The sequence below is a fragment of the Jatropha curcas genome, chromosome 6 (assembly GCF_041381405.1).
Source record: "Jatropha curcas cultivar XTBG-Jc1 chromosome 6, XTBG_Jcur_1.0, whole genome shotgun sequence".
Taxonomy (NCBI): Eukaryota; Viridiplantae; Streptophyta; class Magnoliopsida; order Malpighiales; family Euphorbiaceae; genus Jatropha; species Jatropha curcas.
Window position 1 is genome coordinate 14618211 of NC_143156.1, and position 72089 is coordinate 14690299.

Sequence of the window (72089 nt, forward strand, 5' to 3'; positions counted from 1 at the left end):
TCGAACCCGAGGTGGATCCCGAGACCATGTCATATTGATGAACTAACCAAAGAATGCATGCTTTGCAAGGCAATTGATGTAATTGGACCAATAAAAGTGTTTATGTGATTTCGACTTGCCGCTCGGGGTTAAATCCCAAACGTGCCTACGTACTTCCGTTTGAATGGAAGATCAAAGTTAATGTAGTTCGATAGGCCTTTTTAAAAGGGCTTTGAATGGGTAAACTTAATGCATGAGTGTGTGTATGCTTTGTGCATTTTGTTTAGGCATTTTGCCAAAAATTGATTGATTTGATTTAGGCATTTGTTGCCACAAATGTTGATTTAAGGCTTTTTGCCAAAAAGATTGATTTAGGCAATTTATTGCCAAAAATTGATGTGATTTAGGCGATTGTCGCCAAAATTGGTTATTTAAAGGCTTTTAGCCAAAATGATTGATTTAGGCAATTAGTTTGCCAAAAGTGTTTGATTGGGCGATTATCGCCAAAATTGGTTGGTTTTAAGGCTTTTAGCCAAAAGATTGATTAATTAAAGGCTTTTACCAAGACTTTGTTTTAAGCGATTTGTCACTAAAAAAGATTAATCTCACTTATAAGCAATTTGTTTGCCAAAAGAGATCAATTGAATTGCAATGTAGGCAATTTATTGCCAAGAAAACGTGTTTAATTAAGGCTGTTTAGCCACAATTATTGATTAATTGGACTTAAGCCGAACTGTTCAAAATAAAGGCGATCACACCATATTCATTGATTAACTAGGCTTTAGCCAATATTGTCGGATTTAGGCTTTAATACCACGATTATTAATTAACCGGGCATTTAGCCTAAACTTATTTAATTGAGGCAGTTTATTTGCCTAATGATGACGTGAATGCATTTATGCAGTTGTAGAATTAGGAGTAGAAGAGAAACATGCATGAAGTGTTAAAATTAAATAGGCAGAGTTTCGTTTATGTACCTGATTTAATCGACGTCCGCTTCTTAGCTTCAGCTTGAAAAACTCCGGATTAAGCTCCTCGTTCGGGGAATATTAATTAATTTAATTCAATTTAAGTGACCAAATTATCACAACAACACAATAATAAAAGCCTATGCTAAATGCAGAAAAGCAGTAAAGAATCGCAAGGAGCGTAAGGGAGAAGGAGCGTCCGTCAACACAGACTGAGCGAGTAAAAACGGAGTGCCGGGGCTGTATTTATAGGCAAAAATCGGTCTGGAGGGCGGCTGCTGCCGCCGTGGCCGACTTAGAGGGGCAACTGTGAATACTCAAATTTTGAGGCTCGAAAAGCCTGTTTTCCCAGACTGCAAACAGTCCGGCCGGACCGGAGGCCATTTTGGACATTTACCGGAAGTATGCCAATATGGTACTTGAAACGTCCGGAAAATTACGAGGATCGCAGAACTGGTCCCGGAATATTTTTTAGAGGTCCGGAACTCCAGGAAAAGCCTCCGGAACGAAGACTAGCGCACCTGCCAGCCACGGCGGCGCCGTCCGCCGGCCCACGGCGGCAGCGGCCGCCCTCCAGACCAAGTTTTGCATATAAATACAGCCCCGGCACTCCGTTTTTACTCACTCAGTCTGTGTTGACGCACGCTCCTTCTCCCCTACGCTCCTTGCGATTCTTTACTGCTTTTCTGCATTTAGCATAGGCTTTTATTATTTTGTTGTTGTGATACTTGGTCACTTAAATTAAATAAATCCTAAATTAATATTCCCCAAACGAGGAGCTTAATTTGGAGTTTTCAAGCTGAAGCTAAGAAGCGGCCGTCGATTAAATCAGGTACATAAACGAAACTCTGCCTATTTAATTTTAGCACTTCATGCATGTTTCTCTTCTACTCCTAATTCTACAACTGCATAAATGCATTCACGTCATCATTAGGCAAATAAACTGCTTCAATTAAATAAGTTTAGGCTAAAATGCTCGGTTAATTAATAATCGTGGTATTAAAGCCTAAATTCGACAATATTGGCTAAAGCTTAGTCAATTAATGACTATGGTATAATCGCCTTTATTTCGAACAGCCCGACTTAAGTCCAATTAATCAATAATTGTGGCTAAAAGGCCTTAATTAAAACACGTTTTCTTGGCAATAAATTGCCTATATTGTAATTCAATTGATCACTTTTGGCAAACAAATTGCCTAGAAATAGATTAATCAGTTTTCAGCGACAAATCGCTTAAATCAATTTTTGGCAAAACGCCTTCAATTAATCAATCTTTTGGCTAAAAGCCTTAAAATCAACCATTTTGGCGACAATCGCCCAATCAACACCTTTTGGCAAACAAATTGCCTAAATCAACTCATTTTGGCTAAAAGCCTTCAAATAATCAAATTTTGGCGACAATCGCCTAAATCACATTGACTTTTTGGCAAACTAATTGCCTAAATCAATCCTTTTGGCTAAAAGTCTTAAATCAACAATTTTGGCAACAAATGCCTAATCAAATCAATCAATTCTTTGGCAAAAATGCCTAAACAAAATGCACAAAGCATACACACACTCATGCATTAAGCATACCCATTCAAAGCCTTTTTAAAAAGGCCTATCGAACTACGTTGACTTTGATCTTCCATTCAAATGGAAGTACGTAGGCACGTTTGGGATTTAACCCCGAGCAGCAAGTCGAATTCACATAAACACTTTTATTGGTCCAATTACATCAATTGCCTTGCAAAGCATGCATTCTTTGGTTAGTTCATCAACATGACATGGTCTCGGGATCCACCTCGGGTTCGAAGATTGTGCCTTAAACATTGGGATAATTAATCTAATAATTAGGTTAATTAAAATTAGAGTCACTTAGGGTTTTTTCCTAGTTTACCCTAAAATAATTAAACAAGGTGGCGACTCATACATTCACGTGCATTTCTGTCCTTAGTCATATGCATTTATATGCCTATGCATTCGTATGCGTGATATTTGGGGAGGGGTTTACAGTTTGGCGACTTCACTGGGGAATTATGTAACCATTTTACATAAAGTGGACTACGATTGTTGTGTAAACTAACCTGCCCTTCTTTAGGGTATTATTTTACTATGCTTTGTTTTGCAGGGTATCCTAACATGAATAAAGTATTCTTTCTTTAAGAATACGAGATGAGGAAATTTGGACTCAATTTGTACAATTTAATTAAAACATTTTAACTTGTTGATTTATTTGCACGATTGAGAATCCTTTTCTCCATTGCATAAAAAATGAATTTCAAATGAATTTCTTCTCTCTCTGTTCAAACTTCTGAGTCTGGATAGCAAGTAGCACTGATCGGCAGGTCTCTTTGATTATGTCGACGGACAGCCAAAGCGTCCTCCCTGTTACCACAAACCATCCCTAATCCTTTTGGGGATGGCCCATGAGTATGCGTACCGTTGGACCCACGCGAAACTCTTTGTTTCATATGTGGTTAGGTATATCCATGCTCAAGGTGCAAGGGTCCCTTAATAAGCCAATTCTCTATTTGTGTCATAGCCTATAGAACCTATCCTTTAGGACTGTATGCACCCAATGATGTGAATCATATCATAAACGGATTATGACGTGATGTTGTGCGCATTCATGACATATCATAAACACAAAGAGAACACAAAACACTCTTTTGTTTTTAGTCATGCACAGTTGGACAAAGAGTCGATCTACCTCACATTAGCTACCCTGATACAAAATACTACCCACTGTACCCTAATCCAGCTACCTTTATCCTATCAGGTACCCACTGTTCGAGTGCCTATCCAAGTTCCAGTCACACCTACAGTGATATCACCAGCTTCACCAGCTACTCCAGCTTCACCTACAACTCCAAAAACCCCACCTGCACCAATGGCATCACTTACTGACATCCAAAACCTCATTGAACAACTGGAGGCCAGGATGGAGGCCAGAATGAATGAGGCATTGGCTGCCCAAAGGACTGCCCTGATAGCTGAACTGGGTAATGGTAATGGAAATGGGGCTTCGGCCGGGGGAAGTGGACCTGCTACCTCCAATCAGGGACCTGCTGCTGAACCAACAAACCCTACCCTTAACCTGGATGACATGCCCTCCAGAACTGCTTCTGAGCTGGAAGCTCAGAAAATGAGAGAAAAACTAGAATTGCTGGAAAGGTCTATTACCGCCCTTAAGACACACAAGGAAGTAGTAGACATGGACTCCTTGTCCTTGTTCCCCGAAGCAAGACTTCCCACAAAGTTCAAAATGCCCAACATGGACAAGTTTGATGGAACCACTTGTCCCAAAACGCACCTGAAAATGTATGTGGGTGCCCTAAACCCGTTCGGACTAAACAGCGAGCTCCTTGCTCAGTTGTTTCAACAATCACTCACTGGTGCTGCTTTGAGATGGTTTGTTAGTCTAGACCGGTTTAAAATGAAGACCTGGGAAGACATCTGCAATGCGTTTAATACGCAATACCACTATAATATGGAGGTTGATGTTACTCGAAGGGAACTAGAAACCACCAAACAGAAAAACAATGAACCCTTTTCCTCGTTCCTTACGAGGTGGAGGGCCAAGGCCGCCCAGATGATCAACCGCCCTTCTGAGCAAGAACAGGTAGACATAATTATAAAGAACCTGCAGCCTGTCTACCAACAACAACTACAGACCCAGTACCTACCAACGTTTCAGTCGCTCATTGCCACTGCTACGAAGGTAGAAGATTTAATTCAAATGGGGCAACTGAAAGAAGACTCGGGAACCTCAAAATACAAGAAACCTAACCAAGCTAGCAAAGTCCACGAAGTGGCAAGCATCACCCCCACGAATCATTTACGTGTGGGAAATATGAGAAATGGCAGTCAGTCGAGAAGGACATATACTGATCTCGGGATGCCAATCCTTTTGGTATTCCGAGAGGCTGTCAAGGCAAATTACATTAAGCCTTTGGAAGCCAGGCCACCACCCAACCCATTACTAAGGAATTACAGAACCAACGAATACTGTGAGTACCATCAGGGTAGTGGGCACAAGACTGAAGCGTGCTAGACGCTTAAGAACCGCATCCAAGACCTGGTGGACAACGGTTCAATTATTCCAAGGAGTAAACCAAACATTAGCACTAATTGCTTACCAAATCACGGGGTAAATGCTATTGTTTTTTATCAGGAATTGATCGATCCTTTCGAGCTATTCCTAGAAATGAATGAAATCTGTGTCCGGGATCTGAATGACCTAATTGAAGAGGTCGATGCAATAACCAGGAGCGGAAGACAGTATGAACCACTAGTTCTAAACAAAGTCCAAAATAACCCCTACCAGAGGGCAGATGAGCCAAAGGAAGATCCGGTACTCTCACAGTTGAAGAAGACCCAGGCTAAAGTGTCAATATGGGAACTTCTGGCATCATCCTTTCCTCATCGCCAAGCTCTTTGCAAGGCTTTGAGTCAACTGCAAACATCGGTGGAGGTTAGCCCCGAAGTGCTGGTATCCACCCTCACCCACTCATCAAAGATGCAAAGCATCGGGTTCTCTGATGATGACTTACCCAAGGAGGGAGGCAGTCACAACAATGCCCTTTATGTCACCATTCAGACCAGAGATAAAACTGTGCCCATGGTTCTCATTGATAATGGGTCAGCACTGAACTTCTGCCCGCTAAGGGTAGCCAGCTGTCTAGGGTTGGAAGAAATAGATTTCATTCCATCAGACCAGATAGTTAAAGCCTACGACAGCACTCGGAGGGAAGTGTTGGGGGTTGCTACGTTGAAGTTAACAATTGGGCCAGTTGTGATGGAGGTCCCGTTCTAAGTAATTGATGTGCCAACTAGCTTCAACTTACTTCTGGGTCGACCATGGATACATCATACTAAGGCAGTGCCCTCTTCCCTGCACCAAAAGGTCAAGTTTCCTTATGAGGACAAGGTTGTCACTATCTAGGGGGATGACTACAACCAAGTCAAGAAACCAAAGGGCCAGCCTCTCTTTGAGGTCAAACCTGAAACTGCCAATTTGCCCCTCTCGGGATTTTAATATGACACCGTGCAGTTCATAGAAGGAAAGACCGCAAACTCTCGAATTCTCTTTGATTTCGGGACGGTGCAAATAAACTGCATAGTGCCTTTAATGCTGAAGATGTCCTATCTGCCGGGAATGATTATGGCAAGGTCTGGAAAGACATACCCCACACTGCAAGCCTGGGAGTGTCCAGTAAATGAAGGGACCTTTGGATTGGGTTATGAGCCCACTAATGAAGACCGTGCTGAGAGAACCAGGAGGGGAAGGAAGGAGAGTATACAAATGCGGCCTTACCTTTTGACTTTGAATGGTTACTTCTGCAAACCGGGAGAAACAGTTCCTTACTGTGGCTTCGAAGAACCATTCCACTGCCCGACTGCTAAAAAGATGCTGCCTGGGTTAGAAATATTCTCTGATGTCTGGGGCAACAAGCCCGAAACAATAACTGAACTAGAAGTGGAAGACTTCATGCAACCCAGTCTCTTTGACGAGGTTGCAGTCATTATAAGAAGTGAAGGGAATCAAGACCTGTTGAGCTTGATCAAGCCGTACGAAGGGCCTCTCACCAACTGGTACGCCGAGGAGGAGCGCGCTGCTGATAAACCCCCTCTCGAGTCAAACCTAGAGTCTGTAATCAAGTCCTGTACTGAGTCTGAGTCTGACCCCGAGTTTGAAACCGAGTTAGAGTCCAGTTCCAGTTCTGAGTCGTCTGTGTCGGATTTAGAAAATCCAGATTTCAAATTTGATGTAATTTATGAGGACGATTCCATCATAATCAAGGCTTGCAAATTATTGACTACCCCGCGTGTCTATCTTTCCAAGCATTTCCAAGCAAAAATGATAAAAAAGAAATAAATGAAATAAAAAACGAAAAAGAAAAAATAATAATTGGCAAAGAAGAAAATGAACATACATACATTGCATCTGACTGTGTGAATAGGGAACAGGTCAGTGAATGCTTGAAGAAGTTTGCCGATTGCTTCATGTGGAAGGCAAGTGACATCACGGGAATTGACCCAGCAATAGCGGTGCACAAGATTCCAGTATATCCTGAGGCTAAGCCGGTAAAACAGAAGCTAAGAAGGCTGAAAACAGAATGGTCCTTGAAAATCAAGGAGGAAGTAGCCAAGCAATTGGAGAATAAGTTCATAGAACCCATTGCCTACCCGACGTGGTTAGCAAACATAGTGTCGGTTCCTAAGAAGGATGGAAAGGTGCGAATGTGTGTGGATTACCGGGATTTGAATAAAGCATGTCCGAAGGACGACTTCCCCCTGCCGTATATTGACTTATTAGTAGACTAAATGGCTGGACACGAGATGGTCTCCTTGACCGATCTTACTGTCGGGTACAATCAAATAATGATGCATTTGCCAGACAAAGAGAAAACGACATTCATTACAGAGTGGGGAACCTACTGCTACATGGTTATGCCTTTTGGGCTCAAAAATGCCGGGGCGACCTATCAAAGAATGGCAACGACCATCTTCCATGACATGATTCACAAAGAAGTAGAAGTGTACGTGTGACATCCTACTGAGTCGAGTCTTTGCATAGAATCGAGTTGAGTCGGGTTGAACCAAACCCGGTTGGGGTAGAATGGGATTATAAGTGGACTTACTTGAATTAGAGAAAAAGATCAAAGTTTAGGACTTGCTTGCATCAAAATATAAAGCTTGGGTATTAAGTTGTAACCTGTTGACAATTGAGGTACCATTTGGTAAGTTTCACATAAAAATTCCTTGATATTTTGATGGCCTACCCGTGATAACCATTTCACTTTCCCATTTTCATCTTTATCTTCATCTTCTTCATCTCCTTCCTTTCGCTTCCTTTCTCCATCCATTTTCATGGTAGTTAAGCATTAAGTCAACCTCTATTTCTCCAAGTAAGTAGAATTTCTTGAAGCTCTATGTTATTCAACCTCTAATTGAGTTATATTGTAGATAAGTTATAAGAATTCTGATGTGTATAGGAGAAGTGAGTTCAAAGATTGTAGAAAAGGGAAGCTAAAGAAGAGCTCAAGCTTTTTGGAGTGAAGGTTTGATATCTCTTGTCATTTACCACTTTCTTTGCATGAGAACTTGTGTGGTGTGTTGATAATGAGAAAATATGTTGCTTAATGTTGAGTGAGAGTACTGGAAATGGTGAGAAAGCATAAGATGAAGTGAATAAATGAAGTAGATATTGAGTTATGCTGAAACAGGTTTTGCTGGAAAAAGAACTAGTAACTTCACCTTGATTTTTACCCTATTTAATGATGGAATTAGGACGTGTCATAGAAGGGTTATTTGTTCCTCTATGTGTTAGCTTTACATGGGTTTTTGAATCACTCAAATCGGAGTTATATATTGAGAGATATGACCAAAAGAGTACAGACTGCGCAGGCTGGAAAACACGTCGCGCGCTCGCGAATTTCATTGCGTGCTCGCGAATTGTGCCTGTAAACTCTCAGACTCTCATTTTGCACTTCTCGCGCTCGCGAATTTCATTGCGCGCTCATAAATTTGGCCTGTAAACTCATTGACTCTCATGTGTGCTTCTCGCGCTCGCGACTTTTCAAGGCGCGCTCGCGACTTGTGTTTTTATGCTCTTTTGGACTTCATTTTCTATGCAATTGAATTCCTTTGCTCAACTTGTATGCCTCCAATCTTTTTAAAACAAAAAGACAACATTAGAACATGCATCAAAACAACATGCAAGCATGCAAATGATGTGAAACCAAGTAAACATTATGATTTATGAAGTTATGAAACCATTAATATGCTGTTGTGTTATACTATTGACATACCAACATTATGCTCCATTGAGGTTAGGTAGAAACCATGTAGATAAGGCTATGTCGCGACATAGGATAGCAGATCTGCACCCCATACAGTTTGGTACTCCGGCTACAGGCCGTTGAGTGGATATGATTATATATGGGCCATAGCAGCCAAGCATACTGTTTCATCCAGTTTCATACAGTTTTTCTTATCACTTCGGTTTCACTATAACCTTATGGAGCCATACAGATATCTTGACATAACATTGCATGAATCATACAGTATAATAAACAGCAAGAAAGATCATCAAGGTAAAATGAAAGTATCATGATATGTGTGCTTATATGTGCCATATGTGTTTACATGGTTCTTTCTACATATGTATGTGCTTACTTGTTTCTTTATAAGTTGAGATATCCACTGAGCTTTATTTGCTCAGCGAGTTACCTGTTTAACTCGCAGGTTTGAGACTGGACCGTAGAGAGTCGGCTTACAACTGCTGCAGTTCATCTGTAGAAGACTCAGTCTTCGGGGTAGCTACTCATTTTGATGTGTATCTTTTGTCTATCCTTTTCATGGCACGTACAGGGCACACAGTTGGACCCATTCCATTTTGAAAACTAGTATCATGTCTTGTAAATATTAAGTACATTATTAATATAAACAGCATCAGCATGATATAAGAGTCTGTATCCATTATGATATCAGCATGACAGGTCATAAAGTCAACCAGTTTGTAGCGTCTCGGTTCGGTTCATTCAGGTTAATGGGTGGACCGGGAAGGGATGTTACAGTACGTGGACGATATGGTTGTTAAATCAAAAACAGCTAAAGAACATACCACAACACTTGAGAAGTTCTTCCTTAGACTTCGAAAGTACAATTTAAAGCTTAACCCGGCAAAATGTCTGTTTGGAGCTACATCCGGAGTATTTCTGGGGCATATGGTCAGTCGGAAGGGCATAGAGATTGACCCTTCAAAAGCCAAGCCATTTTGGAAATGCCGGCACCGAAAACGGAAAAAGAGGTTTGGGGTTTCCTGGGAAGGCTACAGTACATCAGCCGGTTCATTAATCAATTGGCCGATACTTGTGGTCCAATCTTCAAATTACTCAGGAAAGGAGTGTCCATCAAATGGAATGAGGATTGTCAGAAGGCTTTCGACCAGGTCAAGCAATATCTGTTATCCCCGCCAGTTTTACAGCCACCAAGGCTAGGAAAGCCTTTGCTATTGTACCTATCAGTGACAGAGGAAGCGATGGGTGCAATGCTAGCTCCACAAGCAGAAGAAACAAGGGTAGAAAATGCCGTGTATTACCTCAGCAAAAGGATGCTGGAATACGAGCTAAAATACAATAAGATAGAGAAGTTGTGTCTGGCTTTAGTCCGGGCTTGCACAAAGCTGCAGCACTACCTCTTGTCCTACACCACATATGTTATTTCTGAATCGAACTCCTTGAAATTCCTTATGGAGAGGCCGGTTCTTGACAGTAAGATGGCTAAGTGGGTGTCGGTGCTCGCAGCCTATGATTTAAAATTTGTACAACGGAAGGTAGTGAAAGGCGGAGCCTTGGCTGATCAATTAGCAGAATTACCGGTCGAAGACCGAATGCCGGAGGTAGAATTTCCTGATGAAGACTTGTTGAGCTTGGAAAGTGAAGTCTAGGAAATGTACTTCGATGGAGCTTCAAACTACCATGGAAACGGGGTTGGAGTCGTATTCAAAACTCCTTGTAGAGAATACGTCCCAATCGCAGTCAAATTAGATTTCGACTACACCAACAATGAAGCCGAGTATGAAGCTTGCATAAAGGGGTTAGAAGCAGCCCTGGAAAAGGAAATAAAGGTCCTCAAGGTTTTCGGGGATTCCAATTTAATAGTCTCCCAAGCTTTGAGAAAATGGAAAATTAAAGAAGAGCGTTTGGTTCCTTACCTACAACGCTTGGACGAATTGGCGTAGCAATTTGAGGATTTATCTTTCCACTACTTGCCACGAGCCAAAAATCAGTTTGCTGATGCTTTGGCTACTTTGGCCTCCATGGTTAATGTAGGGGGAGACCAAGTCATTCAACCTCTAATAGTTCGGCTACAGAAACAGCCAGCACATATCATGAATTTGGTGGATGACAAGCCTTGGTATTGGGATATACATAATTATCTTCAGATGAAACCTACCCGGAGGGATCCGCCAAGACTGATCAACGGACATTGAGACAGTTAGCATCCGGATATTTCCTTACTGGGGGAGTTCTGTATAAAAGAAGTTGGAATGGCCTACACCTAAGGTGCGTTGATGAGGGAGAACCTCAAACCATCATGGATTCCTTACATAATGGGGAGTCTGGTCCACACATGCACGGGATAGCCTTGGTTCGGAAAATCGTGAACCTGGGTTATTACTGGTCAACCATGAATGCAGATTGTGTGAGGCACGCGCAGAAGTGCCATGAGTGTCAAATTTTTACTAAGCTGCAAAAACAGCCTCCGGTCAATTTGAATCCCATTGCTTCACCTTGGCCCTTCGCAACTTGGGGCATAGTTGTGATCGGAAAGATCCACCCGAAGGCTTCCAATGATCATCAATTCATCTTGGTTGCTGTTGATTATTTCACTAAGTGGATTGAGGCAGCCTCTTATTCGGTCTTGAATGCCAAGAAGGCAGCACAGTTCGTTCGTACTAACATCCTTTGTCGGTACGGAACGCCATTCGAGATCATTACTGATAACGGGTCCCACTTTTAAAGTGAATTCTCTGACCTACTGAAGCAAAAGAAGATTCAGCATCACAAGTCTTTGCCCTATCGTCCACAAACAAATGGGGCTGTAGAAGCTGCAAATAAGGCTATAAAGGTCATTTACAAAAGACAGTTCAAAAGCATAAAGCTTGGCACGAACAATTACCAAATGCCTTATGGGGATACATGACTTCAATCAGAACGCCTACTAGGGCAACCTCGTATTCCTTAGTGTATGGCATGGAAGCAATGTTGCCTATTGAGCTTGAAGTTCAGTCGGCAAGGATTATCCGGGAAAGCCAGATCAGCGAAGCAGATTGGGCTAAGAATTATCATTTGCAACTCTTGGGTATGGATGAAAAACGATTGCAAGCAATCCACCAAACTCAAGCTTACCAGAGAAGAATGGCATGACATTTTAATAAGAAGGTCAAAGACCGAAAGTTGGAAGAAGGATGTTTGGTTTTGAAGGAAATTAGACAGCCAATCATAGATCCACGTGGGAAGTTTCGTCCTCATTGGGCTGGACCCTATGTGTTGAAAAAGATATTGTCTGGCGGAGCCGTCATTTTGATTGATTTGGATGGTTTGGAATTCACGAATCCATGTAATTTAGATCAGTTAAAAAGATATTTTGTATAATAAGCATTGCATAATGTAAAAGAGCTACATCAGACCTGATTCTCCTCGGAAAAAAGAAATTATGCATAGGAGATATGTAGGCAGCCCTCTTTGGGCGCGGTCTAAGCATTAATGAAAAAAATCATTTCATAATTCATTCTTCTTTGCCAAATAAAAAAAAGAAGAGGAAAGAAAAGAAAAAAAAAGTGAAAAAAAAAAGAAAAACCCGCTAAGTCGAAAACCCGAAAGGGCGGCTTAGGCAAAAGTCGGGGCCCGCTAAGTTGAAAACCCGAAAAGGGCGGCTTAGGCAAAAATGGGTAGCTCGTTAAGTTGAAAACCCGAAAGGGCGGCTTAGGCAAAAATTAGAGCTTGAATAAATAAAGTTGGAAAATGCTTGGAAAGCTTAGAAGTCAAATGACATTCCCAATTAAAGCAATAAAGTCAAACAGCCCAAAGTCAAGCAGAAAGCAATAGAGTCCAAAATAAATAAATAATGAAGTCTAAGTCCAAGTCCAAAAAAAAAAAAAAACAAAACATACATCTAAAATCCAAAGTCCAAGTCCCAAATAAAAAGTCAAAATAAGGGAAAAACAATAAAAGTCCAAAAAGCCTATAGGAGTCTAGGTGTCCCGTCGCCTCTATGGGGCAACATCCTCCGAGTCATCCCTAGCTGCTAAACTCTCTCCAACCTCGCCTGTCCGGGGAGCCAACACAATCTCCTCATCAGTCCCAACCTCATCATCAGCATCAGCCTGAACCCAACCTTCGAGTGCACTCAGCAGTGCGGTCCTCCTTGGCCTCTCAATCGGCCAGACAACGGCAATGAACCAGGTCCGATACTCAGGAGAAGTCTGAACACCGGCAGGATTAGGTAAAGGCCTAACCATATGATGGTCTCTAACCCAAGCCCTGAGGACGGCTCGGGTAACACCCGGAGTGATGGCTGAATCAGCTGAAATGTCATCCATAATCGGAACAGTCTGATCTATCCCCATCTGCCTCAAAATGCGCGAAGCGCAGTACCAAGTACAGTGTGTAAGGCCTAAAAGGTAAACCCGAGTATGGCGGAAGCTAACCTGGATAAAGCGGGTGATGTCATACCAGGAAATGTACCACAGTACCTCATTTGGACCCAACTCAATCAGCCATGAAGTCCATGCATCAGTAGATGGGTGTGTGATCAAGTCCTCCGCATACGATACTGAGTGGGGCTATAGGGCAAGAGAGTAGGGGCAGCAACCACTTGGAGGTGGTCCTTTAACCAAACCTGAGTAATGAATCCTTTCTATTACAAAGGAACGAACCCAAAAGAAAGAAGAAAAAAAGGAAGAGGAAAAGGAGAAATACCTGGAGAATAATCGGAGAGACCGTCCAGTCATCAAAGCCTAAAGTAGCTCTGTCAAGGCTCCTGATAGTCTCTGCCAGCACAATGCCGCCAATGTAACCCATATCCTCCATTTGTCGAACCATGGGGCAGAGGCGCAAATCCCCAAAGCCTGGGTCCTGGTTGAACAAGAAACTAGCCAATAAGCAGAAAACCAAGGCCCGCATTCTCAGCCTCATTCGGTCCGAGTCGTCTGAGCGAACCTCTGAAAATTCGTCAATCAGGGGCAGCAGAATTGCTTTCTGGTCACCAACAATCATGGCCCTAGCTCGTGGCCGGCTGAACTGAAACAGGCTTTCAAACGACTGAACATACCCAATTTTGACCTCATGCTTGACTAAAGGGGCATTGGGATCGCACCCTATAATAGCGCAGAATTCCTCAAAAAGAGGGCACATCTCCTCCATCATGGCCCCGAACCGGAAAACGTGGGCCTCCGGGTCCCAAAGTCTAATGCAGGCCCGTAAAAAATCCCAGTCAACTACTACTCCCCTAAGAGTAATGATAGGAGAAAGACCGTACCTCCCCAAGTTTATCTTTTCGACTTTGGAGAGACTCTTAGTCCAATTGTGCATGCATGCTAATAAAACAGTAAGTGCAGGAAAAAATTCACATTTGGCCCCAAAGGCCCAAAAATTCACATTTTGGCCCCAAAGGCCAACAAATTCCCAATTTGGCCCCAAAGGCCCAAAAATTCACATTTTGGCCCCGAAGGCCCAGAAATTCCCAATTTGGCCCCGAAGGCCCAAAAATTCCCAATTTGGCCATTAAGACCCAAAAATTCACATTTTGGCCCCTAAGGCCCAGAAGTTCGCATTTTGGCCCCTAAGGCCCAAAAATTCCCAATTTGGCCCCAAAGGCCCAAAAATTCACATTTCGGCCCCAAAGGCCCAAAAATGTCCAATTTGGCCATGAAGGCCAAAAGGCGGGTCTTTTCGACGCGTCCAATTTTCGCCCTCAAAATTTGTTTTTCAGACAACCACCGACGCCCATAAATCATTTTTATGGTTGCCGGTGGGGGCAACTGTGAATACTCAAATTTTGAGGCTCGAAAAGCCTGTTTTCCCGGACTGCAAACAGTCCGGTCGGACCGGAGGCCATTTTGGACATTTACCGGAAGTATGCCAATATGATACTTGAAACGTCCAAAAAATTACGAGGATCGCAGAACTGGTCCCAGAATATTTTTTGGAGGTCCGGAACTCCCGGAAAAGCCTTCGGAACGAAGACTAGCGCACCTGTCAGCCACGGCGGCAGCGGCCGCCCTCCAGACCGATTTTTGCCTATAAATACAGTCCCGACACTCCATTTTTACTCACTCAGTCTGTGTTGACGTACGCTCCTTCTCCCCTACGCTCCTTGCGATTCTTTACTGCTTTTCTGCATTTAGCATAGGCTTTTATTATTTTGTTGTTGTGATACTTGGTCACTTAAATTAAATAAATCCTAAATTAATATTCCCCAAACGAGGAGCTTAATTTGGAGTTTTCAAGCTGAAGCTAAGAAGCGGCCGTCGATTAAATCAGGTACATAAATGAAACTCTGCCTATTTAATTTTAGCACTTCATGCATGTTTCTCTTCTACTCCTAATTCTACAACTGCATAAATGCATTCACGTCATCATTAGGCAAATAAACTGCCTCAATTAAATAAGTTTAGGCTAAAATGCCCGGTTAATTAATAATCGTGGTATTAAAGTCTAAATTCGACAATATTGGCTAAAGCCTAGTCAATTAATGACTATGGTATAATCGCCTTTATTTCGAACAATCCGGTTTAAGTCTAATTAATCAATACTTGTGGCTAACAGGCCTTAATTAAAACACGTTTTCTTGGCAATAAATTGCCTATATTGCAATTCAATTGATCACTTTTGGCAAACGAATTGCCTAGAAGTAGATTAATCAGTTTTCAGCGACAAATCGCTTAAATCATTTTTTGGCAAAACGCCTTGAATTAATCAATCTTTTGGCTAAAAGCCTTAAAATCAACCATTTTGGCGACAATCGCCCAATCAACACCTTCTGGCAAACAAATTGCCTAAATCAACTCATTTTGGCTAAAAGCCTTCAAATAATCAAATTTTGACGACAATCGCCTAAATCACATTGACTTTTTGGCAAACTAATTGCCTAAATCAATCCTTTTGGCTAAAAGCCTTAAATCAACAATTTTGGCAACAAATGCCTAATCAAATCAATCAATTCTTTGGCAAAAATGCCTAAACAAAATGCACAAAGCATACACACACTCATGCATTAAGCATACCCATTCAAAGCCCTTTTAAAAAGGCCTATCGAACTACGTTGACTTTGATCTTCCATTCAAACAGAAGTACGTAGGCACGTTTGGGATTTAACCCCGAGCGGCAAGTCGAAATCACATAAACACTTTTATTGGTCCAATTACATCAATTGCCTTGCAAAGCATGCATTCTTTGGTTAGTTCATCAACATGACATGGTCTCGGGATCCACCTCGGGTTCGAAGATTGTGCCTTAAACATTGGGATAATTAATCTAATAATTAGGTTAATTAAAATTGGAGTCACTTAGGGTTTTTTCCTATTTTACCCTAAAATAATTAAACAAGGTGGCGACTCATACATTCACGTGCATTTCTGCCCTTAGTCATATGCATTTATATGCCTATGCATTCGTATGCGTGATATTTGGGGAGGGGTTCACAACGCGTGTCTTTATGTCCCCACCTAACCCAATGATGATATGAGGACGTAGAATGAAGGGACACGGCTATCCAGAAGTCTTTTAATCCAAGGATTTAAATTAGACTAATTTAAAGGTGTCTAATTCACATAAGAGTTGCATCACGCAGCTATTAGGTGCGTGACGGCACTATTGGTTGCGTCACGCAACTCTAATCTAGATGACGTCACCGTGAATGCGGACATAACTGTTTTTCATTCTGTTTGAGTACGTGGCAACGGTCTAGAAAGTGAGCTGCGTAAGGTGCGTGACGCAGCCGTAAGGTGCGTGACGCAGCCGTAAGGTGCGTGACGCAGCTATCCCCTGTTGCCCTACCTCTATAAATACATCGTTTTATCTCTTATTCGGGACAAGATTTTTAGGGCATAAAAACATACACTTGCGGCTAAGATTTTCTCCAGAGACTCTTCTGAGTTCCCTTGAAGAAAAACAGCCATTAGACATCCATTAGGTTAAAAAGAAAATCATAAAAAGAAGAAAAAGAAAGAGAGAAAAGAGTGAGCGTTAAATCTTGGTGGACAGAGCTTCTGGAACCCATTAACCTTCATTCTTTAAGGCTGCGTCACGGACCTAGCAGTTGCGTGACGGAACTGTTCATGTCCAAAATATCCTTTCTTCACCCAGATCAGTTGTGTCACGCAGCTGTCGGATCCGTAACGGATCTGGAAGTTGCATGACGGAACTGTTCATATTCACAATTTTATTTTTATTTTTAATATTCTATTTTAATTATGGATTTAAAATATACGTTTGATGGATTTGGAGTCTGAAGAACAATTAGGTCTCGTGACTATTAGATCCGTCACGCAACTGTTCTTCCAAGAACAGCTACGTGACGCGACTGTTCTAGGGTTCCAGAAATGATTTTTGTCCTTTTGAAAAAAAAAAATAATTTGTGCAAAAGAAATAAAATTTAATTCTTTTAATAAATCCGAAGACAACCAATTGTGGGCAGATTGCAATTTAATTAAGTTTACAGTGTAATTATGCCTGATTTTGGGTTTTTGGCTGTCGGATTAAAATTTTTAATCGGGTAGAATGTACTTTTAGGGTTTGGTTTGTGGCCCGCCTTTAACCATAAGGCAAGAGCGAGTCTTTTATTTATTGGTTTTAATTACTTTTGTGTGGATGATTTGAATGATTATGGATGCAATGTTTGAATCTAATTGAATTTGAATGGGACGATTAATTGATTTTCCACATAAGAACTCGGTTCGATTCATTCGGGTTGGGTCTAAGTAAATAAATAATTTATCTTTTCTAACTAAAATAAATTAGAAATCATAGGTTAAAAGAGGCCGGTTTTTCCCGGCATCGGCTTCCAACGGGACGACGTACCCAATTCCCTTACCCAGAATCGCCTTGGTGTGCCTGACCAGTCTTTTAAATAATTTTGGCCTTAAATAAAATTGGGTTTAAATGGAGTCATTTTTATAAAGTAAAATTGGAAACGGTCCAATTGCCGAAATAATGGGTGGCGACTCAAATGTTTTGTAAGACCGATTTATCGACATCGTGTCCAAAAAGTGTTTTGTCACCACTATTCAAATAAAAATCACTTTTCCGTTTCCAAACAAAAAGTTGGAACACGTTCTTCGGATCGCTCGGGGGCGGTACGAAAACAGCTATTATGCTACGTCTATTTCCTTTCACTTTGAAAGATAAAGCGAAAGCTTGGTTGAATTCATTGCCACCAAATTCTATGACTACTTGGGAACGACTAGCCCAAGCTTTCTTGTCTAAATACTTCCTACTAGCAAAAACCGCTAGGCTTATCAAAGAAATAACCTCATTCTCCCAACATGAAAATGAATCCCTATATGAGGCATGGGATCGCTATAAAGAACTTCAATGAGTTTGCCTGCACCATGGCCTTTCCCAAAATATATTGATTTAAACCTTCTACAATGGAGTTACTCCTTCTACAAGAGGAACTATAGAAGCTATGGCAGGAGGATCATTAATGAAGAAGACTACTGATGATGCAATCGAATTATTGGAAGAAATGGCTAACAATAATAGCATATGGCCAACCGAAAGGGTTCAGGTAAGTCATTCCACTGTTAATCATGATTCATTTTCTACTTCTTCTTCAAAGGATCAGTTAAGAAGGTTCATGAGTTAGATCCCTTAACTATGATGCAAACACAGATTTCTGCTTTATCATATAAAATTGATAATTTGAATGTGAGTAAGTCAACATCTCTTATTTGTGAAAATTATGGTCAAAATGAGCATATATCGAATGAATGTAATTATAAGCATCCGATTATGGAGGAATAAGTGAACTATGTTCAATGACAAGTTTGCAGTCCATACTTGAATAATTACAATGCTGAACATCGTAATTATCCTAATTCTTTTTGGAGAAACCATGATAATCAAGATAGGGGAAATCAAGTTAGTCAATCTCAAGATAGAATAGGACAATTGACCAGTAAAATTGATAAATTCTTGGATGGAATCAACCAGAAAATGAGTGATAGCCTCGCAAAGCGGGCAAATTTTGTTATGTTATTTTCATATAATTTGCATGATTGCATGTTGTTTTTATACATTTTACGTTTGCCCTTGTTGTTTTTTTTTGTAAAGTGATTGTAGGAATACAATTTGAGCAAAGGGATGAAAATGCTTGCTTTTATAGAAAAAGAGGACCAAAAAGTTGATTAAGTATGGAAGAATTCGCCTAGCAAACCTCGCGACGCAAATGCAGTCGCGTTGGAAAAGAAGGCATAATACAGTCGCGAGCGCTACTTGGAAGTCGCGAGCACAACCTACATACTAGAGGCCTCAGCAGGCACCAAAACGCACGTCACGAGCGTGATCATATCAAGCGCGAGCACGAGAAGCACTCCAGCAACTCAGAGAGTTTACAAACAAAGATCGCGAGCGCGACATTAACAAGCGCGAGAGTGAGAAGCACTCCAGAAAGGCAGAGAGTTTTAAAGCATAAGTCGCGAGCGCGACCTTGAACCTCGCGAGCGCGAGTCGTGTTTCCAGGAGACGTAATTGCTGTCCTTTCATCAGAAAAACATGTCTTCCCATGCATGGGTCGGGACTCTTCCCAAGAGAAGTCACCTCAAGCATCTCTTGGCCAACCAATCACCATCATAACCAACATCATTCTCCTCTTCTATAAAAAGCAATCCAAGTGAAGGAAGAAAACATTCAGATTGAGATTCAGAAAAAGATTCAGACTTAGATTGTATTTCAGATATTAAGTGTAAAAATAGAGAAGTGTGATAGTAGTACTTAGAAGTAAGTTTACGAGAGTCACTTATTATTGATTGTGCCAAGAGCATCAAGAAGTTCCTCGAGGTGTGACGCCCTCTGGAGGCTTGAGTTTGATTACTTCTTTCTCTTGTTTTTATAGACTTGTTGTATGTTGTTCTTCATTAATCTTCTATATAAAGTGACAATTTCAATTGGTATCATTCAATAAAAGTTCTTTAAGTTATCTTTTGATCTTTGTTTAATCAAGATTACTAAATTACATTCTCAGAAAGAAATAGTTTAGTGAAGATCAAAGAGATTTAATTCACTTAATTGAATTTACATATGCATATTTCACTTATTTTGTCAAAGTTAAATCTGTCTTATTGAAATAATCAAAGAACAAGTACTAGGTTTAATATTTAACAAAATAAGGTATTTATTATAAGTAGAGATACATATAATAGATAGAATAATTCTATACCGAGAGGTTGAATTATATCTTACCATATTTGATTAAAGAATTATTTATTGTATGTTACATGCTTTGATATAGAAGAAGAAAATCCTGTGCAAGATCAATTTTTCTAAGTATACTACTACACACTTATCTATAGAATTAAATAATAATTAGGTTTAAATATAGTTAAATCATTTCACATTTTAATTTCTGTAATCATAAAATTAAGAATAAAGTAGTAAAAGTTGACTTAACCCATTCCTTGTGGGATCGATCTTTTTATTACTACGTTGCGATCCGTATACTTGCGGGAACTCAAAAGAGACGCAATAAGTTTTTGGCGCCTTTGCCGGGGAATGGTGTTCTGTCATTTAACAAAATATTCTTATATGTGATTTACAGCTTATTTTATTTAAGATACATACTTACTTTTGATTCAAAATTTTGTAGGAGCACATAACTTACCTACCTCATATGCCAAGTACTAGATCTTCGAATAGTGAATTAGAGGATTATCAGCCTGAGATTGAACAATTTCTTTCACAACAGAAAAAGAAAAAGAAGAGAAGAAATTCAAGAGTTATGGCTGAGGGAAATTCACCACAAAGGTTGATGGATTACGTTACTCTAAGTTTAAATGGTTCACAGAAAGGAGTAGTACGTCCACCGGTAAATGCTAATCAGTTTGAGATTAAACCTGCTTTATTACAAATGATCCAAAACAGTGTTCAATTTTATGGATTATCGAATGAAGATCCTAACTCTCACATTGCCAGTTTTCTTGAGATATGTGATACATTTAAAATGAATTCAGTACTAGCAGACGCTATTAAGCTAAGTCTATTTCCTTTCACTTTGAAGGATAAGGCAAAGGCTTAGTTAAATTCATTGCCGCCAAATTCTATCACTACTTGGGAACAACTAGCCCAAGCATTCCTGTGTAAATACTTCCCACTAGCAAAAACCGCTAGGCTTATCAAAGAAATAACCCCATTCACCCAACATGAAAATGAATCCCTATATGAGGCTTGGGATCGCTATAAAGAACTCCAACGAGTTTGCCCACACCATGGCCTTCCCCAAAATATATTGATTCAAACCTTCTACAATGGGGTTACTCCTTCTACAAGAGGAACTATAGATGCTATGGCAGGAGGATCATTAATGAAGAAAACTACCAATGATGCAATTGAGTTACGGGAGGAAATGGCTAACAACAATAGCATATGGCCAACCGAAAGGGCTCAAGTAAGTCATTCCACTGTTAATAATGAGTCATCTTCTACTTCTTCTTCAAAGAATTCGGTTAAGAAAAGTTCATGAATTAGATCCTTTAACTATGATGCAAGCACAGATTTCTACTTTGTCATATAAAATTGATAACTTGAATGTGAGTAAATCAACATCTCTTATTTGTGAAAATTGTGGTCAGAATGGGCATATGTCGAATGAATGTAATTATAAGCATCCGGTTATGGAGGAACAAGTGAATTATGTTCAAGGACAGATTCGCGGTCCATACTCGAATAATTATAATGTTGAAAATCGTAATTATCCTAATTCTTTTTGGAGAAACCATGATAAACAAGATAGGGGAAATCAAGTTAGTCAATCTCAAGATAGACTAGGATAGTTGACTAGTAAAATTGATAAATTCTTGGCTATAATTAACCAGAAAATGAGCAGTCAAGATGATAGTTTTAAATGGTTAGAATCAAAGTTTGACAAGCTATTCAAAAACCATTCATCATCCATACATAACTTGGAGGTATAAGTAGGGCAGCTTGCAATGCTATTTCCTCACGAGAAGTAGGAAATCTTCCAAGTAATACAGAAAAGAACCCTAGAGGAAATGTAAGTGCCATTGCTTTACGAAGTGGAAAAATAGTAGATAAAATAGTTCCTTCGGGTATTGATGCTAATCTTTTGAATAATGAAACTGTGAAGCCAGTTTGTGAACCGAGCATTGAAGTGAATGTTGCAGGATCAAAAGAACAAGAAAAAAGGAAAGGACAAAAAGGATAATGTTAAAGCTTATCAATCTAGGCCACCTTTTCCACAAAGGCTAAAGAAGCAAGAGCAAGATAAGCAGTTCTTAAATTTTATTGATAAATTGAAAAATTTGCATATTAACATGTCACTCATGGAGGCTATTACACAAATTCCAAACTACGGGAAGTTTCTTAAAAATTTGATCTCAAAGAAATGTAGTTGAGAAGATGTATCAACAGTTACCCTAACTGAGGATTGTAGTTGCATAATCTCAAGTAAGTTACCTACTAAACTCAAGGATCCAGGAAGCTTTACTATACCATGCAAGTTAGGTAAAGTAGATTTCCTTAAATGTCTTTGTGATTTAGGAGGATGTATTAACTTAATGCCATTGTCTCTTTTTAAGGAATTAGGTTTAGACGATGAAGTTAAGCGAACTAATATGGTTTTACAACTTGCTGACCAATCTATTAAAACACCCTATGGCATTATTGAGGATGTACTTGTTAAAGTTGACAAGTTTATTTTTCCTACTGATTTTGTCATACTTGACTATGTCTATGATAAAAATTGTCCTCTTATCTTAGGAAGACCATTTATGAACACAGAGAGGGCATTAATTGATGTTTCAGAAGGAAAGTTAGTCCTTAGGATAAGTGATGATATCATTGAATTTCATATAGACAAAGCCATGAAATATCTTATGGATGAAGGTAATTGCATGAGAATTGACATAGTTGATGCATGTGTATAGGAAATATTTGCCTTGGAAAATGATGATAAATATGAAGAGGATAGTGTAAATAATGAAGGAGAGGATTTTATAAATTTAAGACCTGAAATGTTAATTAAAGAACATGAGCCTTTGCCTCCATCAATTGAAAGTCCTCCAATAGTAGACCTTAAAGAGTTACCTAATCATCTACGATATGCTTTCTTAAATAAAGATCACACACTTCCTATAATTATTTCTAACAAATTAACAATAGATCAAGAAAAGGACTTGTTAAAAATTGTTAGAAATAGGATTAAGAGTATAGGATGGCAAATTTCTGACCTTAAGGGGATAAGTCCAAATCGAGTCATGCATTACATTATCAAAACAACATGCAAGCATGCAAATGATGTGAAACCAAGTCACCAATATGGTTTATGAAGTTATGAAGACGTTAATATGCTTTTGTTTTATACTATTGACATACCGATATTATGCTCCATTGAGGTTAGGTAGAAACCACGTAGATAAGGCTATGTTGCGACATAAGATAGCAGATCTGCACCCCATATAGTTTGGTACTCCAGCTACAGGCCGTTGAGTGGATATGATTATATATGGGCCATAACAACCAAGTCATACAATCTTCATACAGTTGCATACAGTGCTTCTTATCATGGCGCGAATTGTGCCTGTAACCTCTCTGACTCGCAAGGGTGCTTCTCACACTCGCGAATTTCATGGCGCGCTCGCGAATCTTGCTTGTAAACTCACTAACCCTCATGTGTGCTTCTCACGCTCGCGACTTTTCATTGCGCGCTCGCGACTTGTGTTTTGATGCTCGTTTGAACCTCTTTTTCTATGCAATTGTATTCCTTTGCTCAACTTGTATGCCTCCAATCATTTTCAAACAAAAAGACAACATGAAAACATGTATCAAAACAACATGCAAGCATGCAAATGGTGTGAAACCAAGTAAACAATATGGTTTATGAAGTTATGAAGACATTAATATGCTTTTATTTTATACTATTAACATACCGATATTATGCTCCATTGAGGTTAGGTAGAAACCACGTAGATAAGGCTATGTCGCGACATAGGATAGCAGATCTACACCCCATACAGTTTGGTACTCCGGCTACAGGCCGTTGAGTGGATATGATTATATATGGGCCATAGCAACCAAGTCATATAGTATTCATACAGTTTCATACAGTTCTTCTTATCACTTTGGTTTCACTATAACCTTATGGAGCCATACAGATATCTTTACTAAACATTGCATAAGTCATATAGCATAATAAACAGTAAGAACGATAATCAAAGTATAATGAAAGTATCATGATATGTGTGCTTACATGTTTAGTTATCCATATGTGTTTACATGTTTATTTCTACATATATATGTGCTTACTTGTTTCTTTATAAGTTGATATATCCACTGAGCTTTATTTGCTCAGCGAGTTACTTGTTTAACTCGTAGGTTTCGGGACTGGACCATAGAGAGTCAGCTTACAACTGCTACAGTTCATCTTTGGAAGACCCAGTCTTCAGGGTAGCTACTCATTTTGATGTTTTGGTTCTGTATATACTTATCATGGCATGTACAGGGCACATAGTTGGGCCCATTTCATTTTAGAAACTAGTGTAATGTCTTGTAAACATTAAGTACATATCTATATATTATTAATGTAGAAAGCAACAACATGATATTATATTCAGCATACAGGATGATATCAGCATGACAGGACATAGGTTCAACCAGTTTATAGCGTCTCGATTCGGTTCATTCGGATTAACGGGTGGACCGGGAAGGGATGTTACAACAGCCACTATGGTGCATGCCACAGCGGCCCACTGCAGACCCAATACAACCAATCAAGTGAATTTCAAACTAATTTCTGATTTATAACCTAGTGTTTGCATGTTTCTAGCCTTAATAATACAAGAAAAACAAAGAAAGAGCTTCGGAATACCTCGATTGAGCACCAGCAAAGGTGTCTGGGAAAGTCGTACATATAGACACTTAAATTTTGCCCCTAAAAAAGGTCCAATGATGATACACCGTTTTTCACACAAAATTGGATCGGGATTTCCAATCACCCTGATTTTTGAACCAATGGTCCATGGCTGAGATTATCTACGTGTTTAGCCATTTTTACTTTTTCAGGTTATCGAGTGTTCCACGACAAAATCGAGCCTGAGAAGTGTGCTGGGCCCGCCCAACGCACTTCATTGTGCACAGCCTCATTTTACATTTTTGCCACGTCAGCCCTAAAATGGGGCTACCCACCCTCATTTGCCTATAAATAGGCATTGGGGGGTAATGCCATAGGGGGAATTTTTGGGGAAAACTATGGGAGACTTTTGCATTTTATACTCAACCTTAAAATCCTAAGGCAACTTTTGTTTACCTTGGATTCAAGTTGAGATCTATCATTTAATCGATCAAAAAACTCCCCTATAATGAATTTGAAATCCTAGAAACACTGACTTTAATCTTGAAACTCGGGTCATTGGATTGAGGACAAAGGAGTTGGGTTCTTCATCCATTGTTTTAATCAATCTTTAAGGAAAACCATCAAAGGTAGTTTCTGAGAACCTTTAATCCATCTCTCCATCTTTTTTGGTGTTTAAAACACCTTCCTTAGGTCTGATTGTGAGGGAAACTTAGATAAACCAAATAGGGGGGTTCTGCACCTCTATGGCGCAAGGCTGACAAGAGTGGCATGCGCCCTACGTATGGCCAATAAATGTCTCGATTTAGAGGTCTAGTGGCCAAGCTTTGACCTTAAATGGTTCGTGATGCATATTAGGTCATATATGGATCAAATAAACAAAAAACATAAGATTGAGAGCCATGAATGATGGATTTGTTCATCCTTATAGACGAACATCTAGACCATGAGCTTAAATCTTATTAAAGCCTTTTAAATTCCTATTATTTAATTATTGTCATTTACTTTGCAAGGACTTTACTATCACTGCTCTTTAATTATTTCTGTCTTTTAATATTTTGCCCTTTAGTTTAATTCTTTATGCTCATTATTGTACCAACTCTATTATTCATCAATCTTGCATTATTAAACATTCATCATTATCATAGTTATTCAGTTATTATGTGATTTCTGCTTTTGTGAATGATTGTTATTATTTATGCTTGTTATTTCCTTTTGTTTGGGGTTGTGTGTAATTCTTATTACAAAATGTAAAGGGTTCTTAATGGGATTCCTATTGATTACTTGTTGTAATAGTTAATTAGGTTTGAGAAATTTGGAGGGTTTAAGGGTAGATTGTATTTCATGAGATGGATTGTAATCTTTTCTCCTCCCCCCCCCACTCTTTGTGGATGCCTATTTTATGTTCTATGCTTGCAATAGCTTATATGAATGATACGGTTTTCCAAAAACTGCATTAAACCATTTTACACCTTAACTTTTAAGTTAAGTGCATTATTAGACAATTGAGAATGTTTGGACAACATGGAGACCGGTCTAACTAGGCGAAATGGCTGTCTAACACCTTCCTATTTTGTACCTAACTCCCGACCCCATCTCTGGTTTGAAACTGGGTTAATCGACTCCAAAGAATTGATTAATTCGAGTATTTTTCCTAATAAGAGGTGGCAACTCCAAAATAAATAAAACCCTTACCAAAGTATGGGAACCATTTTTCAAGGATTAAAGGGGTTTAATAAAAAAAATCAAGCCCGTTCGATTTGATTCTTCCAAATCATTCTTGGGAAAACCACACATCCTCAGCTTGGCGACTCCATGGGGGTTTTTGTACTTAGAAATGTCATTCATGCATTTATTCTCTTCTTAATCTCCTTTATACCCTAAACCCTAAAGGTGGTATTGGGGGTTATGATCCTTTCACTCTACTCGACCGTTTGGATCCGCCACCAATATCCACCACCCATACCGCCATGACTCTCTTCTAAGGTACGGAGGTGCGATTTACTCTCATGCGCAATATCGCCAACCGCCTTATGAAAATTAATCATTTCAGTCTAGAGAATGTGTACCATATCAAACCTCTTAGGCTTTGAAGTTTCAAAAATTTTAAAAATTTAGTTATGGCCTCAAAAGGAACAATGAATGTAAATAGTTCCATTTTGATGTGAATAGTTCACTTTTGTAAATATTTTGAATGACAAAGCAAAAGAAAATAAAAAGAAAAAAATCTCAAATGTAAATAAATAAAGGACCTGCTCAAGTAATATTATGCTTGAGGCAAAAAGTAAGGGATACGAAAAATAAGAAAAAGAATAAGCAATAAGGTCATCATAAGTATTTGGCTACAAAATAGGGTATGTTTTGCTCCTAACAGTTCTCAAGAGCCTTTCTTCAATCTTGGATTTGAGCCATCATGATAAAGCCACGATGGAATATAGCATTGGTTGCATTTCACGATGTTGTGATTGCATGATTGCATTGTTGTATGCCATTTTATAAGCATGCATTCATGCATACATGCATCATGTCGTGTTTTCTAACGTTCATTTTGTGCAGTCAAGATAGCACCGTATAAAGAAAAAGCACCGAAAGCAGTCAGTTGGTTAAGGACAGATAGTTGGTTGACTAGAGTTAAAGAACCTTTAACTCCCTCTGATTTACCTAGTTCAGTTCCCTCCTGTCCGTTGGGCTCCCACTTTGAGATTGAAAATTCTTTAGTTCAAACAAATTTGTCAGTTCTAGCCTCTGCTTCTATTGATAAAATGACTGAAACCAGTGTTCCTTTAACAAGAGAGAAGACATCGATTACACTTGGCAAGACGATGAGTTTTTTAAGAAGATGTCTGCTAAGAAGGCTGAGTCGAGGCCGATCATCTCAGAAAAGTTTGAAAAGATAGACAAGAAGCTTAAAAAGTTACACTTGTTCTTGAAGTCCAAGGGGACGGACCAATACATGGACATAGATGATGATGATAAGGAGTTAGAATAGGGACAAGCTACCCTTGTGACTTACAAGATGCCAAAGGTGGCGAAGTATGATGGTAATGGTGACCCGAAGGTGCACCTCATGCAGTACAAGTCTTTCATGGAGTTGGCGGGTGTACCATCGAGGGAAATTTTGAAAATGTTCTCGATGTCCTTAATTGGGTTTGCCCAAACTTGGTATTATAATCTCGAGAAGAGAGTGAGAAGAGATTGGAATGAGATTACCACGGTTTTCCTCAAGGTATACGCTTACAATCTCCAAATAAATGTTAATTTTAGATATTTGGAATCGACTGTGCAAAAACAAGATGAGAACTTCACAGATTATATAGCTAGATGCAGAGCCAAGGTCACGCAAATGAGGAACCATCTAGATACTAAGGAGCCGATCAAGATATTCATTAAGGGGACTCTGCCCACCTTCCATGAGAAGCTGTACTACATGCCACTAATCGAGTTTTCTCAACTTTATGAAATGGGGATAGTCATTTAAGGCAAGATCAGAGAGGATAAGAAGTATGGGAACCATGTTGGAAACTTTAGTAGGTCTGGGTTCCAAGGGTCCAATTAATCAACCAAGACTCCAAGCACCAATAAGAACATGACAACAGTTGCTCTAGATTTAAAAGCTACCAATGTGCTACAAAGGAGATTCTCTAACTTTGGCACTTCTCTCTCTAAAGTGTTTGAGAAAGTAAAAGGAGTAGGTCTGCTACGACCGCTTGCACCAAGACCACCTCCTGCAATTTCGCCAAGGAATTTCGATCAGAATGCTTATTGTCACTTCCATCATAGTAAGGGCCATGCAACTGATAATTGCTTGCGATTAAGGCATGAGATCCGAGATCCAATAGAATAATGGCAAAGTTACTGATCTTGAGAAATCAAGGCTAGCATGAGGACTAATCCACTCTCTAATTTTAGAAACGTGCTGCCTCCTAAGAACTTATATATGGTTGAGTCTAGAAAGACTCCAGGGAAGGTACTAGCCGATTTTGAAGAAGAGGAAGAGGAAAGGGAGAGGGAGATGTTGTTAAAGTAGATTTATGTTATGGTGCTCAATGTGACATCCTACCGAGTCGAGTCTTAGCACTGAGTCGAGTCTTTTCATAGCGTCAAGTTGAGTCGGGCCAGACCAAACCCGGTTGGGGTAGAATGGGGTTATAAGTGGACTTACTTGATTGAGAGAAAAAGATCAAAGCATATGGGTGAGGATTTATTTGCATTAAAAGATCAAGCTTGGGTATTAAGTTATAGCCTTTTGTCAATTGAGGTACCATTTAGTAAGTTTCACATCATTTGTCTTGATATTTTGATGGCCTGCCCGTAATAACCATTTCACTTTCCCATTTTCATCTTTATCTTCATCTTCTTCATCTCCTTGCTTTCTCCATCCATTTTCATGGTAGTTTAAGGCAACCTCAATTTTCTCCAAGTAAGTAGAATTTCTTGAAGCTTTATATTATTCAACCTCTAAGTGAGCTATATTGTAGATAAGTTATAAGAATTCTGATGTGTATAGGAGAAGGGAGTTCAAAGATTGTAGAAAAAGGAAGTTAAAGAAGAGCTCAAGCTTTTTGGAGTAAAGGTTTAATATCTCTTTTCATTTACCATTTCTTTGCATGAGAATTTGTGTGGTGTGTTGCTAATGAGACAATATTGCTTCATGTTGAGTGGGAGGACTGGTAATGGTGAGAAAACAGGGGAGAAACAGGGGAGGAAGTGAATAAATGAAGTAAATAGTGAGTTTATGCTGAAACAGGTTTTGCTGGAAATTTTACCAGTAACTTCATCTTGATTTTGACCCCATTTAATGATGGAATTAGGAAGTGTTATAGCAGAGTTATTTGTTCCTATATGTGTTAGCTTTACATGGGTTTTTGAATCATCCAAATCGGAGTTGTATATTGAGAGATATGACCAAAAGAGTACAGACTGTGCAGGCTGGAAAACGCGACACGCGCGCGAATTGCATGACGAGCTCGCGACTTGTGCCTAAAACTCACTGACTCTCATTTTGCACATTACGCGCTCACGACTTTCATTTGCGCGCTCGTGACTTTCACCTAAAACTCTCTGACTCTCATTTGGTGCTTTACGCGCTCGAGACTTTGCACTGCGCGCTCGCGATTTGGCCCTTGGCCTGTAAGCGCTCGCGACTTTCATCGCGCGCTAGCGAATTTGGCCTGGGAACTCACTGTCTCTCATTTTGCACTTTACGCGCTCGCGACTTTCAAGTACGCGCTCGTGACTTGTGCCCGATAACTCACTGTATCTCATGTGGACATCTCGCGCTCGCGACTTTGTAAGGCGCGCTCGCGACTTGTGATTTCATGCATTTTTGGACTTCATTTTCTATGCAATTGGATTCCTTTTCTCAACTTGTATGCCTCCAATCATTTTACAACAAAAATACAACATTAGAACATGTATTAAAACAACATGCAAGCATACAAATGATATGAAATCAAATAAACATTATGAATTATGAAGTTATGAACTATTAATATGATGTTGTATTATATTATTGACATACCAACATTATGCTCCATTGAGGTTAGGTAGAAACCATGTAGATAAGGCTATGTCGCGACATAGGATAGCAGATCTGCACCCCATACAGTTTGATACTCCGGCTACAGGCCGTTGAGTGGATATGAGTATATATGGGCCATAGCAGCCAAGCATACAGTATTCATCCAGTTTCATACAGTTTTTCTTATCACTTCGGTTTCACTATAACCTTATGGAGCCATACAGATATCTTGACATAACATTTCATGAATCATACAGTATTATAAACAGTACGAAAGATAATCAAGGTATAAGGAAATGATCATGCTACATGTGCTTATATGTTTAATTATCCATATGCATTTACATGCTTATTTCTATCTATGTATGTGCTTAATTGTTTCTTTATATGTTGAGATATCCACTGAGCTTTATTTGCTCAGCGAGTTACCTGTTTAACTCGCAGGTTTTGAGATTGGACCGTAGAGAGTCAGCTTGCAACTGCTGCAGTTCATCTGTAGAAGACTCAGTCTTCAGGGTAGCTACTCATTTGGATGTGTATCTTTTGTCTACCCTTTTTATGGCATGTACAGGGCAAACAGTTGGGCCCATTTCATTTTGACACTAGTATCATGTCTTGTAAATATAAATTACATTATTATTGTAAACAACACATCAGCATGACAAGAAATAAAGTCAACCAGTTTGTAGCGTCTCGGTTCGGTTCATTCGGGTTAACGGGTGGACCGGGAAGGGATGTTACACTCAACGTATGGGATAGTCATGAGGAGTGGATGGAGCAGAGTGAGCAAGTTTGAGTTGGCAGTGATGATGAGGTGCAAATACATCCCGTTACTCTGGATATATGGAGTAGCAAGGAAGAGGAAGAAGCTAAAACTGTAAGCCATATGGCCCGAAGTGGTCGGATCTATCAGCCAGATATGATCGAGCCTTAAGAGGAGAAAGAAAAGGCAAGCTCGTTAGGTGTGCCAAAGATCGAAATAGAAGATGATGCTTTGATGAAACATATGAAGAGAACGCATGCAAAAGTAAGGTGTGGGACCTATTAGTATCATTAAAGCAACACCGAGAAGCTTTGCTAAAAGCATGGTCGAGATTCCAGTTTCATCATCCATCTCATTGGTCAATTTTATAAGATTAGTTTAACATGATCCCCTCACTACTACCTATTTTGATGATGAACTTCCCCCGAAGGAAGGAATCACACCAATGCACTGTTCATACAAACCGAGGGTAGAGGGAGAGTTACTGGAAGTGTAATGATAGATGACGGCTCTGCCCCGAATATGTGTCCGTTAAAGTTGGTTTCCAAGTTCAAGCTAGAACTGTATGATTTGGAACCTTCTGATGTGTTGATTAAAGCATATGATGACCATTAAGAGACAAGCGGAGGGCATCTTTAAAATCGTGATCAAGGTGGGGCCGATTGAAAAGGAGACCAAGTTCATTACGTTTAATATCCCTTAACTTTTGCCCTGCTACTTGGGCGCCCATGGTATCAGTCCTTAGGAGGAGTGCCTTCATCATTACATTAGAAAATCAAGTTTTCATTTAATAGGAAAAATCATCACCATACCTGCTGCTAATGAAAGAAGCGTTGCTATGCTAAATGTGGATAAGCAAGTGATCCTTCCATGGATTGGTTTTCAGATTGTTGTGCTGAGCACTGATACGAGGCCCACTATCTCCAACATCATGAAGAGGATGAATTATGAAAAATGGAAAGGACTTGGAAAGGATCAACAGGGCATTATGGAGCTACCAAAAATCCACACTCAAAGGGACCGACTAGGCTTGGGGTATAAATTTGGAAGCACACCGAAGAAAGCATACAACTGGTTGGACACGGATGGATGTTTCGTCTGTTCGGGTGAGCATTCCTCTCCATGTCTGCCGATAGAGCCTTTTGAACACAAGGGAAGGAAATACCTCTGTCTAGAGATCTTTGCAGATGTTATTGATATCTTGGCAGTTGAGCCTAAGAAGCCTACGGAAGAGAAAGAACATAAAGAAGAAGAGAAGACACCCAAGAAAGTGGGGGTTGATTGGCGAAGAGCAGTCCAGGAAGAAAGAAAGAAAGAGGAATAAGAAGAGGGACAAGCTGACCAAGAAGAGGAGAAGGAAGAGAAGAATAAAGGCAAGGCGAGCACCAAAGAAGAAGACCCCATGGATCAAGTGTTGAAGGCAATCGGGGCCTGTATAAAAGAAAGCTTTGAAGAAGCTGAAGCCTCTACAAATGTGTCTATTTCTGTTAGTGACGAGTTTGATTGTAATAAAATATTTGTATTGTTTAATGAAATGAACTTCAATTTTGCTTACTTGTTTGATGTCTTTCCTGATGGTTCCATTCATTGAGTAGATAAGCACATGCGTATATTTGACAATAAGTCATCATGCATGCATGAATTTAATATTGGCACAAAAGATAATCCCCAAATTCTACTAATTGGGCGGAACCTAACGCCAAAGTTAAACATAAAATTTCAAAGTCCACTCATGGACAAAACGGAAGCCTTTGCATGGAGTTACAAGGATATGCCAGGGATAGACAGATTTATAGCTGAGCAGATAATTCCCCTGTATCCTAAAGCCAAGCCAGTGAAACAAAAAAGAAGAAGGTTGAGACCAAACTGGCCAAGCAGATAGATGTAGGATTTCTAGAAGTTGTTCACTATCCAGGAAGGTTGGCAAATGTAGTCCCAATTCCTAAGAAAGATGGAACGGTCAGAATGTGTGTGGACTATATGGATATGAACAAAGCATCACCGAAGGATGATTTTCCTCTCCCTCATATTGATATCCTGATTGATAGTGCAGCAATGATGGGATGCTACTCCATTATGGATGGGTTTGCAGGATATAACCAGATTCTTATGGCATTACTAGACAAGGTCAAGACAGCATTTGTGATGGAGTTTGTTACTTTCTGCTACCGAGTAATGCCATTTGGCTTAAAGAACACCGGGGCTACTCACCAACAGATGGCTACTACATTTTTTCATGACATGATCCATAAGGACTTAGACGTGTATATTGATGATATGATTGTCATGATGAAGACACCAAAAGAGCATCTAGTGGCCCTGGAAAAGTTCATGGACAAAGTAATTAAGTACAAGAAGCAGTTAAACCTGAAGAAGTGTGTGTTCGGGGTAACTTTTGGGAAAGTGCTAGGATTCATAGTAGGTCCTAAAAGAATAGAGATCGATCCGTACAAGATTAAGACAATCTAAGAAATGGAGCCACCAAAGATGGAAAAGCAAGTGAAAAGTTTTTTGGGAAAAATTCAATATATCAGTAGGTTCATATCGAAGTTGTCTATATTATATGGTCCAATCTTCAAGCTTTTAAGGAAAGATCAACCAGTAAAGTGGAATGATCACTGCCAAATAGCTTTTGATAAAATCAAGGAATATCTATCAAGTCCCTCAGTTTTTTTTTTTTTTTGAAAAGAAGTCCCTCAGTTTTATAACCAGCAAAGCCAAGGAAACCCTTAATTCTGTACTTGACTATGGAAGATGCTAGAATTGGAGCCATATTAGCACAAGCTAACGAAGCCGGTGTTGAGAAGGCAGTGTATTACTTGAACAAAAAGCTTCTTCTAAATGAATAGAAATATAACTTGATTGAAAGAACTTGCTTAGCAATGGTATAGGCTACCAGAAAACTTCAACAGTACTTTCAGTCTTATAAGGTGATAGTAGTATCAAGAATGGGTTCGATCAGATATTTGTATGGAACACCAGCACTAGTGGGGAAGTTAGCTAGATGGCTAATCCTACTGCCAAAATTTGATATTGAATATGCCACAAAGAAAACTGTTAAAGGATGAGCAGGTGCACACTTCTTAGCAGCACATCTAGTGGAAGACAATGAAGAATGGGAGATTGATTTTCTTAATAAACATTTGAGTTTTATAGAGAAAAAAGGATTGAAGCTCTACAGTGATGGTTCAGCTCATAGTGAGGGAGCTAGAGTAGGCATTTTGCTAGAATCTCCACATGGAGAAGTTATCCTGATGTTAAAGAGGCTACTGTTTGCAATTACGAATAACATGACGGAACATGAGGCCTGCCTATTTGGGTTAGAAGCTCTAATTGCAGTTAAAGTTGAAGAAGTTAAAGTCATTGGTGATCTTAAACTGGTCATTGAGCATGCTAATGGCAATTGGGAAGTCGTTGTTATTCAAAACCTCAAAAGGGTGACTTTCATACCCACAAGCAGAGTAAACAACTGAGTGCCAGATGCCTTGGCTAATTTAGCATCAGCTTGGGAAGAGATTCCGGTTATGCCTAAGAAGCCGTTTGTGATGTCCTCGGGTAGCATCCCATGTTATGAAAGCAAAATGATTGTGATACTGAGAAAGATGAACGGCCATGGGTCTATGATGTCATACAGTGGATGACTAAAAGGGTATACCTAGATTCGGCTAATAAAGATGACAGAAGAGCTATACAACATTTGGCATTATAATTTGCAGTTTTAGACGGCCAGTTGTACAAAAGACTGTCAGACAGGGTATTGTTAATACGCGTATCGAAGAAAGAAGCTGAAGGGATTATGGAACATAAACATACAGGGGTTTGCGGCACCTACATGAATGGAAAAGCACTTGTTAAGAATCTTCTTAGATAGGGATTCTTCTGGTCAATAATGGAAAAGGATTGTATTTCTCTTATGAAAGGTGTTTCAAATGTCAAATACACGGAGACCTAAGTCATATTTCTCCTTCAGAATTACATCTTTTATTTCACTATGGCCATTTGCAGCTTGGGGAATAGATATCATTGGCAAGATTTCACAACCTGCTTCTAACGGACATGAATTTATAATGGTGCGGTGGATTATTTCTCGAGATGGGTTAAAGTAGAATCTTTCAAAAATATCGACGGCCAAATTCATTGAGAAGAACCTGATTTGTAGATATGGAATTCCTCACCATGCAGTGATAGATAATGGAGTTCAATTGCAAGCGAAAAGAAAAATGATGTTAGAGAAGTATATAATCGAACACCGTAAATCTTCACCTTACAAACCACAAGCTAATGGGACAGTGGAAGCCACAAACAAAAACATCAAAAAGATATTGCGAAAAATGGCAGAAACTCATCGCGATTGGGCAAGCAAAATCATAGAAGTGCAGTCCTTGCGCATGATGATGGAATCCAAGATTCTAGAATGTCAATGGGCAGAAAATCATCGTCAAGACTTAGCACTCCTAGATGGAAAAAGGCTTAATACCAAAATCATAGATCAACTTTATAAGAGAAGAATAGTTAAGCAGGATGCTTGATTTTTCCCAAAAGATTGGAAAGAATCAAATCGAACAGACTTGATTTATTTTATTTAGTGAAAAATGGTTTTCTTTTACTTAAACATGTTTAATCCTCGGAAAAAAGGTTCTCTTACTTTGGTAAGAGTTTTAATTTGGAGTCGCCACCCTCATTAGGGAAAATTCTTGAATCAGCCAATTTTTTAGAATCGATTAATTCGATTTTAAACCAGAGAGCGGGTCTGGGAGTTAAATACGAAATGGGAAAGTGTTAGTCACACATTTTGCCCGGCTAAGCTGACCTCCTAGTTGTTCATTAATTCACAATAATTTAATAATGCAATTAACTAAAAAGTTGAGATGTAAAACCTTTTATGTATTTTTGGAAAACATATCAAACATAGATTCAATCTCATCCATACAACATGAAATAAACCATCCAAAGAAGGGGAGGTGAGGAGAATAGAATACAAACCAATCTAATTATTACAATCTACCCTTATCCCTCCAATATAGGAATTCTTTTGGACCCTTTACATTGAATACAAACCAATCTAGGAATCCTTATGGACCCTTTACATTGAGCTTAACATAATGAATGAAACATTAATCCAAACATAAAGAACAATAACCACAAAATAATAACCATTATTCCTAGAAACACAAGTCATACATTAATTCAATAATGACACAAATGATGAATGATGATCTTAGGATGTTCTAAGCTAAGGTTAAAGGGTTAGATTAACAAAAGACTAAACAACATTAAAGTAAAGCGCATAAAATAAGGACTGAAACTTAAAGTGCTGGAATTTAAATAACAGTAATTAAATGACATGAATATAAATGATTAATCAAGATTTAAGCTCATGATCCTGATGTTCATCTTGAAGGATGAATAATTATACGAATCATTGCTCTTAATCTTGTTCTTATTGTTTATTTGCTCATCTGGATTGAAAATGAGTTTTAAGCGCTCTTTAACCAAGGATGCCTAAGGCTTAACTCGATTTGAACACAAAATCTAAGCGTGATTATTGATTTTAGTCATTGAGACTCTGAAACGAAGGTCCGAGCACTAATGAAAGTGGTGCACGCCACACGTAGTGGCGCACGGATCTTGCCCTAGTCAGAGAACTCCAAAAATTGCATTTTAAAGGATTCTGGGAAAAAGTGGCATGCGCCATAGCACTGTGGCGTGTGCCATAACACTGTGGCTTGTGCCACTAGTGTTGTGGAGTTGGCCAAAACGTGTGGCTTGCACCACTAATGCCCAAAAAGGCCTTTTTTTGTTGATCACGGGTTTCCCTCATAACCAAGTTTAAGAACGGAGATTTAACACTAAATGAAAAGGAAAAGGTGTAGAATAAGGGTTTAGACTCTGATTTTACCTTGTTTTGAGGAAAAACTTGAGATTTGCTCAAAAATGGTATCGAACACCCCAAGAACCTTGTTCTTTAACCAATAATGCAACTTTTGTTTGATTAATTTGTGTTTTGGAAAAGATTGATAGTCAAACCACTGGAGTTCTTTGTATAAAAAATCTCTCGTAATGCCAAATTAATAACACTTGCTAAGGATTTGGATTGAGGGGTTTTTGAGAATCAAAATTGCAAGAGTTTAGTTAGGCAACCAAAAAATCCTCTTCTAAAACATTTCTGATGCCTCTATTTATAGGCAAATGGGGGATGTTGCCCATTTTTAGGGCTTACGTGGTAAGTGCCACTAGTGCGACCCAAAAATGGGTCGGTCCAGTTTTAATGAAAATAGCCCGGGTGCCATGCAAAATGAGGCATTGCACGGGACACGCCACGGGCATATCTGAGACACGTTTCTGTGCCCTGTTTCGATGCAAACCCTAAAAACGTGAAAATGGTCTGATGGGCTATATTTCTTAAACTCAGATCATCAGTCTGAGAATCAAATTCATCGGATATCTCAAACTCATTTTATCATGAAAAGGGTTGTTATCACTGAGTTTGGGGCAAAAATTGAGCGTCCACACTAAGTACTTCAACAAAAGAGTTCAACTGAAGCTACTAAGAGTAGGGGATTTGGTTCTAAAACAGATGTAACCAATCACTCATGACCCAAAGGGAAAGTTCAAGCCTAACTGGAAGGCCCATTTCTGATCAAGGGAATGTTTTCCAAAGGTGCAATGAAGCTATTAGATATGGAAGGCAATGAATTTACCGAACCTGTCAATTTGGATAGGCTAAAAAAATTTTATGTATAATTTGAATCGTCTATGGTAAAGCCTAATTATTAAATTCACCTTTTGTGTTCTTATTAAGTTTAAAGCGTGTTGTGTTAAGTTCATGTTGATATGTAAATGTTGTGGTTTTACTTTGATGTGATAGAATAGCAGGAATTATATCAAGCATTTTTAAGCAAAAAAAAAAAAGACATTTCATTCATAATAATGCATACATTCATAAAATTGCACCATCAACAATTGTCGAGTACATTTCATCAAAAGTAGGATAGAAGCATCTACATGCCAGGTCCTAATAGAAATCTAGCTATCAACAGATCAGTCGACTCTAAATCAGCACGACTCTGGAATAAGCTTGCAACCAAGAGCATTACAAGTCTAAGGAAGAATTGTTGGCCACATCAGAAATAGGTACAGTCGTGTGACTAGGCCAACTGGAAATGAAGCGTGACAGAAATCATTGGGTAATAAGGCTACCCTCGAACCGCGCGTAATCAGGGACAACCTATTGGTGATCGTATTGCCTAGCTACTCGGCTAGAATAATAGGCCACCGCCATGGTCAAGCCACACAAGGGCACACAGAGCATGTAAGAGGAAACTGTGGCTCACTCTATGTACCACCACGGGCAAGTCCATCTGACTCCCTCGGAGGTAAGACCCTGAAAAATAGCAATCCAGTCTTACACAGCCTGTCGGTCAAACGACGCTGACGTCGGACATAGACTTAAAATTTATAATCGAACATCAAATGGTCCGATGGTGGAGCAATCACCTGCAGCTTCCAAAAGCCCATAACTGTAAATGCATTCAAAAAAAAAGAAATAAGTAAAAAGGAAGAGAAGAAAAAAAAAAGAAAAAGCTCATTAAGTCGAAAACCATAGGGCAGCTTAAGCAAAAGTTAGCACATTAAAAGAGAAGAATAAATGAAAGAATAAGAAAATAAAGAAAAAGAAAATGCATTTACCTGCCGAAGAAGTGGACTCCCCATCGGACCGAGTACCAAGCTAGGGTCCTGAGCATGCTCTCCCAGTCAAATAAATGTTTTAGATAGAATAAGTGGAAACGATGGGCGATGCCTAGCTATCTGCTCAACTATGGACACCAGCCTAAGGCTACCATAGCCGTCGATGCCACTGAGTAGCAAGTATTGACTAATAATGCAAAAGCAGATAAGAGAAGGCCAGTATGGGCTAGTGCAGTCCATACTCATTGCACATTCTATAAGCGGTCACAAGGGCACAACATCAGCTCCAAAATTGTAAGATGGAATCTCGTAAGCTGAGAAACTAAAGACTGGCAGAATCAATGAAGCAGGGTCCATGTCCAGCTAGGGCACCGCTGGAATTTCGTCAACCACAGGTATTCTTCAAGAGATGTTGCTAAGTTCTTCAAATAACGAACAAATCTTGAAGTCATTATGACAAAAAAAGTTATCCGAAGGATCAAGTGGTTTATCACCATTGCAGCATTTTGGGTTAAACCCGAATATGCCGATAGTAACTAAGCCCGTTGAGTTCAAATGATGACAGTAAATCCCATTCCTCACGACTAAGACTGCAAAATAATGCTACAAATGCAGGCACCAAGGATTGGTCCATGGAAAATAGGGAAGAAATAAGAAGTTTAGAGGAGTTTTGAGTGAAAGCTTCATTTGGAATCAGAGAGAAGAGCCTTTGTAATGTATAAAAGCATTATAGGCTTTTATAGCAAAAGAATAAAAGGACAGGTAGACAGCTGGCTGCCACTGCAACACAAGTGGTGCACACCACTATATGTAACACAAGCCACAACCTAGTGGCGCATGCCACTAGCTAATAGTCAGTTGGAGAAAATCTTGTTCTATTATTTTTCAATTCCCAGATCCAACAGGCGATGCAATAATTAGATACAAGGGGCAAATACACCAATATCACTCAAAAAAACATGTAAAGAAATTGGCACTTGCCTCCTCATCAATGAAAATAATCATTATTTTCAAAAATTCCCCAAACTGGGTCCGAGTACAGAAAAGCAAGATTAAAAGAAAAGAAAGACAAGGCGACAATAAGTTTGGGCAACCAACTCAAGACATGTCGGAAGCTGTCTTCTCTAAATCCTCACTGCCAGATTCCTCTGTCTCTTCAATGATCACGGCCTACGTCCAGATCCATGACCCGCACGCCTGCCACGTTCCATCCCTTGACCTCGACCAGTAAGAGGCGCCATGTCAACCCTCTGCACACATTTATAAATATTAGTGATTGCATTGCATGCATACATGGCATATGCATCGCACATTTTCTTTTTGTTTGTTTATACTTATAGATACATGCTCATCCGAGAGCCTTGGCACGACCAACTTCAAGCGAGCTGCCTCATACAACTGGCACACCTCATTATAGTCATCAATTGACACCTGCAGAATAAGACAAGGGCAGGGGCAGACAATAAGCAAGCAGAATGATAAAAGGAGACAAATATCAGAATAAAGGGTAGAAGTTATGCACATGGGTGCAATCGAGCGGTGACATCTAGTACGGGCTCATAAGATGTGTCTCTAGCATGCTTGGGCAGGCTGACCTATACAGTCCAGAATAAAGGAGAACGAGGCACCTGGCCATGCTCTGGCATGCCAATGACAACAGCCGTATCTGGAGCTCTAGGCTCGGAACCTCTCCTCACGTGCTTGCCGTGCTGTTGTTACTGCAAGAATAAGGCACAGTTTATGAATGGAAGACACTGGGGCAAAGGCAACAACAGAATTGCAAAAGGATAGACACTCACCTGTACTGGGGCAATGCCCTGGCCTCTGTCCAACTCCTCCTCCTCAACGAAAGGATCAAACTCAATCGGAGGAGGGACGTGAACCAAGAGCTGAGTCTACACAAATATAGCATAAGCGCGGGCATAAAGGCTATCAAATGATCTATATCGGCTAACCCTTTTCGAGCAGCTATAATGTCCTGCTCCAGCTAGGTGGATCTCATCGACAGCATATAGTATGGAACTTCGTGAGGGACTCTCCTCCAGTTCAGGTCAAGCTCCCATTCATATACCCTCTCATCGAGGTAATACATATCATAAAATAGTCCCTAAAGGAGGAGACATTTGTGCTGATAGCCGACAGCTATTTGAACGAAATCAGAAAGTCAACTGCCTCACCCCATGGATATCTCTCTGTCTGAAAAAAAAAACATAAAAAAAAAGAAAATAAAAAAAAAGAAGAAAGGTAAAATAATCAGAAAAGACCCCAGTTCAAGTCGTTCAATAGTTGTCGGAACACCCCAGTGTCCGAGATGGTATGAAAATACCTCCTGTTGCAGCGCCATGCTCAGCCTCGAGGTAGAGTCCTCGCATTTACCCTGCCCTTGAAGCTAAACAAGTCGGGCATGAGGAGGACTTTGTACTCATAAGCCTAGATCTGCATCAAAGCAAGAAAAAAATCAATAAATAAGAGGAAAAGCAAGAATAAAAGCAAAAAACAAACAATAACTAGAACATGGGATTTTGTACCTTTATAGCCCGCTTACAGCCTATCTTTCAAGTGAGCTCCTCTGACGCATAGGTCCATGCGGTAATACAGATAGGATAAGGTGGCAACTCCCCAATTAAACTACATGGTAGCATCTAGATCTTGGAGTGGAGGTAGCAGTGCTCAATCTACGCCATTACCATGGTTTATGAACAAAGTGGTTGATAGTAGATAGAATAAGTAGGCTCGAGCCACCACATCCACATACATCTCCGCCACCTGCTCCTAGGGTAGCTCCTGATAATGAGAATAGATTCTCTCATATCTAACCCTCTGAATAGAAATGGTGGGCTTCATGCCAATAGTAGCCCGAAGACTCACCCATAGGCCTAGACAGTCTAATGTCCTCATCCTGTCATCAAAGACCACTGACCGTCCTCTAAACAGAAACCTAGTGATAGCGGTAAAATCTATCGGTGTGATACTCATCTCGCCGAATGGCAGATGGAATGTATGTGTGGAGTTCATCCAACGTTCTATCAGCCCAGAATGTTGGACGGCAAGGTTGGTCATTGCACTAGGGGTAGAGTATCCACAAAGTGACAAAAACCTGCCTCCCGAACGTGCTCCTATACTCGCTCAGGTATCCAGTCAAGCCACTCACCGGCTGTAATGGTGTTGCCGTCGGATTTCCCACCCCTCACGCCTTTCTACAAAAAAAAAAAAAATAATAATAATAATAAAACCGCTTTAAGTATACTAATAAAGTGCAAAGGCACATCCTCTTATGTTTTGACAAAAGTACGCAAAGAAAGCTGATAAAGTCACAAAAATAAGACATAACACAAGCATTGTGGTGCGAACCACAGAGAAGCGGCGCCAAGCCACTGCCTAAGTGGCACACACCACAAGGTCCTATGGAGAACACCACATGCATGCAGTCAAGCCGATTAGTACCAAAGTGGTGCAGGCCGCAAGCCCTATGGCGCACGTCACAATGGCCCGTCACAAGCCCAGTATACCCAAATCATCCAAATAGGTGAAATCTAACCTAATTTTTGGTTTCTAACTTCATATTTGCATGTATCTAGTACTAATAATGCAAGAATTACAAAGAAAAGGTTTCGAAACACCTCCATTGCGCCCCATCCAAAGGTGGCTGGGCAAATTGTGCCACAAACTAATCAAAGTTCCCTTATTTAGAACGAACTCCCATAGCTTCATACCATGGCTCAAAGGACGTGTCACGGGGTTAATCACTGCGTCACCCAGAAGCCAGTCCATGACTTTCTCGGCGGCCATGAGTTTCGGTTGCAAAAAGAAGCAAAGAGAGAGTTTGAGGGAAAAGAAGTTCCAAAGTGACAAACGAATGTTACTTCACCTTTTATAAGGAATAATGGCCTATGGGCCCAAATCAAGCCTTTGGGCCCGGTTTGGCCCAAAGGCCCACTTACTGCGTCCAGCTCTCATACTTAGACGAAAACCTTCAATAGCTAGTCGCTTAAGCGAGGGCAACACTACCGCTGGCCGAAGTTAAGTCGTCTTGTTTTGCGTGCCACAACACAATTCTTAATAACACTCACACAAGCACGCACAGATAGATGAGTAATCAAATTCAAACTCAAATGCACGCAAACTCTCACATAAATTCACACTTTTTTAGGCCTAATCAGGAAATTTCTAACCATAACCGGCCGAAGTGCCTCTTCCCATGTGTTGTAAGAATTGTTTTGCAGGAACCTCCCTGAGCGAAGCATTTCAAAACTAAGCCATCCGAGTGGCGCAACTCCCGAAGTGGAGCAACCCAGTTTAGGCCATCCAAAGTGATGCCCCTCCTGAAGTCTAGCATCCTAGTTTACGCCGTCCGAAGTGACGCCCCTCCCGAAATGGAATAGCCTAATTTAAGTCGTCCGAAGTGACACCCCTCCCGAAGTAGAGCAGCCTAGTTAAAGCCACCAATAGGCGCAAGATAGTTCTAGAAGCCGCCGACAATCACCATGGCACAATTTGTCCGCCTGTCAAATGCCATAATGGTATCGGGTTGGTCGAAGTATCGCACCCATTCATTCATTGAAGCCGTCCAAAGTGGCGCACCTCGAAAGCCACCCATATGGTGCATCTTATTCCACTTTTCACCAATAAGGTAGATTGAAGTATCCATTCATCCGTTCAAGCCGTCCTAGTGGCACACCCTTGAAGCTGCCTGTGTGGCGCATCTCATTCCACTTTTCACCAATCGGGTTGGTCGAAGTATCATACCCATTCATCCGTTGAATCCGTCCTAATGGCACACCCCTGAAGCTGTCCTATGTGGCGCATCTCATTCTGCCTCTCATCGTCCGAAGGGCAACCTCGCGAAGCGGAGCATTCTTAATCCAAAGCTGCCAACTAGTGCAAGATAGCTGCATAAGTCACCAACAATCACCATGGCACAATCCGTCCGCCCGTAAAATGTCGTAATGGTGCCATAAGTCCCACGGGACAGGTTTTCAAATCCACATCAGCAAAGACGCTAGAATGGCGCACTTCATCCATCAAAGCCATGCATGTCTCACAAACCAGGTAAGTACTTTCTTACTTTACGCGTCTACTCTACACTTTGATGACATTTTGCTTGAAAAGCAAGATATTATCAAAGTGGGGGTAAACTGTAGACGCTTAAATTTTGCCTCTGAAAGGTTCAGTGATGATACACCGCTTTTCACATAAAATTGGATCAAGATTCCTGATCGTCCTAATTTTCGTATCGATGGTCCATGGCTGAGATTATCTACATCTTTAGCAATTTTTACGTAATTGTATTTAGAAAACTAAATGGAATTTGAAAGAGAATGTTAGAGAAGTGATTTTATTTCGTTGGATGGATGAATGAATGACAGGGAAGAGGGTTTTTGTTGTAAAAACGGCAAATAATAATAAGGGTGAAATAGGAAATAAAAAAATGTTATTTTCCTGTATGGGAGTCAAAATTTTTTACATTTCTATTTGGTGTTTGATGAATTCAACCTTATAGTAGAGAAATGATTACCCTCCTTTCCCCTTTCCTACTTTGAAAAAAAAAAAGAATTAAAAGCCAAACAAGATGAGAGAGAGATTTCTTTCATCCTATACATTTACCTCCTAGCCACGCATAGTGTTAAATCAATTGGTATCTTTATTATTTTTTATTCTCTTCATCTTTTACTTCAATGGTAGTTGGCAATTTTTCTAAATAAAATGACATGAGTACTTCAGCCTTCAGGCTTTGATCTTCTTGTTCTCACATGCCAAATTGAAAAACTGCTCCATCATTTTGTTGTGATGAGATGAAATTATTCTTCACTTGCCGCTAGAGGAGTGAGGGTTTCAGAAGAGACAAGAATACCTTGATTTCAAAAAGTTCCTTCAGATGGATTTGCTAAATGCACTTGCTAGTTGCTTGGAGAGAACTGGGTAGGGTTATGAATAACCTGTTATGTACTTGGAGCTATTTTGATGCTTTTATCTTTGTAATCAAATGAACTTTTAGTTCATGAATAAAATTCATTTGATTACATATTGCGTTGCATTCAATTACATCAAACCAAATTTAACCTTAAGGTTTACTAGAATACTAACAGATTGCTATATGTGCTCATGTGCTTTAATTGTGTACCTGATGTAAGGGTATTGGCTTGTAACATCCACGAAAAAATGGAAAAGAAATCCCCCTTGGAGCGAAGCCATGGTAGGCCTATGAACACAGAGGAGAATATGGGATATGGAAGTTGGATAGGCGAAATATGTATCATAACGAGAATATCCTTGGAGGGGATATTCACCATAACACTCACTGCTGCCCCTAGGGCCAATATGCAGAATTGTAGATTTACTGTGCTCCTTAGTGAAGGCTAGGTAGGGGGCTTCATACTTGGGAATGAAGGGTTGGCAAATTTACCTGAAAAATCCTTTATTCTCCTCTCTCTCTCTCTCTCTCTCTCTCTCTCTCTCTCTCTCTCTCTCTCTCTCTCTCTCTGTGTCGCTGTTTTTAACCTTCATGTGCTACAAAGAATTCCATTCTATTAACAAACAATAAAACAAATATTTTCAAAAAAAAAAAAAAAAAAAAAAAAGAAAGAAAGAAAGAAATGATCAACTTGCCTAGGAATAATTGAGAAAGATTTCTGAAGAATATTGTGATGTGATAGTTGAAAAAAAAGAAAGAAAGAAAGAAATGTTCCTCGATACTTCCTCTTAAATTTTATTTCCCATTCTATACCTCCTAGAAAATGTCTTGAAACATTGATTAACCAATAACCTCTAACTAAAATATATAAGCTTTATATATGAACTCCTCACTTCTTACTATGACCGGTACTTTCATTGTCTCACTTGATATGAAATTCCATGATATTGTGAGTTGCAAAGCATATTGATACAATAGGTGATATGCTTTTCAATGTCACTCATTTATCACTATATTCTAATTAGGCCCGGTCACCAAATAAAACTCAGCTTTTTTTGAAAATTGTAATTTTATAAAAGCTTCTCAAAATAGGTTATTTTATCATACATTTCAAAAGTTAGTTGCAATTATACCCGTTTGATTAAAAGTACACCCGTTTTGCAATTGAGGAGAGCTTGATGAAGAGTTATAGTAAAGTTGAGGTTGGTAATATATAACATATCAGAATGTAATTCTCCCTCCATCTCAAAAAGATAGTTTGTCTTTCCTTTTTTGGTTTATCTCAAAATATAGTCCACTTTCCTTTTTGGTATTATAATTAATCCTTAAATTGTCTATTATATTCTTATTAAATTTTATGTTATTTTCAATAACCCTCATTAATTCTTACTTATTATTCCAATAAAATAATTGCTTATTTGTTATTTAAGATGAGAATAATAGGAAAATTATATAAATAAAATTGTCATTTAACCATAATAATTGTTATTTCTTAATCTGTGTGAAAATAGGAAGTGAACTATTCTTTTAGTACCGAAGGAGTATAAATTACTTACTAGTCCCTTCAATTTTTTGAATCGTCTTTAGCTCTTTTTCCTTTTGCTTTTCTTAAGCTCAAGTTTGGCATCTAGTTAGAAGGCTTACTGCAAAACTAAACTCCCTAAATTGGGGATAGGAATAAGAGTGATGGGGCATTTGCTGTGGCTTACATAAGGCTCCATAAGTAGGAGTTGTATCTGTCTGAATATGGAGTTGGATGCATTCCTAAAGTGCTGCCATTGGTTAGTGTAAGCTCTTACTTATTGGGATTGGCTAGAATCGGCCCTCACTGCTTCTTCCACATCCAAACCTAACACGTTGTTGTCACCAATTTCCCTTGTTTTCTCATTTTGACTATCTTTCCAAGTTTTGCACGTTATTTTTTCTATTAAGCAGAAGACAGGAAGATTACTATTATTGGACCTGCAATTGATAATTTATATGAATTGGCTTTTAGTTTTATTTCGCTAGCTAGTTGGCATGTATATTTAACTGCCTTGTTTGCACGTGCAATCTCTTTGTCATAGGAGGGATGCAAGCTAGATAAAATCTTTTCTGATCTGTTCCTTATTCTGCAGCCAACTCGCCATTTCTTCGAAAATGGTAAAAAGGCAGCTGAAATTGTTGGTGCTGATGTTGAACGCTTGAAGGATACAATTTAGGAACTCTATGGGTATTGTAAACTAGTCTCCCTTTCTAATTTGATTAATGATTCTAACTGTAAATGCATTCCCTTATCCTTTTGAAGTGAAGCTTTACGAATTTGGCATAACATGTAAAATGTTCAATTCAATTTCCATGCAGACATAACGAATTATTTTTAGATTCTGTCTTCTGAATTCATTTGACGCAATACAATTGGCATGTATTTATTACAATGGAATATTCTGAATTCTTCCTATCTGTCTTTGTTCATGCCTTCAGAAATTTACCTTTGGAGAGTAGACGTTAGCTTTTTAGATATCTGCCAACGTGTTACATATTGGCCACTTTGTATAGGAGTTATAGCCTGCTGATGTGGTATTCCTGTTATGATACTGGTGATTGAAAAATCTAATGGCTGTTTCTCATAATGGTGTAATGCCTCTAACGGCCATGGTGTCTTGACAAAGAAGATATTTAGTTGAATTCTTCATTTGAAATTCATTTCAGTCACTAATTTTGAGAAACAATTCATGATAGCTGCAACCAATACAGTTTCAGTTGCACTGTTTCCAATTCCAAAACTGGTTCCAATTCTGTTATTTCAAACCATGGTAGATATTGGAGCCTTTATCTGAACTACAGCTTCCTAGATGCACTAAAGCTTTAACTGGTTCTAGTAATTTTAAATTCGAATAATTGTTTTTCTGTTGTTTATAACTGAATCAAACTTGAAATGCGTTTGAATGAAGCCAGTACAGAATTGCACATGGTGCGTTTGTGTTTTCTGAATCATTTTCTTATTGATTAGTGGTATCTTTTATATAATTTTAATTTTAATTTGACTAAATAATGCATATTGTTTCCTAATGCCTTTGGTTAGGGGCTGCATTTGGGTTTTAAAATGCTTTCAAGGAAGAACACTTTTATTTTAAGTTGAGTAATTTTCTTATTTTTGGTTTTACAGGGAGGATAAATGAAGATGATTTCGATGGAATAATCACGTCATGAGTTTTTGTGATTTAGCTTTAAGATTTATGTGGATATGTTGGTTGATCATAGCATACCATGGGAAAATATTTTTGCAAGTCAAAATCCTTTCTGTCTACCCACATCACTGTATTTTCAGCAATGCATAATCAGTTAAGGCCTTACATATCTTGAAGCCATATTATCGAAGTGATGCATGGTGAAAGGGGAACCGAGGCAGAGTATATTAGAACTTCTGATTCTCCTATTGAAGGGACAAAAAAGCAGCAAAAAGGTACTAATATTTCCTGAATTAGGTCTCGAAAGATGTGTGGATTATAGTTTGAAGGCCAAACCCTTCATGTAACACCCAATTTTATGGATTGTTTTAATTGTACTTTACTAGCTTTTTTTTTTCTTCAAATATCCTAAACTTTGATAGGTCCCAATCAGAGTTAATAAAGATTTAGTCTAAGAAGTTTGATAATTTTTGTTCATGATCCTTCTGCTGCAGATACAAGGATTTTAATAGGAGAGAAAATAAACCAACTAGTCCTATTCTAAAGGCCACAAACGGCACAATTGAGTGAAAGTAGGCAAATATGATGCAACAATCTCAACAACATATCTGATTTATTCAACATGAAACTGATTAATAAAAGAATTAATTAAAAACAATTGCAGCAGTAAAAAGATAGTTTTGCAGTAGCAACTCAGTCCTCAAACTTCTTATTCATCACACGAGTCCTTGAAGACCTTCTTAGTGGAGTGCTAACATTACCGCCCCCTCGGACAATAACCTTGTCCTCAAGGTTAAGGTTTGCATAGTTCTCTTTGATGAAGTTAGAGTCGACCCAAGAAGCATCTTCGGGTAGCAATTTCTTCCACTTAATTAAGTTCTGTTCAACATATTTGGCCCCTCTCTTAATCCAACGTGTATCCAATATAGCCTCAGATTCTAAAATCAGGTCACCATCATCAGAAATTGGAGGCAGCGATTGAGAAGTCAGAACTATAACCAACCCGTTTTCTCAAAAGCGACACATGAAAAACTGGATGGATGCGAGACTCAGCTGGAAGTTTAAGTTTATAAGCTACCTGCCCGATTTTTTCCTCAATCTAAAATGGGCCATAAAATCTGCAAGCAAGCTTTTGATGCTGTCGAGCAATCACAAACTATTGGCAATAGGGATGAAGTTTTAAAAATACCCAATCACCAACTGCAAACTGTACATCACGCCTTTTTGCATCAGCATATTGTTTCATTCTATTATTGGCAGCCGCAAGATTAGATTTCAGCTGTAGGAGTAAATTATCTCTAGAAAGAAGATTTTTATAAACTTCATTGACAGAACTTGTACCTTCACAGTAACGTGGAATGGTAGGTGGCAGTCTCCCGTATAACGCTTGAAAGGGAGTCATTCCTGTGGATATATGGAAGGTCGTATTGTACCAAAATTCCACCCAAGGCAGAAAAGAATACCATCGGCGAGGCTGTTGAAACACAAAGCAGCGAAGATACTGCTCAATACAATGATTAACCACCTCCGTCTGTTTGTGGATGATAAGCGGAACTCATCTTCAGCTGTGTCCCTGACATTTTGAAAAACTCACGCCAAAATTGACTGATAAATATTGGGTCAAGGTCAGAGATGATGGTTCGTGGCATTCCATGAAGTTTGACTATGTTTTCAACAAATTTTTCAGCCACCACCTTGGCTGAATATGGGTGAGTCAACGCCAAGAAGTGAGCTGATTTGCTCAGCCTGTCAACCACAACCAAAATAGAATTCTTACCATGTGAAGTTGGCAATCCATCGATGAAATCCATAGTAATTTCATCCCAAAGTTGGCAAGGAATCGGAATAGGTTGGAGCAACCCGGCCGGAGATAAGGCCTCACTTTTGACACGTTGGCAAATCTCACAAGCAGCTACATACTTCTGCACTGATTTATACATTGAGGGCCAATAGAATTGCTGAGACAGCCTTTTATATGTTCTCAAAACACCAGAATGGCCACCAAGAGAAGAACTATGGAACTCATACAATAAATGCTGAATAATTGGAGATTGAGGGGGTACAACAACCCTATTTTTGTAGCATATCAGTCCATTCTGCCACTTGTAGGGGCTGCTAGAATTGGTTGAAGCTTCCTTGCCAATCTTGAGCATATAAGGATGGGTTTTGGCTTCGTCTTTGATTGTATCCCATAATTGAGTTTGGGAAACAAACAAAGCATCTAGACTTGGGCTGCCAGAAACCCTAGATAGTGTGTCAGCAGCTCCATTTTCTTTCCCCTGCCTGTAACAAATTTCATAATCATACCCAAGGAGCTTAGAAACCCATTTTTGTTGTTCAGGCGTCACCACCCGTTGCTCCAATATGTGTTTGAGGCTGCGTTGATCTGTATAAATAAGAAATTTGCAGCCAAGTAAATATGGTCGCCAAGTCTGGACTGCCTATACAATAGCCAACATCTCTTTGGCATAAATGGACCAAGATCGTTTACTGCTGCCCAAGGCTTTGCTCATGAATGCAACCGGCCTGCCCTGCTGTGTTAAGACTGCACCGATGCCCTCACCAGAAGCGTCGGACTTAATGACAAAAGTATCATTAAAATTTGGTATAGCAAGGGTGGGAGTGGTTGTCATTGCCGTTTTCAGCCGCTGGAAGGCTATGTCTGCTGCCTCATTCCATTGGAAATTCCCTTTCTTCAAAAGATTAGTGAGTGGCTGAGCTATGAGGCCATAATTGCATACTAACTTCCTGTAATAACCTGTAAGTCCCAAAAATCCACGTAATTCAGTGATGTTAGTGGGTGTAGGCCAATTCAACATAGCCACAATTTTAGTTTGATCCACTTTAACCCCATAAGGAGCAACAATATGACCCAAGTACTCCAATTCTTGAGAGCCAAAAGCACATTTTGACGCGGAACCCAATGAAAATAAATTTCATGAACTCAATGACAAGTTTTGGAATAGATCAAAGATCTAGAATAAATTCCCCTCTATGGCACCCAAAGCTTAAAGAAGCAAGAACACCAATAATAGAGTAAAAGAATAAGATAAACGCCACAAAGAATTGATAAGTTTACCTTGATTCTTGATGCAATTAGAAGAATGCAATCTCACACTCTCTAAAAACATGAACACGCCTAAGCATGAAGAAGTAGTCTTTAATTCATTGAATTGTTGATTGTTGAAAATTACAAAATAACAAGCTATTTATACTTAATCTAAGAGGTCCAGATCCTTAGAGGATTTAGAGTTAGCTAAGGAGTAGGATTTAGCAAATCTAAACCAACTAAGGAGTTGACTAACAAAATCATAACAACTTAAGGATTTGGATATCTATTCCAAATCTACTAAAGATTGACTAAATCTAAACAAAATAAGGCTAATTAATCAAGGGTGGCCGAAATATTGGAGGCCCAACCCATTAACAAAGCAAAAAAACACAAAATAAGCTAACTAGCTTCCTTCGCGAGCGCGAGCTTCACATACGCGAGCGCGACCACACCTCGCGAGCGCGATTCTACCGTGCACGAGCGCGAGAAGCGCAAAGGAGAGGTAGAGAGTTAGGCAGCGCAAGTCGCGAGCGCGATTCCAACATGCGCGAGCGCGAGCGACACTTCGCGAGCGCGAACCTTCACTGCGCGAGCGCGAGAAGCGCAAAGGAGAGGCAGTGAGTTAGGCAGCGCAAATCGCGAGCGCGATTCCAACATGCGTGAGCGCGAGCGACACTTCGCGAGCGACACTTCGCGAGCGCGAACCTTCATTGCGCGAGCGCGAGAAGCGCAAAGGAGAGGCAGTGAGTGTCTAGGCATGCCATAGGCTGGAAATTCAGGTTCCAACTCCACATGTGCTTCCATCAATGTGAGAAACTTAGGTGTTCCCCATGCTTCCTCGAGCTCTATGTTTGAGTGGTAGCCATTCCGTATCATACCCCTTTTCCTCGAAAAGATTCGTCCTCGAATCTTAGTTAGAAGTTGAGGTATCCATGCTCCTTTGTTCCTTTGATCTCCATGGATGAGTGTTGGCGGATTCATATCATTCCCCTTTTCCTCAAAAGTGTTCGTCCTCGAATCTGCAGCCATGTTAAAAGGAAACAAATTACTAATATTGAAAGTAATGGTAACACCATACTCACCTGGTAAGCCTGTCTTGTAGGTGTTGTCATCAATGTGCTCCACAACTTGGAATGGTTCACCTCCACGTTCATCAAACTTAATCTTTCTTTGGTTGGGAAACTTTTCCTTGTGAAAATGTACCCAAACCCAATCACCTGGTTTAAACACAACATGTCTTCTTCTCTTGTTGGCATGGTTGGTATAGCCTTTGTTCTTTATGTTCATATGAACCCTAGCCTTAGCATGCATCTCCTTCACCAATGTAGGCTTTTCTTCACTTTTAGGAAATCCCTGCAACAAAGAAACAGAACTAGAAGGTAGAGGAGAAGTGTTAATGTTGGTCAAACTATGCAAAAACTCCTTAAACCGAATCATCAAGACTGGTCTACCCTCTCTCACACTGTTTTGGATCTCTCTCTTTTTCACATACACAATTTGTTTCTTTTTTTCACTCACAATTGGGCCATTTATTTGTTTTGTATCTTTTGTGGCCTCTTTCCCTTCCTCCTTACTCTTTTCACTCTTTTGTTCTTTCAATCTTGAAGTTTCACTCTCTAATGGGCTATTAATTTGTTTTGTTTGCCCTGTGGCTTCTTCCTCCTTCTTTTCTTCATTCTTTTCTGGTTCTTTTGAACTTGAAGCCTCACTCTCATCTTCTCTCAAAGTTGAGGTCACTATCTCAGGTAGCTTCTCTTGGTCATCACATACTTCGAATTCTTGCAAAGGATCAACAAACACATTTGGCAAAGATGGATTAGGATCATCGATGGTCAAACAAACTTCTTTGCACAAAGGTACAATTAGAGGTTGAATTTGTTTTTCCTTTCCTTTTCCCTCTTTCTTTTTATTTTTACTTATCATGTTTTCACTCATTTTACTTTTACACTCCTTTTCTTTATTGACAGCTACAAAACTCATCTTTTTCTTTTCACATTGGTCTTCATACACTTCCTTTGAGGAACATGATCTTGGACTGGTCATCCATTCATCCTTTGTGAATGAATATCTATCTATGTTCTTCCTTCCTTGCTCCCTTTCTAATTCATTGTTCAAATTCCTAAAGTAATGATTAGGATTATCGACCTCTTCATCTTTAGTTGTTTGAAATCTGGTTAGTGTAGTACTAGGACGAGCTCTTGTTGTATTAGAGCGTTGGGCAGCTTTAATCTCCTTCAAACCCTTTCTCATATCTTGGAAGAAACTGTTGAAGCTTTTAAACTGTTCTTGGATTGATTCCATTACAAGTTTTAATTGGGAATCATCTATTTGACTTTCATCCTCTCTATTATCTGTACTCATGGTTAGTATTCAAAGAGAAAACACAAAAGAATTTGGTAAATCACTCCCTCACGTGTTTACACTCTTGTAATCACTCCTTGCAATTCTTCCAATTGAACTTCAGAATCTTAGTTCAACCAACCAACTCAAAGATCACGTTTAGAATCAAGGAATAAAACTTAACAATGAAAAGCAAGCACAAATTCTAGAATGAAGACTCAAAACGATATGGACAGTAGCACAAGAACATAAACAATGCACTACTTTAATGATCAATTAGAGTGTAGTGAACAAGCAAACACACCCTAATAATGTAATAGAAGCAACAGAAAGCTCACACAAAAACAAAGAAACTAGAATTTGAAAGACAATATTAGGATATAATGTATGAATTTAGCTTACTACAAAGCAAACCAAATATGGACCTAATTAATTCTACCCAAAACAAAGCAAGTAATCAAAGAAAAACAAAAGAAAACAATGTTTTAACTAGGGTCAGAACCGTGCACGGGCGTGCTAGATGGAGCACAGGCGTGCGTTTAAGTCCTAGTCCAACAAGTGGAAGTTAGAAAAGTGCACGTTTGTGCTTTAAGGTGAAGCACGGGCGTGCTGCCTTGTGTCCCTTTTAATGCAACCCAATTTAAGTAGGATTCTTAGGTTTGACAAGGATTGTAGTAGATTTGCTTAATCTCAATAGATATGGTCAACTACAACCCAATTTAAGTAGGATTTCTTAGATTTGACAAGGATTGTAATAGATTTGCTTAATCTCAAAAGATATGGTCAACTAATTTTTGTTATCTTATCCACAAGTAGTTAAGATTGGATTTTATCACAAGATTATAGTAGATAACTAAATCCCATAGAATATGGTCAAATCCCTTTAGGATTAGGAACAATCCCACTAAATATGGTCAAATCTCCTAAGGATTAGGAATAATCCCACAAAAGATGGCAAAATCCCATAAAATAAGGTAAAATCCCTTTGAATTAGGATCAAATCCCTTGGATTCAGGAACAAAATCAAGATCCACACAAGCAATTTCAATGGTGGACGAATTTTTCTTTCTATACTCTTTTTTTTTTTTTTTTTTTTTTTTTAGTCAACAAGATCTAAGATCTAAACTTCCAGAATTGAAACAAGAACGAAATTACTAAATTTAATTGAAGCAAAAATGAATTGAAACTAACAAAAGAAAACAAACACACAAAGAAACAAGATGAAGAAGAAAACAAACAAAAGAGCAATAAGAATAAGAAAACAAATAAACACAGATCCTAGAGCTAAGATAAATAAGAATTTACCTTAATCTTTGGCTCTGATACCAAACTGACGCGGAACCCAATGAAAATAAATTTCATGAACTCAATGACAAGTTTTGGAATAGATCAAAGATCTAGAATAAATTCCCCTCTATGGCACCCAAAGCTTAAAGAAGCAAGAACACCAATAATAGAGTAAAAGAATAAGATAAACGCCACAAAGAATTGATAAGTTTACCTTGATTCTTGATGCAATTAGAAGAATGCAATCTCACACTCTCTAAAAACATGAACACGCCTAAGCATGAAGAAGTAGTCTTTAATTCATTGAATTGTTGATTGTTGAAAATTACAAAATAACAAGCTATTTATACTTAATCTAAGAGGTCCAGATCCTTAGAGGATTTAGAGTTAGCTAAGGAGTAGGATTTAGCAAATCTAAACCAACTAAGGAGTTGACTAACAAAATCATAACAACTTAAGGATTTGGATATCTATTCCAAATCTACTAAAGATTGACTAAATCTAAACAAAATAAGGCTAATTAATCAAGGGTGGCCGAAATATTGGAGGCCCAACCCATTAACAAAGCAAAAAAACACAAAATAAGCTAACTAGCTTCCTTCGCGAGCGCGAGCTTCACATACGCGAGCGCGACCACACCTCGCGAGCGCGATTCTACCGTGCGCGAGCGCGAGAAGCGCAAAGGAGAGGCAGAGAGTTAGGCAGCGCAAGTCGCGAGCGCGATTCCAACATGCGCGAGCGCGAGCGACACTTCGCGAGCACGAACCTTCACTGCGCGAGCGCGAGAAGCGCAAAGGAGAGGCAGTGAGTTAGGCAGCGCAAATCGCGAGTGCGATTCCAACATGCGCGAGCGCGAGCGACACTTCGCGAGCGCGAACCTTCACTGCGCGAGCGCGAGAAGCGCAAAGGAGAGGCAGTGAGTGTCTAGGCATGCCATAGGCTGGAAATTCAGGTTCCAACTCCACATGTGCTTCCATCAATGTGAGAAACTTAGGTGTTCCCCATGCTTCCTCGAGCTCTATGTTTGAGTGGTAGCCATTCCGTATCACATTTGCTAAGTTTTATAAAGAGTTGGTGCTGCCTCAAGGTGTCTAGGGCTGTTTTGACATGTTCGAGATGGGTATTCCAGTTTGGGCTATAAATCAAAATATCGTCAAAAAAGACTAAGACGAATTTTCGAAGGAAGGGGCGAAAAATTGAGTTCATGACTGCTTGAAATGTAGATGGAGCATTACATAAGCCAAAGGGCATGACTAAATATTCGTAATGTCCATTATGGGTACGAAAGGCAGTTTTTAGAATGTCTGTGGAATGAACTCGAACTTGATGGAATCCCGCTCGAAGGTCTAATTTTGTAAAGTAAGTAGCTCCATGGAGCTCATCCAGCATATCATCGACGGTAGGGATAGGGAATCTATCTTTGATTGTGACTGAATTCAGTGCTCTATAGTCGGTGCAAAACCGCCCGTCTTTCTTTTTCACCAGTAAAATAGGAGATGAAAATGGACTAGTACTAGATCTGATCAGTCCAGATTCTAACATATCATGCACCTGTTTCTCAATTTTAGCTTTCTGGAAGTAGGCATACCTGTATGGCCGTATATTGATAGGTTCAGTACCTTCCGTCAAATTGATGTGGTGCTCGATTTCTCTTGGTAGAGGTAATTGAGTCGGTTCTTTGAACAGATCCTGGTACTGATCCAAGAGTGACTGCAGATCAAGGTGTATTTCCACTGTACCCATGGCAGTATTGGTACAAATGGCAAAAATTGAACTCCCATGTCTTGTTTCCTTGGAAATTGCTTACAGAGAGGCTAGTTGGATAACTGGTGTCTTCAATCCTTGCAATTTGTAAGTGCAATCGTTCCACTGAAACTCCATCGTAAGATGTTGCCAATTGCAAGCCACCGTTCCCAATTGTTCCAGCCATTGAATCCCTAGAACCATATCCAATCCACTCAAAGGTAAGGCATACAGAGTAACAATAAATGGAATACCTTGGAGGTGGATAGGAACATCATTGAATCGGCCGTGGCATTCTAGTGACTTTCCATTTACGACTTTGATGTTGCAGGGTTTGGTAGGAACGACTGGCAATTGTAGTATATCAGCTGCTTTGTCATTGATGAAATTATGTGTAGATCCACTATCGATCAAAGCTACGAAGGTATGAGAACCGATCTGCGCCACCACTCGCATGGTTCTATGAGTCGACCAGCCAGAGAGTCCGTGAAGGGAGATTTCTGGTTGATCCTCTTCGTCATCTATGCTATCATCTCCACTATCTAATAGTAGAAGCTGAGGTCCTTTGCAGCAATGACCTGGGGTGAATTTATCTTCACAATTAAAACAGAGTCCTTGAGCACGCCGTTTCTGCATTTGGTCCCAAGTTAATCGACGTATGGGAGTGTCTTTTTTAATTGGCGACGAAGTGGAGGATAAAATAGGAGTTGCTGAATTAGGTCGAGCGATTCGCTTCTGCCGAGAAAGCTGGTCGTCTCTCATTCTTGCCAAACTGATTGCATCTTTCAAGGTTTTAGGTTTGAACATACGAATTCCATCTGCAATCTCAGATTTCAGTCCGCCCATAAAGGTACCAACTAGCGCTTTCTGGGTCCATCATCGAACCTTATTGCCGAGCCTTTCGAATTCTTTCTGATAATCACGCAAGGAGCCGATTTGATGAATTTTAGACAGAGATTCGTCAAAGTCCTCACAATCGGTCGGACCAAACCTCGCCCACATCTCGTCTTCAAAAATCTCCTAAGTTACTTCCTTGCCTTCTTCCTGGTATGTTATTTGCATCCATTGCCACCACTCATTGGCTTCCCCCTGCATGTGGTAGGAGGCTAAAGACACCTTTTCAGTTGCTGGTGTAGCTTGGAAGTCAAAAAACTGTTTGGCTCATGTGAGCCACTCTATTGGATCATTGCCAGAGTACTTTGTGTTGACGCGTAATTTTATACCCCCACCTAACCCGGTGATGATATAAGGATAAGGAATAAAGAATCACGGTCAACCAGAAGTGTTCTTAAACCAAAAATCGAATCGAACTGGTCCAAAGGGTCTGACCTGCTTTAGGGTTGCGTCACGCAACTATTACCTGCGTGACGGCACTCATAGCTGCGTCACGCAACTCTAACCAGGCTGACACCACTGGCACACGCCCGTGTAACGGTCTGCACTGTTTGTATGGATACGCGGCAACTGTATGAAAAGTAAGCTGCGTCACGCAGGTAGTAGCTGCGTGACACAGCTTTGTTCTGTTGCCCTACCCATATAAATACAACATTTTCATTTCTAAACGGGACTTTTCTCATTTTTTTCTCTGGACTAAGGCATTTTAGGCTGAGAGTAATCTATTGCGGCTAGGGTTTTCCCCAAGAACTCAAGTGAGCAATCTTGAGGAGGATTAAGCCATTAGAAAGGTAGATTGAAAACTTGAAAACAAAAGAGACATAAAAAGAGAAAAAGAGAGAAAGGGAGAGAAAAGAAAGCTTTATTGTTAAAACTTGGTGTTAAATGCTTCTAGGATCGTGAGGCCTTGTTCCCAGACCATCAAAATCACATGCAATCCTCAAATCTGAGGGTTAGGTAATCATCTAAACTTTCTTTTTCATTTTTAGTTGTTTATTTGTGAAAATCTCATTTTCTTAGTATTTGGTTAGTTTGGTATTGGTTAAACAACATTTTGCCCATCTCTGAGTGTTTCTGAGTTATATTAAACCTTTGTTAATAAAAAGAACACATAAAAAAGGGTAGTTTGAAAGGTAGTTACGGACCAGAGCAGCTGCGTCACGCAGCTACTACCTGTGTGACGCAACTGTTCATGTCCAAAAGACCTTGACTTTGCTTGGACCACCTGCGTCACGGAACTGTTCGTGGACATAGTTTATATTTTGTTTTTATATTTTTATTTAGTGTTACATCTTAAATAAGTAGTTAATGAAACTGGGAATTTTAATAAGTTCACAAACAGTCGCATCACGCAACTAGGAGTTCCGTCACGCAACTGTTCTTCATAGAACAGCTGCGTGACGCAACTGTTCTAGGGTTCCAGAACATTTTTCTTATTTTATTTTAATTTCATAATATTAAATAAATGTTTAACTTTAATTCAAGAAATGATCAATAATGGGCAAATTGTGTTCTAATCAAATCAAACAAATTAATTTACTATGATTATAACATTTTAGGATTTATTATTTATTGTTTAATTACATTATTAAACCTGGTTTGTGGCCCGCCTTTAACCATAAGGCAAGAGTGAGTCTTTTAATTATTTCTGCTATGAATGGATGATGAATGTGATGGTGATTTATGATGAATGCAATGAATGAACTTAGTTGGGACGGTTAATTAATTTTCCACATAGGAACTCGGTTCGATTTATTCGGGTTGGGTTTAATTAAATAATTGGGCTTTTCTAAAATAAAATCAATTAGAAATTGTAGGTTAAAAGAGGCTGGTTTTCCGGGCGTCGGCTTCCAACGGGCCGACGTACCCAATTCCCTTACCTAGAATCGCACATGGTGCGCCTGACCAGTCTTTTAAAATAATTGGCCTTAAATAAAATTGGGTTAAATGAAGTCATTTTTATAAAATAAAATTGGAAACGGTCCCATTGCCGAAATAATGGGTGGCGACTCAAAATGATTTATAAGACCGATTTATTGGCATCACATTCCCAAAAGGTTTTAATACCGCTTTCCAATAATTATAAACAAATAAAAAAGAAGTTTTCCGAGGTCCTTTGCCGGGGTTTTTAAGGGACCTCAACTCTCCAATATATACAACACCTTTTAAATCGGGGGAGGGGCGAAAACAGTTTGGCGACTCCGCTGGGGATTTTGCACCCACTAATCCCCAGTTATTTTTAATAATTAAGTGGTTGCAATTAGGAATTGACTCTAAAAGCCTACTTTTTCCAATAAAATTGGTTAGAAAAGCGGATGGAAAATTGTTAATTGTTCGTATGTGCTTAATCGCTTTATTTTCTTTTATAGGATTTTTGCATTCATACCGCATTTCTCTCTTCTCACCACATTCTACCCGTATCACCCTTCGGTACTGGTGTTAACTTTGACGGTGGATCTAGCCTAAACCTCGCGTTTTAGGTGCATCCATCCGAGATAACATTACTACCAACCGCAAGCCTAGTACCTTAAAGGTGCATCAAAAGGAGTAGGCCCAACAAAGCCTGAATGCTATTTGCGGAACCCAGACTTAGTAAGCCTAATAAGACTAAAGCCAATGCATATAGTTAAAAACCGTAGTCACTTCCCCTAAGGAAATACCCGGTTCTATTTGCTGTTGTTGTGCCACATTCATTTCCGTGAGTTGATATCGTCAATCTCAAAACCCCCTGTTGGTTGTCGAGATTAGACTAATTCCTAGGAAACAGATGTTGGAATTTATACCAATGGAATCCGTGTGTGGGAGAAATAAGGTTGGAAGGCATGCATTTCCCAACTCCCGTTCCCCTGTATGTTATAAACTGTACATATGTTGTGACATTCACGCATCATGTAACATTTTTCTTTTCAGCCATGCATCAATAAGAGCTAATGTTCGGTATGGACATTTGACCTTGATCTTGAGACTAGACCTCAAATTCATTTTGAATAATATAATGCAATCACTTATAGTGAATTTATACCCAAAAGAAAAGGGAGATATAAGGGGGTTGCTATTCCTTTGTATTTTTACATTTCTCGCATTATTTGAAAATAAGTGAGAGATTAAAAAAGTTGTAATAAAAACAAAATAAGATCCTGCTTAGGGCCATATGTTCCAAGGCAAAAAGTAAGGATACAAAAAATACACAGTAAAATAAAAATAACAAAAATCCCACTCGGAAATTCTTTCATTCCGAAGCAAAAGTTAGGGACATGAGAGAAAATAGTCGATCGTAAATCCAAAAGGAACGATCGATGACAAATAATGCCCGAAATGTTCAAATACAAAATAAGTTATTGTTGTATTACTCACACTGAATTTTTGGTTCCAGTCGTTGAAATCGAGATCTTTTTTCCATACTGGTCTTAGCACATTAGAAATGCATATCCCATCCTATGTGCTTTCATTTTCTCATGCATACATGCAGGACCTACTTTAACTCGGACATTTTTTGCCAGAATTGATCCTTCCCGGGAAACTGCTTTGAGAGCTTGGAACTGACGCCCTGGTCAACGCTTAGTCAGAACATCCCCAATCCCCGAGTTATTCAAGTTCATCGGATTCAGACTCTGATTCAGACCCAGTGGAAATGGCTGATGATATGGAGAATGAGCCCGGGTTCTCTCAAGCCCAGATAAGAACTATTGCTCAGATTGTAGCCGCTGCTCTCACCCAAGATAGGGCACAAAATCAAACTCCTCCCGCTTCAAGCAGTCAACCTATGGTTGAAGAGAGACAAATCCCAGAACCTGCTTTAGATAATCAAACCTCTGTGGGTAACACTGTCCCGATAGAGAACGATGTAATCAAGCAACTTGTTGAGTTGAAAGACAAGGTTGAGAAAATGTCTATAGTGAAGGAAAAGGACCCAGTCACCAACTTTCATATAACTAAGTATGCCTTGCACCCAACTAGCTCCACTTCGTTCAAGACATTCAAGCATACTGTGTTTGAGGGAGATAACGACCCCCATTCCCATTTGTCTGAATTCCTTCGGGTTTCTCAAATGAACCAATATAATGAGGAGGATGTTTTACGAGTATTCCCACAAACAGTCCATAAGGACTATCGGAGATGGTATGATGGTCTAGATGAGGAGATTCAGAAGAACTGGGTCAAGCTGCAAACCGCTTTTCTCAAGCACTTTAAGACTGATGAGAGTGACGAATTTGGTTTGCGTGATTTGGAGAGTCTGAGACAAGGGAAAGATGAAAGCTTTCTGATTATTATAGGAGGTGGAGAACTAAGCTATACAGGGTCCAGACGAGGCCGAAGGACCAAGAGCTAATCAGAATCTTCAGTAGAAGCTTATTACCCTTCTTTAAAGAGAGAATGTTGACCCAACCCCTCACTGATTTTGCTCTAGTTCAAAGAGCTGGTTTGAACATAGAGGAGCTGTATAAGGAGGAGAAGAAGAAGAATAGAGGGTTTGGCAACTATCGGACCTCCTACAATGACAGAAATGTCGAAAGTAGCAACCAGAATCAGTCAAGAAGCAATAATACAGTGGGGACAGTCAATGAAAGAGTGAGAAGAGAATTCACTGACCTGGGAAGGCCCTTGAGCACTGTGTTGAGGTCATGTATCAAGAATGGAGTACTTTCGAAGCTGCCAGTCGATCCAACTAAACCTGTGCGTGGAAGGTATATGGATCAGAATTGTGATTACCATCAGTGCAAGGGACATTCGACTGATGAATGTTTCAAATTGAGGTACGATATCCAAGATCTGATTGACAGCGGAAAAATTACCAAACCTTCTGAGAGGAACAAGCCCAGCACCAAGAACAATCCACTCCCCCAATACCAATACAATTATCCGCCCCGTAAGTCTCAGTCGGGTGGATCAGTCAGGGCAATCGGAAGTGGATTGCCTGGAGAAGTTGTGTTGGCAGAGGCTGAGTGGGAAGAACAAATGTGTGCAATGCTAAACATATGGGACGATTGTAGTAGTGATGAAGAAGGGGAGAGGCCTATGAAAATAGAGATTGAGAAGAGCATTACCGTGAAAGTGGGCGAGGTACCAGAGGACGAAGACGAGCAGATTCAGCTCGCAATCCAGAAGAGTTTGGCGGATCAAGAAGAGCAATGGTATTATAGCAGCGAAGAGGATGTGAATGAGGTAGGCGTCCAGAGCTTGACCCGGAGTGGGCGAGTATACAATCCCGATAGCAGTGTGCAGGCTAAGGGAAAAGAGATTGCTGCTGATGGAACGAAAAAGAAGACAACAGAAAAGGGCAGAGAAGAGCCAAAAGAAAAGAAGAAGGAAGAGGAAGTAGTGAAAATACAGAAGAAGACTGTCGAGGTAGGTGAGAGCAGTCAGAACCGAGCACCCAGCGGTGTAACTGCCAGTTCAGTATTGAGCCAATTGCAAAGGACAAGAGCAGATATTTCGTTATGGGATTTGCTGATAACATCCAAAGAACATAGAGAGTCCTTGTTGGAAGCCATGACTTTTGTCAGAGTGCCTGCTCGGATCCAGAGTGTAGACATGATCAATGTGCTGCAACGCAGAATTGGCGAAATCACTTTCTTTGATTCGGACCTCCCACCAGAAGGAAGAAACCACTTCAAGCCTTTATACATCCAGATTGCCGTTAACGGGCGTGACACCCGAAATGTGATGGTGGACAACGGGTCAGCTTTGTGTGTTTGTCCATTGAAGATGCTCTCCAAGTTTAAAATAGAGGAGTCAGAACTTGAACCGTCAAACATGGTGGTCAAAGCCTATGACAACACTATGCGAAATGCAAAAGGAACTTTCAGAGCGAAGAACTCCATGGGGGCTGTAGAGAGCTGGGTAGATGTGGTTGTTCTTGATATCTTAGCCAACTATGCTCTGTTGTTAGGGAGGCCGTGGCTCCATCCTTTAGGTGCAATTCCGTCTACCCTGCACAGAAAAGTAAAGATTCCATGGGGTACGGATGTGGTGACCGTTAACGCGCAAGAAGACCTGAATGTGGCAACTGTAGAAGGCTTAGAGGTGGCAGTACCATTGTTTGGTTTCCAAGTGGCAGTAATTGATGCGCCCACTAATGAGAGCAAGAGTGCAGTAAACAGAATGAGTCCTTTTTCAAGGAAGATGATGAAAAAGATGCAGTGGCAGTATGGCAAAGGTCTAGGCAGGGAGCTACAAGGAAGGTTTGAACCTCTCTCGTCAGCATATGGACAACAAGATAGACGCGGACTGGGATATTCAGAGAATAGGAAGGAGAATTATGAGATCCAGTCTCCGGTTAGAGGGCCAAATTTGAATCATATTTTCTTTATCCCACAAGTTACAGGAGAATTTTAGAGTAGGGGAAAGACCTACCCTGGCCTGGAAATATTCATGATAGACTTCGAAGAGAAATTGATCAAGTCGCCTAAACCTTCCTTGGAACAGCTGTTTGAAGGAACAGAGTTCATAGTGGGTATGACGCAAGCAGGTGCCGAAACTGAATGGTCGAAGAAGATATCCGAGTTTGAAGACTTTTTGGGGATTGGGGATGAAGCTTCCAAGATGGTGCAAGAGCAGAAAGCCAAGGCACGGATCCTCCAGTCAGTATTAGCTGCTGAAGACGCCGAAGAGCCAGAGAGGAAGGTGCTGAAGATGAAGCTTGAAAAGGAGAAAGAAGAAGCTACCCCGGAAGAGGAAGAAGATGCGGATGCAGATGAAGTAATTCAGGCAATAAAGAATACTTGTGATGAATGTATTGAGCAGGCAATTAATCCTGTATTTTGTTTTTCTGATGTTTGTTTTGAGAACAATATGGATGGTTTTCCTTTGTTATTTCAATCAATTGAAGTGAACTTTGACTATTTGTTTTCTTGTTTTCCTGATTGTCACGTTCATGACATTGATTATACCACGCGCATATTTGACATAAATGCATTGCATCATTTTGCATTTAAGTTAAGCACCACTGAAGATCCTAAATTAATCGAAATCGGATCAGACTTTAAACCTGAGCTTAGACAGGATCTTCAAGAATGCATCAGAAGAAATTCAGAGGTATTTGCCTGGAGCTATACTGACATGCCAGGAATCGACAGATCAATAGCAGAGCACTTCATTCCTACTGATCCAAGTGTTAAGCCGGTGAAGCAGAAAAGGAGACGGGTCAGACCAGAATGGCAGGATAAGATCAAAGCTGAAGTCCAGAAACAGTTGGATGCAGGATTCTTGGAAGTAGTACACTATCCGGAATGGTTGGCCAATATAGTTCCTATGCTAAAGAAAGATGGGAGGATAAGGGCCTGTGTCGACTACAGGGACCTGAACAAAGCCTCACCTAAGGATGACTTTCCACTTCCGCATATAGATGTTTTGATTGACAGTGCTGCCGGAATGGGATGTTATTCTATAATGGACGGATTTTCCGGATACAACCAAATACTGATGGCCTTAGTGGACAAGCATAAGACTACCTTCACCACGGACTTTGGTACCTTTTGCTATAGAGTGATGCCATTTGGACTGAAGAACGATGGGGCAACATATCAGAGAATGGCTACAACATTATTTCATGATATGGTCCATAAAGGGTTGGAAGTATATGTAGATGACATGGTGATCATGACAAGAACACAGGAAGAGCATGCAGAAATGCTAGAAAAGTTCTTTGCACGGGTCAAGCAGTACAATCTAAGACTCAATCCCAAGAAGTGCGTATTCGGAGTAACGAAAGGGAAACTGTTAGGTTTTGTTGTAGGACCTAACGGGATTGAGGTTGACCCCAACAAAATAAAAGCCATTCAGGATATGGACCCGCCAAGAACAGAACGTCAGGTGAGAAGCTTCTTGGGTAAAATTCAGTACATCAGCAGGTTTATTTCAAGGTTATCCATCACTTGTGCTCCAATTTTCAAGCTACTTAAGAAGAATCAGCCGGTTAAATGGAATGAGGACTGCCAGAAAGCCTTTGATCACATAAAGAAGTATTTGATGAATCCACCAGTGCTGAGTTCCCCTAGACCAGGAGAACCGTTGATCCTGTATTTGTCTGTAGAGGATGCAGGAGTTGGAGCAATGTTGGTACAGCCGGACGCTGCTGGAGTAGAAAAGGCCATTTATTACATTAGCAAGAAACTACTGCCTATAGAGGAGAAGTACAATCTAGTGGAGAAAACGTGTATGGCAGTAGTATGGTCGATAAAGAAGTTGAGGCCTTACTTTGATTCCTTCAGGGTCACTTTCGTTTCCAAAATTGATCCTCTGAAGTATTTGCAAAGAACGCCTACTCTAGAAGGACGGCTGTCTAAGTGGTTAATTCAGATGTCTAGCGTGGATGCAGAGTTTGTAACGAAGAAAACGGTCAAAGGTCGGGTTGTGGCAGAGTTCTTAGCTGAAAATCCAATTACAGATGACGAACCATGGGAACTGGAGTTTCCAGACGAACACTTGCTGTGCATCGAAACAGGGGCTTGGAAATTGTACTTTGATGGATCAGCCAACAGAAATGGAGCCGGAGCTGGTATTGTAATTGAAGCACCTAATGGCGAGGTAACTACAATGTGTAAGAGATTATTGTTCCCGGTCACTAACAATATGGCTGAATATGAAGCATGCATCATGGGAATGGAAGCTCTTCTTGCATCTAGTGCTAAGGAGGTCGAGGTAATAGGAGATTCCTTATTGGTTATTGAACATGCCAACGAGAGATGGAAGGTAGAAGAAGAAAGATTGAAGCCCTATGTTGAGTATTTGTTAAAGAAGGCAGCACTTTTCGATAAGGTCACCTTCACTCACATAGGAAGAACCTATACCAGAATTCCAGATGCCTTGGCAAACTTAGCATCAGCTTGGCAGGATTTGAGTAAAGTCACGAAGAAGCCATTTATCATTACCGCAGCTAATATCCCATGCTATCAAGAACATTTTGTGAACCAGGTCGAATCAGAGGAAGAACCTTGGTTTACGGATATTCTGAGGTATATGAAAGATGGTACTTTTTTAGATGATGCGACGAGAGAAGACCGTGCAGTTCTCAGAAAAATGGCTTTGAATTATGTCCTGGCCGATGGTGAACTCTATAGAAGAGCTTGGGATGGGATGCTGCTAAGATGCGTGAGTAAGAAAGAGGGAGAAGACATAATGAAGAACGTTCACGAGGGAGTTTGTGGTACTCATTTAAGCGACATGAGCCTAGCAAGGAAAATCATGAGGCAAGGTTATTTCTAGATACAGATGGAAGGTGATTGTGTCAATTATGTGCGTCATTGCAAAGCCTGACAATATCATGATAATAAAAGCCACTTACCTGCTGTTAAACTCCATCCGACAACTCCCTCTTGGCCTTTTTCTGCATGGGGCATAGATATTATCAAAAAAATTACGCCAGCAGCATCGAACGGCCATCAGTATATATTGGTTGCAGTTGACTACTTCTCTAGATGGATCGAGGCTCAATCTTATAAAACCTTAACCGCCAAACATGTGGCTAGATTCATTGAACAGAGCATTTTCTGTTGCTATGGTGTTCCCCATCACATAGTTACAGATAATGGTTCTCATTTTCAAGCAGATGTTGGTCAGTTGCTTTATAGATATAAGGTTGAGCATCACCATTCTTCTCCTTATCGCCCTCAAGCTAATGGTGCAGTAGAAGCCGCGAATAAGGAGATTAAAAGAATCATGTCAAAGATGTGTGAAAGGTACAGAAGCTAGGCCGAGAAACTTCCTTTCGCGCTCTGGGGGCATCGCACTACCTTCAAATCAGTGAACGGAGCCTCTCCTTTTGAACTTGTATATGGAATGGAGGCAGTGTTACCGATAGAGCTCGAAAAGAAGTCTCTCAGGGTTTTGGTGGAAGCTGGTCTGACCGAGGAAGAATGGGTCAAGAAGAGGTATGAAGATTTGGTGCTCTTAAATGGAAGAAGACTGAATGCTCGATTCCAGGATCAGATGAGAAAAAGAAGGATTACTCGTTTCTACAACAAACGGGCACATCCGAGGGCTTTAAAGAACGGAGATTTGGTATTGATCAGATTATTGGATCATGAAGCCCAGAATCATCCTGGTGGGAAATTCAAACCCAACTGGCATCGACCGTTTAGAGTTCAGAAGCTATTAGCTAAAGGTGCCACTGAATTAATCACCATGGAAGGGAAGCCTGTCAACCGGATTGTCAATCAGGACCAAATGAAAAGATTTTATGCCTGAAATGATGATTTCGATTATAAAAAAGAAATAATAATAAAAAATCAGCTAAGTTGAAAACCCGAAAGGGCAGCTTAGGCAAGAAATAAGTTCGCTAGGTTGAAAACCCGAAAGGGTGGCCTAGGCAAAAGTTAGAGCATGAATAAAAAAAATCATAAATAATAATAAAAAGCAAAATTTTCGAGATCAACGCGTGGTGCTTAGTTTAAATGCGAAATTTATGCCATGCGTTCGTGATAGATGTGTGATTGGTTGCTCAACGTCATCAACTTGACTTGAAGGAGAATAGGAAAATGAGTAGTTAGAATAAATGACCATTGTATTAAAATAAGTTTTCTTTACTTCTGTATAATGTTGAAAAGAAGTAAGATTAATAAAGGATCTGAATTTCAAAATTTTTCTTCCTTTTGTTTCGGGGTTATGGTCAAAGAATGCAAGACTTTCCTCTCTGCTTATCTGATCAAGATTGACTCGTCTATGACGAAAATGTTCTAGTTGTTGGTCCTGCCTAAGCAATGAGTTCTTTTAAACATTGATCAGAAGGACGAACACCATTTTCTCAGCAATTTCCCTGGAAAGATCAATTTAAAACCATGAATAAAACCTTAGTACTCATATAGGTTCATGCATACATAAAGGAGTTACATATGTTGTTTTTGTTTGATCTGTGCAGGTAATAAAATAGTCACCCCATTCTTTTTGTTTCCAAGAGTAAGCTTTTATCTTTACAGAATAATTCATTTTTCATGAAGCTTTCATTTATTAACCAGGGGGCAGGAGGCCCAAATAACTAACACAACAAATGATTTCGAACGAAAAGATTTGTTGTCTTTTGTTAATTCATGTGTGCAGAAAGCAAGAATTAGTAAAGACAGAGTCGTCGGGGTCTGTGAACCCCTTCCCCAAAAATAGGCATATAATGAATATGACTAAGGGCAGAAATGCACGTGAATGTGTGAGTCGCCACCTTGTTTAATTATTTTAGGGTAAACTAGGAAAAAACCCTAAGTTGACTCCAATTTTAATTAACCTGAGTCTAGGTTAATTATCCCAAAGTTTAAGGCACAATCTACGAACCCGAGGTGGGTCCCGAGACTATGTCATGCTGATGAACTAACCAATAAATGAATGCTTTGCAAGGTAAATGATGTAATTGGACCAATGAAATGTTTAGATGATTTCGACTTGCCGCTCGGGTTTAAATCCCAAACGTGCCTACTTACTTCCATTTGAATGGAAGATCAAAGTCGACGTAGTTCGATAGGCCTTTTTTAAAGGGCTTTGAATGGGTATGCTTAATGCATGAGTGTGTGTATGCTTTGTGCATTTTGTTTAGGCATTTTGCCAAAGAATTGATTGATTTGATTAGGCGTTTGTTGCCAAAAGTGTTGATTTAAGGCTTTTAGCCAAAAAGATTGATTTAGGCAATTTGTTGCCAAAAGTTGATGTGATTTAGGCGATTGTCGTCAAAATTAATTGATTGGACAATTTATTGCCAAAAACTGATATTTGGGCTTTTTGTTGCCAAAAACTGATGTTTGGGCTTTTTATTGTCAAAATGGTTGATTTAGGCAATTTGTTTGCCAAGAGTGTTGTTTGGGCTTTTTATTGTCAAAATGGTTGATTTAGGCAATTTGTTTGCCAAGAGTGTTGATTGGGCGATTGTCGCCAAAATGATTGATTTAAGGCTTTTAGCCAAAAGATTGATTAATTCAAGGCATTTTGCCAAAGCTTCGATTTGAGAGATTTGTCGCTAAAAATGGCTAATCTTATTTATAGGCAATTTGTTTGCCAAAAGTGATCAATTGAATTGCAATATAAGCAATTTATTGCCAAAAAAAACGTGGTTAATTAAGGCTATTTAGCCACAATTATTGATTAATTGGACTTAAGCCGGACTGTTCGAAATAAAAGCGATTATACCGTAGTCATTAATTGACCAGATACTTTAGCCAATATTGTCGGATTTAGGCTTTAACACCACGATTATTAATTAACCGGGCATTTAAGCTTAATCATATTTAAATGAGGCAGTTTATTTGCCAAATTGATGACGTGAATGCATTTATGCAGCAGTTTAATTCAGAATTGGAGTAGAAGAGAATATGCACAAAATGCTGAAAATTAAATGGGCAGAGTTTCGTTATTACCTGAGTTAATCGGCGGCCGCTTCTTAGCTTCAGCTTGAAAATTCCAGATTAAGCTCCTCGTTTGGGGAATATTTAATTAAAATTAATTTAATTAAGTGACCAAATATCACAACAGCAGAGTAATAAAAGCCTACACTAAATGCAGAAAAGCAGTAAAAGAACCGCAAGGAGCGTAGGGGAGAAGAGAGCGTCCGTCAACACAGACTGAGTGAGTAAAACTGTGGATCGGGGCTGTATTTATAGGAAAAAACAGGCCGCCAAGGACGGCGGGCGCGGCCGCCGTGGACGGCGGCTGCTGTCCACTCACAAGTTTTTCGTTCCGGAGGCTTTTCGGGAGTTCCGTAACTCCAAAAATTATTCCGGGAGTACCTCCAGGTCCCTCGCGACGTCCCGGACGTTTTAAGTACCATATTGGCATACTTCCGGTAAATTTCCAAAATGGCCTCCGGTCCGGTCGGACTGTTTGCAGTACGGGAAAACAAGCTTTTTGAGCCTCAAAATTTGAGTATTCACAGTTGCCCCCCACCGGCAACCATAAGAATAATTTATGGGCGTCGGTGGTTGTCTGAAAAATAAATTTTGAAGGTGAAAATCGGACGCGTCCAGAAGACCTGCCTTTTGGCTATTTTTGGGCCTTTGGGGCCAAATTGAGAATTTTTGGGCCTTAAGGGCCAAAATGTGAATTTCTAGGCCTTTGTAGCTAAATTGGGCATTTTTGGGCCTTTGGGGCCAAATTGGGAATTTTTGGGCCTTAGGGGCCAAAATGTGAACTTCTGGGCCTTTGTGGCCAAATTGGGCATTTTTGGACCTTTGGGGCCAAATTGAGAATTTTTGGGCCTTAGGGGCCAAAATGTGAACTTCTGGGCCTTTGTAGTCAAATTGGGCATTTTTGGGCTTTTAGGGCCAAATTGAGAATTTTTGGGCCTTAGGGGCCAAAATGTGAACTTCTGAGCCTTTGTGGCCAAATTGTGAACTTTTGGGCCTTTGTGGCCAAATTGCGACTTTTTGGGCCTTAGGGGCCAAAATGTGAATTTTTTTTATGTTTCTGCACTTACTGTTTTATTAGCATGCACAATTGGACTAAGAGTCTCTCCAAGGTAGAAAAGATCAATTTGGGGAGGTACGGTCTATCTCCTATTGCTACCCTTAGGGGAGTGGTAATTGACTGGGATTTTCTATGGGCCTGCACCAGACTTTGGGACCCGGAGGCCCACGTTTTTCGGTTCGGGGCCATGATGGAGGAGATGTGCCCTCTTTTTGAGGAATTCTGCGCTATTATAGGGTGTGATCCCAATGCCCCTTTAGTCAAGCATGAGGTCAAAATTAGGTATGTTCGGTCGTTTGAAAGCCTGTTTCAGTTCAGCCAGCCACAAGCTAGGGCCATGATTGTTGGTAACCAGAAAGCAATTCTAGTGCCCCTGATTGACGAATTTTCAGAGGTTCAATCAGACGACCCAGACTGTATGAGGCTGAGAATGCGGGCCTTGGTTTTCTGCTTATTAGCTGGTTTCTTGTTCAACAAGGACCCAGGCTTTGGGGATTTGCGACTCTGCCCCATGATTTGACAGATGGAGGATATGGGTTGCATCGGCGGCATTGTGCTGGCAGAGACTATCAGGAGCCTTGACAGAGCTGCTTTAGGCTTCGATGACTGGACGGTCTCTCCGATTATTCTCCAGGTATTTCTCCTTTTCCTTTTTCTTATTTTTTTTTTCTTTCTTTTGGTTCATTCCTTTGTAATAGAACGGATCCATTACTCAGGTTTGGTTAAAGGACCACCTCCAAGTGGTTGCTGCTCCTACTCTCTTGCCCTATAGCCCCGCCCAGTACCGTCCAAGGAGGATCTTGATCACACACCCGTCTACTGATGCATGGGCCTCATGGCTGATTGAGTTGGGTCCAAACTAGGTACTGTGGTTCATTTCCTGGTATGATATCACCCGCTTTATCCAGGTTAGCTCCCGCCATACTCGGGTTTACCTTTTAGGCCTTACACACTGTACTTGGTACTGCGCTTCGCGCGTTTTGAGGTAGATTGGGATAGACCAGACTGTCCCAATTGTAGATGGCACTTCAGCTGATTCAGCCATCACTCCGGGTGTTACCCGAGCCGTCCTTAGGGCTTGGGTTAGAGACCATCACATGGTTAGGCCTTTACCTAATCCTGCCGGTGTTCAGACTTCTCCTGAGAATCGGACCTGGTTCATTGCCGTTGTCTGGCCGGTTGAAAGGCGAAGGACGAATGCACTGCTGAGTGTACTTGAAGGTTGGACTCAGGCTGACTCTGATAATGAGATTGGGACTGATGAGGAGATTGTGTTGGCTCCTCGGACAGGCGAGGTTGGAGAGAGTTCAGCAGCTAGGGATGACTCGGAGGATGTTGCCCTACGGAGGCGACGGGACACCTAGACTCTTATAGGCTTTTGGACTTTTGTTGTTTTTCCCTTATTTTGACTTTTTGACTTTTTGTTTGGGACTTTGACTTTGGATTTTGGATTTTGTTCTTTGGCTTTGGATGTATGTTTTGTTTTTTTTTTTTTTTTGGAGTTGGACTTAGACTTCATTATTTATTTATTTTTCTTGGACTCTTTTGCTTTCTGCTTGACTTCGGACTGTTTGACTTTATTGCTTTAATTGGAAATGTCATTTGACTTTTAAGCTTTCTAAGCATTCTCCAACTTTATTTACTCAAGCTCTAATTTTTGCTTAAGCCGCCCTTTCGGGTTTTCAACTTAGCGACCTACCCATTTTTGCCTAAGCCGCCCTTTTCGGGTTTTCAACTTAGCGGGCCTCGACTTTTGCCTAAGCCGCCCTTTCGGGTTTTCGACTTAGCGAGTTTTTCTCTTTTTTTTTCACTTTTTTT

General features: G+C 40.0%; 2 non-coding genes and 1 pseudogene across 2 annotated transcripts; all 3 read right to left on the bottom strand.

The window, feature by feature from the left end:
• Positions 1–17951: 17951 nt before the first annotated feature.
• LOC119370119 (small nucleolar RNA R71) lies at positions 17952–18058 on the bottom strand. The gene has a single exon (XR_005177688.1). It is a non-coding gene; the product is annotated as a small nucleolar RNA R71 (small nucleolar RNA).
• A 2767-nt stretch (positions 18059–20825) lies between these two features.
• LOC119370120 (small nucleolar RNA R71) lies at positions 20826–20932 on the bottom strand. Its single transcript, XR_005177689.1, has one exon. It is a non-coding gene; the product is annotated as a small nucleolar RNA R71 (small nucleolar RNA).
• Positions 20933–56060: 35128 nt separating this feature from the next.
• Positions 56061–59876, bottom strand: LOC149495593 (uncharacterized; annotated as a pseudogene).
• Between the last annotated feature and the right edge of the window lie 12213 nt (positions 59877–72089).